The sequence below is a fragment of the Thamnophis elegans genome, chromosome 2 (genome assembly GCF_009769535.1).
Source record: "Thamnophis elegans isolate rThaEle1 chromosome 2, rThaEle1.pri, whole genome shotgun sequence".
Taxonomy (NCBI): domain Eukaryota; kingdom Metazoa; phylum Chordata; class Lepidosauria; order Squamata; family Colubridae; genus Thamnophis; species Thamnophis elegans.
This window is the reverse complement of record NC_045542.1, coordinates 146,780,061-146,851,587: the sequence shown is the minus strand read 5'-3', so window position 1 is coordinate 146,851,587 and position 71,527 is coordinate 146,780,061. Positions and strand designations below refer to the sequence as shown.

Here is a 71,527-nt window from a genome sequence, read left to right as displayed (position 1 = left end):
GATCAATGGAAAATTGTCCATAAATTTGGCATCCCTTACAATTCCCAAGGACAAGGAATTGTAGAAAGAGCAAATTTAACAGTAAAAATGATGCTTGATAAACAGCAAGGCCCCTTTAAGATAGGGCTGCCTGAAATCCAAAACCGTTTGAGTAAAGCCTTATACACACAGAATTTTTTAAATCTTACAGGCTCACCCATAGCTTCCACAGCCGGGGAAAGACATTTTCAGCATAGCGTAGTCTCTCCCCGCCCTCTTGTTTATTACAGACAATTGCCAGACCCTCAGTGGAAGGGCCCAGTGGAGCTCGTTACTTGGGGACGTGGATACGCTGCTGTGCAACTCCCGGACAGAGTGTTGTGGGTTCCTGGAAGATGCATACGACCGTTTCATGAGAGACCAGTGAAGACAGATGATAAAAAGGATCCCGAAGCAAGCCTATCCCTTTTGTTTCAAACAACAGACGACTAGAATTGCTGCTGCTCCCACTGTTATTCCTGTGAACTTTGCACTCACTGCAAAATTCCATGTGACATTGTGATAATTGAACAGTATCTTGAGGAAAATTTTTCCTATACCAATCCTTCTCACACTGAACTCCGTATCACACCAACAGTACAACAAACTATTGACAATCCCTTTTCTAACGATTATCACGTAAGATCTATTGATCCCTCCTTTGATATTTAGTACTCAAGATGAAAATCCGTCCGGAACAGGTCGTTGGCCGGTCATATGTTCCCAGAGTACATCAGCCCCGATGCCCATTTTTCAGAGGACCTTCGCCTGGACAGGAAATGGGATTTTGGGATTTTTGGGCTCCTCCGATGTCTTGTAAGCATTTTCTGTTGCACCTTTTGCTGATGATGTTGGGAATGGGAATTGTGCTTTTAATTGTATGGGGGGCATGTGAATATGAACGCAAAAATAAGAAGGGAATAGTGGAGGATATTCAAGAAATTCCTTTCACACACAACCACTCAAAAAGAGCGATCATTCCATACTCCAATGGGGAAAACTGCAATTCTCAAGGGATATGCATCTACCCTCACAATACATACGGAGAAGCCAATACACAAGTTACCTTAACTTGTTATTTGAAAAATCCAGCTGCAGCGTGTTTAATTACATGGCAATTTTTGCCTGCAAAATTCAAAAAGGCAATCCAAAATGTGAGAGGTATTTCACACCCGAAAGAGAACGGCTGTTTATCACACATTAAAGTAAAAATTACAGAGAATTCTATAGGTTGGTATCAATGCACGCAATACCAAAAAGGGTTACCTAATAAAATAATAAAAACAGAAGTAACCTCAAGAGCAAGTATAAAATTTCCCCCGGTTAGTGAGTGGTTCTTAACACTATTGAGTTATCAACAAGAGATAGGAGGAGACAGCTCTCACCACCTTACAAAAAGAGAGATAAAAGAGGACATTTGCACAGCCTGTTTACAAAAAACCAAACAAGGCAAAACAATTTCCATGACCTTAATATATTATACTATGAAACCTGAATGCAATGGAACCTTAATACCACCATGCACACATAACAATACACAATACAATCAGTGCCATACACCAAAAAGAGACAATGTTATGAACCAAAAGCGGTAGGACCTATAATAAGTAGCATCTATGTTTATGGCTATAAAGGAGGATCTAGTTTAAAACATCAATTTCTTACAGCACAAAGATTATCAGGGTACATAGCCCATAATGTTTCAAAGGGAATGGCACCCATTACTGTTTGTTTTGATACATGTTTAGCAATTGATATAGGGCAAGGAACAGGATCCGCAGGGGTAACCTGTGGAGGACAGTCGTGGGAACAATCATACATCCAAAACCATAGATATTTATTCACTCGCTCGACACTTTCAGCACATGGAGGCTATACCCAACCGAGTGTATATTGGTATACAAGTGGCTATGGACCTAACAATTTCGATCTTTCTATTACTCCAGTCACTACTGATTGTCAATCCCATCACTGCACACCACTCTGCCTTTCTGCGCAGGTAGCAGGTACTTTAGGTACCCGATACTATCATTATGGTATTGGTATAGATAAAGCAGGAAAGGATCCTTATGGATATATTATTGTAAAGACTGAAGCAACGAAATTGACAAATCAACCTGTAAAGTTTTTTTGGAGTTATGAGCAGGAGATTGCTAAACTTAACGATCTACCTACACCTCCAAAAGCAAAAAATATGTTTATTAATTTGGCTCAAGAAGTTGCTACAGAACTTATGTTAAAAAATTGTTTTGTATGTGGAGGAACCACTATGGGAGATCGCTGGCCATGGCATGTACAAGAAGCAAACTATACTGAAATAGCACAATGGAAAGGGAACTTCACCTTTAATAACAACTTCAATGAAACCTGGCAAGTTACCTCTCATATAATAGGTCACATATGTTATACCAGAAATAAAAATAAACAGACTGAAAGAAATAAACCTATGGGATTTTTAAAATGTTCTAATGAGTGGGAAAATAACACTTGGGTTTCACAAACTAATATGACCAAACCTGAAAACTCATTGCTGGAAGTAACTAAGTTACGAGGACTTTCAGACCCTGAAAATGATACTATTGTGTGGAATTCACCTGATGGGTTATATTGGATATGTGGTAATTTTGCCTATAATATGTTACCCGCGGGGTGGTATGGGTCATGCATCTTGGGGGCGATTCAGCCTTCATTCTTCCTAATGCCTATAGAGAAAAAACAAAAACTGGGAGTCCCTGTATATGATACTCTTGAAAGACGTAAACGTACAATAGATCTTGCTAAAGGGATAAAAATAGGTAACTGGAAGGATGATGAGTGGCCCCCTGAGAGAATTATTGCATATTATGATCCTGCGACATGGGCACAAGATGGATCGTGGGGATATAGAACGCCGATATATATGATAAATCGCATTATTAGATTACAAGCTGTATTAGAAATAATTACAAATGAAACTGCATTGGCATTAACTAAGCTTGCAAAAGAAAGTGTATTGTCAAGAACTTATATTATGCAAAATCGTTTAGCCTTAGACTATTTGCTCGCTGCCGAAGGCGGAGTGTGTGGTAAATTTAATCTTAGTAATTGTTGTATACAAATTGATGATTCTGGAATTGTGATAGAAAAAATAACTCGAACTATGATACAAACTGCACATGTTCCTGTACAAACTTGGAAAGGCATATTGGACACTGACGGTTGGCTTGGAGGTATTTTTAACAATTGGAAGCAAGGTTTATTTTTTATTGGGATGATATTCTTGGGATTAACCATGTTGCCATGCATAATACCATTATTGAGATCCACTATGCAGAGTATTGCGGACGCGACTATCCAGAAGCATCACGCATTATTAATAAGTGTCAATACATCAGAATTAATAATCCCTGGATATCCAATGGAAGGGGGATTTGTGAGAAAGAAACAACCCATGGCAATTGCTTCCATTTAAAAAATAAAAAAGGAGGAGATGTGGGAAATTATCCCATAATTGGCTGGGTGAAATTAGCTGGGATCAATAGGATAGGATAGAATATCTCAATATCTATCTGGATCAAAAGTATCCCAGTGAACATTTGCCAAGAGCCATATAGAAAAAACAGTCCTGGGAAAGCTTTTAGACAAGGAAGCCGAATTCATTTCGAGTGTCTATGTGAATAGCAATACACAGATACACACAGAAATGAGAGGCCTCTATTATCTGAGATATAAACACACAGAATTAGCCTTGCATCCTTTTGCCGCCTCGTGTAACAAATCAGTCATTCCCATATGCCTAATGTAGCTCTCTGTATGATTTACAATTCCTACCTCCCTTATCAAAGAGTACCTTTTGTCCCTCCTCCCTGCCCTTTCTGCCAGAATGTGTAATCAAGAAGTGATTTGTAACATACTGTGAGATCCTTTGTTTGTATTAAACTGCTGACTAGCTTTCTTTGAACTTTCCTAATAAAAAGTGTTCTGGTTTAACCAGAAACCACCATTTTCACCCAGTCTGCAGTGTGTGTGTGTCTCATTGCCAAAGCAGCCTAGGAATTAGAATTCGTGAAGTGGTCCATCGGATTGTGAGAATGCTTGTATTCCCAATGCAAGCTCACTCTCACACAACTCATCTGCCAGATTGAGATAGTTAATCAAAAACTTCAATCACTCTTTGAGTAAATCAATCATTTTTCAATCTGTCTCAGAGTTCACCCCTCTACATTGCTTTCAATTTGGTGGACAAGTTTATCAATGACTGCAGACAGATTTGTGATTATTGTTTTCATTGATGAATTTCTGCATTCCTTTCTCAAAGCTCTTGGGTCTGTGTTTTTGTTTTGTAGTTAAAAGTTAATTATACTGTATATTGTGGGAAATATTTCCTTAGGCAGCAGACACAACAGCTTAAATACACCTGTTCTCTATCATCATGGTTTGACCAAGGTTATAAAGATTACAGGTAGTCCTCAATCTATAACCATTCATTGAGCAACCATTCAAAGTTACAAGGGCACAAAAAGTGACTTAGAACCAGTCCGTTGCAGCATCCCCACAATCACATGATCAAAATCCAGGCACTTAATAACTGGCATGTATTAACAAAGGTTGCAGCATTCCGGGGATACGTGATGACCATTTGCAACATTTCCAGTAGATCTCTGACAAGCAAAGTCAATGAGGGAAGCTGGATTCACTTAGCCACAGCATGAGGCACCTATGAATCATGTCGTGGTTAAGTGATTTGCTTAACTCTAGCAAAAAAAAATAAAAAATCGTAAAATTGGGCATGACTCTCTTAACCTTGCATAGCAAAGGAAATTCTGGTTCTAATCATGTTTGTAAGTTGAAAAACACCTATTTTTTTTCTAGGATAACTTAATTGTTTTAATAAATGATAGGTGGAATAATGAATTTAAAAAGATATTCCGAGGATAGGAAGAGAATTCTGCATGAACGTTTTCATTTCCTTAAACAGTGAGTGCTGGAAATAAAGCACTGGCTGATCTTTAGAAAGCCACAGGTTATAGGATTATCTAGTCTGCTTTGAAAGTGGAGGAATATTCTCCTGGCTTATCGAAGACTATTATCCTAGGAGCTTTGGAAGGGTTGCCAAGACAGGCTAGGGCAGAAAGAAGATAACACACAGGCAAAACTACATGAGCAAAGAAGGAAAAAGTTTCTTGGAGCAAAACGTCTTCAAAACAAAAACAAAAACCCCCAAGAAAGTCCAGTTGCCTCCTGAAAAAGTACTTTTGGGACTACAGTCTTCCACACAGCTGGAACAGCTGGCGTCTGGAGGGGCTGGCGTAGGTAGAGCGCCAGAGATAGGCCAGGCTGACCAGCTGGGAATCAGCGGTCTCGGGACCTGGTGACATCTGGAGCGGGAGACGGAGTCGCCGGTACGTCCTCCAAGCCATCCTGGCTCCTCCGAGTGCTTGCCAAAGCAGCCGTAACTTCCTGCTCCGCGTTGCCTCTAGGACCTGGAGGGAACCGAAATGACTGGGCTCGGCCGGGGCTGCAAAAGGAGGACGAACAAGCGCCACCATAACTAGATCAGAAGTCGGGCTGTTCGCGCAAATCCAGTCTCCTCCCCGCTCCCTCCCGGACCTTGGCAGCCTCCGCTTCTCCCAGCACCGGCAGAGAAGATCCCTGCCGGGGAGGCTTCCTTTGTGTTCGACAAAGGCAAGTAGGGAGGGAAGGAGCCGCCGGCAGAATTCGCGACCGGCGGCCGCCTCTCTCGCAGCGGGGGGAAGCGGAGGCTTTGATTGCAGTCAGGACAGCCCTTTTTCTCCGGGGAGGTGCGGAAGGAGGGAGGGAAGGAAGGAAAATAAACAAAAGGACAGAAATCGAGGCATTGCACAAGGAGAAAATGGGGCCTTTGCAAGTCCGGTGTGTCGCCTCTGTAGCATGGCAGGGCACTTGATGAGGCAGAAACTGCTTTCTTTGTATGGAGTGGAAAGCCCGTCGCGTCTGTGGCGGCTGGTCCCATCCCTCCATCGCCTGCGGAGACAGCCACCCAGGCCGAGGCAGGGGAGGCTGGTTTGCCGATGCCCAAAGGCCACAGTTCTAGAGTTACTTAGGGCTGCCCTTGAAATGCCTGGCCTCAAAGGCACCGCATTTGAAGAGGGGAAGCCAAGAGCTGCTGAATGCAGCTGCGTCGCCTTCAAAGGCTGTTTGTGCACTCATCTTGTTGCTGCTGTTTGTTTGTTTGTTTGTTTATCTACCCGCTCATCTTTCTCTCACTCTCATCTGTCTCTCTGTTTATCTATCTTTATCCATCCATCCATCCATCCATCCATCTATATCTATCATATCTATTTATCTATCTTTATCTCTGTCTATCTATATCTATCGTATCTATCTATCTGTCTCTATCTATCTGTCTGTCTATATCAGGGGTAGTCAACTTTTTTATACCTACCACTCACTTTTGTTTCTCTGTTAGTAATAAAATTCTCTAACCACCCACTGGTTCCACAGTAATGGTGATTTATAAAGTAGGGAAGTCAATTAAATTAAAAAAAGCAAAGTGCTTCAGTATCGGACAAAACCCCTACCACCCGCCATGAAAGCTGGAACACCCACAAGTGGGCGGTAGGGACCAGGTTGACTACCACTGGTCTATATATATTTATATATCTATATATCTATATATCTATATATCTATATATCTATATATCTATATATCTATATATCTATATATCTATATATCTATATATCTATATATCTATATATCTATATATCTATATATCTATATATCTATATATCTATATATCTATATATCTATATCTATATCTTTATCTATCTATCTTTCTTTCTTTCTATCTCTTATCTATCTATCGTATGTATATATCATCTATCTATCCACTCATCTCCTCTACAGTGTGAGGATTGTGAACTCATTTTGGTGATCCACAGCAGAAAATCAGTAACTGGGCATGGCTGACTTTGCTTTAATAACTGGCTGCTTTCTCCAGAATCTTAATTGCACAGCAGGGCCTCCGCCTTTAAAAACCTTTCTTTCTTTCTTTCTTTCTTTCTTTCTTTCTTTCTTTCTTTCTTTCTTTCTTCAAAACCAACATTCAAAAAACAATATTTATATATTCTTAATTTAACTTTAACAGATTTTAAAAAACCTATTAACTCTAGAAAAACCATAGCCATTTAACATCCGGCAGTATTTCCCTAGACAAATGAAATATAATTAAATCTCAAAGTCAAAACTTCAGCTTTCTCCTTTTCATGTTTCTAACTTTCTAAGTTAGTTTTCTAAGTTAGTTAAGATTTCTAAGCGGCAAGAAATATAATTAAATTGTTATATTTAATTATATGGCAAAACAATTTTGTCATTTCAGCTAACTCCAATCCCTTAAAATATTACTTCAGTGCCCCGATCAAACCTTTCCCCAAACTGGCATCAATATTCATTAGGACCATAAATCCCTGAATGTACAGTATATGAATTTAAAAATGTTGAAATATAACATTTTCCCCAAAATACAATCCATGATTGGAGAGCTGCCATCTTGCCTCAGCACTTAAAAGTTTCATGCATGACATTTCTCAGTTTGCTGGAATGCCTCCATGTCTAATCACAGTTCTGACTTGTTTTCATTTCCATTTCTTTTTCTTTTTTTTACTGTTCTTTTCTATTTAGGATTTCCTATCTTAAAGTCTAAATTAAGATCTAGGATGGAGAAGGAGGAAGAAATACAAAATCCAGATTCCCAAAGCACTGGAGAAGGGACAGTGAGAAATGAGACCAACTCAGGTAAAGAAGTGGATAGAAAAACAACAATATTTTTAAATGATAACTGTGGTGTTTTTTCCCCCTTGCATCTTTCCTCAAGTGCAAATGATACAGTACAAATCTTGATACCAATCCATAGAGGAAGTAGGTTTCACAATTCTCTAACTTGTTGCTTTGTAGATACATTGAAATCTACATGGCCAGCCAGATGAGTTCTTATAAAGTGATGGTGGAATGAGTTTGAAATTTAGCTAAGATGACAGATGGCTTCGGTATTTGGGGTTTTTTTTTGTTTTCAGTGCCTTGGAGTCAGTGATTCCTGGTGACTCCCTGTAGTTTTCTCAGCAAGGTTTTTCAGAAGTGGTTTGCCACCCTCACTTCTTCTTTCCTAGGGCTGAAAGAGAATGAGGAACCCAAAGTCACCCAGCTGGCTTTGTGCCTAAGGCAGAACTAGAAATTATGGTTTCCCAGTTTCTAGTCTGGTACTGCACCAAGCTGGCTCTCCCAGTATAATAACTGAAATAAAAGTTTCCAAACTCATAGTCTATAAAGATTCTCAGTCATCCAGGTCATGGTTGTCCCAAAGGTGCTTTTGCAGGAGGCAACTGGACTTTCTTGGTTTTTTTCTTTCGAAGATGTTTCGCTTCTCATCCAAGAAGCTTCTTCAGCTCTGACAGGATTCAGCTCTGACAATTTGGGATGAACACCTTTTGAATGGTAAAGGAGTAGGAATGGATTTCCCCCTCAAAAAATTGCAGACTACAGGAACCATTTGCACTACTTGGGTGACCCCGAGGACACAGATTAACCTCCAAGTGCTTCAGAGACCCTCCAAAAGGATGCAAATGAGCAGCTGTCTGCAAGGAATATAAATCCTTCTATTCTCCTTCCAGTCAGAGATGAAGAAGCTTCTTGAATGCCACTGTTTTCTGTTGGCTGAACCACAAAGTTCTTGTTTGGTGTGGTCGAGTGTTAAAAGGATCAGCTGAAGTGCTGGTTGAGAACTTGGAGAGTTTTTCAGTTAGATGTCCTGATCTTTGTTGTCTAAAAAAGTTTCCTCCTGTTTCTCCTCTGACTTTCAGAAGTGACTGTTGCCGGTGACAAAGTGGCCTCTGTGGCCGTCACGGTGGCCACAGCTGCTGTAGCTGCTGTCAAGACCGTTGTCGGGATCCAGTCACAGCTTTTCAGCCGTTTGGCCACCCGCCGGACGTTTCTGCCCCGCCATCGTCGTGACCTCCTGGAGCTTGAGCAGATGGTGGAGAATGCGGCTGCCGTGCGCCTCCGAGCGGTGGTGGAAACCAGCATTGACTCTTTGCGCGCCATGATGTGTTCGTGCCTCTTCCAGTCCCCGGCGGTCCTTGCTGGGCTGATAGACGAACTCTACATCATGGAGAGGGCTTTCTGGGTGCAGCCGGGCCGCTCCGAGTGGTGGGAAAAGGTGGTGCTGCCCCACTGGGATGACCACCTTTGGCAGGAGAACTTCCGGATGAGTCGGCAGACTTTCATGGAGTTGTGTGACCGATTGAGGCCGGTTCTTGAGCGTCAGACAACCAACATGCGGGCTCCCATTACTGTTGAGAAACAGCTGGCCATAGCCATATGGAAGCTGGCCACCCCAGACAGCTACCGCTCGGTAGCAGAGTGTTTTGGCGTTGGGCGCTCCACTGTCTCCAGGATAGTCATGGAAGTTTGCCAAGCTCTTTATGATGTCTATCACCATGTGGTCCTTCTGACCAGGCCCCGCGAGGTGATCAAAGGCTTTTCGGCCAAAGGTTTCCCTCATTGCATTGGGGCGATTGATGCAACTCACATCCCTATCATCGCTCCTGCCCACCGAGCCATGGAATACATCAACAGCCGAGGGTATTACTCAATGGTTCTGCAGGCCCTGGTGGACCATGAAGGCAAATTCATCGATGTATATGCTGGCCGATCCGGGAAAGTTCACGATGCCCGGATCTTCCGCAGCTCCCCCATCTTCCGGGCCATGAATCAAGGCACTTTCGGTCCTAGCACTACGATGGACATAGAGGGAGAGCAAGTAAAGCCGGTCATCTTAGGAGACCTCGCTTACCCTCTTCTGCCGTGGCTAATGACTCCTTACAGTGGCCAGTTGGACTCCCGAAAACAGCTCTTCAACAACCGACTTGGGCACTGCCGGACAGTGGTGGGCCAGGCCTTTGAGCGGCTCAGGGGCCGCTGGCGCTGTCTCCTCTCTCGCCTCGATGTGCGAGAACGCTACGCCCCGAGGGTCATTGTAGCCTGCTGCATTTTGCACAACATCTGTGAGAGCAAAGGGGAACCTCTTCAGGAAGGGTGGGAAGAGGTGGTGAGGTCTGTGTCAAGATCTTACCAGCAGCCAGAACGACAGCTGATGTACATGTCCAATCCACAGGCCCGGGAGATCAGGGATCTTTTTAGCACACACTTGGAAAGGAGAGAACAGGAAAAGTAGCATGGAATTCATGCTTCTTTATCTTCCTCTGCACACACACACACACACACACACACAGACACACACACACACACAGACACACACACACACACACAAAACCTCTTGGAACAGAAGTTGGGAAAAGGATAGCAGGCTCTTCTCTGCCTCTTTTCTGAATATAAATAGTCCCCAACTTACAACCATTCGTTTAACAACCATTCAGAGTTATAATGGCCCTGAAAAAAAAATGGCTTGCGACTTGTCCTTGCACTTAACTACTGTTGCAGCATCCCCAGGTGATCAAAATTGGGGTGCTTGGCAACTGGCATATATTTACAACAGTTTGCAGGGACCTGGGGTCATGTGATCGCCCATTTGCAAACCTCCCCAGCTGGCGTCTGGCAAGCGAAGTCAGTGGGAGAAGCTGGACTTTGCTTAACAACCATATGATTCACTTAACAATTCTACTGATTCGCTTAATAACTGTAGCCAAATGGTTAAATTTGGAGATGACTCACTTAGCAATTGAAATTCTGGCTCTGCTTGTGGCTGTTAAGTCAAGGAGTATCTGTCAGTTGTTATTACTAAGGTTGAAATGCAACTGACCACTTCTGATAATAGGTAGCCACTTTTTATTCTTGCTCCTCCTTGGCCAAAGCAGGTGGCCAAAACTGTCTCCTGTCTCTGGGTTTCCTGTTTCCTTCCTGCGAGTGGTGCTTCTGCCTAGGAAGCAGCAGCCTTAATGATGCACCTTTATTATTATCTAAAGCTGCTGCCTTTACAGGCATCAACTACCCAGGTTAGCATAATGTGCACTAAGACACAGTTTATTCATTACCGTATTTTTCGAAGTATAAAATGCACCTTTTTCCCCTCAAAAAACAGAGTGAAAATCTGGGGGCGTCTTATACACTGAATACAGCATTTTTGACCTCCCAAAACCCCTCCCCCTTTGCAAAAATGGCCGTGCATAGCCTTTAGGGGGCTTCCAGAGTGCTCCTGGGGGCTGGGAAGGGTAAAAATGAGTGAAAAACGTAGAGTATCATCCTTTGGTGTTGTGGTATATTTTAAAATGACAGCTCCCATCCTATGATGCAAGTTAGAAAATGAATGAATATTGTGTCTTTCCCCCCCTCCCCCCACTTCTGCCAACAGAACAGACCAGAAGCCGTTCTGGTGTCCCCTGGTTCCCAAAATGGTCATTTAGGTTCAGGGGTGAGCTTCAAAAATTTTAGCAAGGGGTTCTCTGCCTGATTGCTGGGTGGGCATGGTCTAGTTGACCTCCTGCACCGGGGGGGGGGTCTTTTTGCCCTCCCCAGGCTCCAAAGGTTTTTATCAAGCCTCTGGGAGGGCGAAAATGGCCTCCCCAGGCTTTGAAGGCCCTGAATCTCTTGGTAGGCCCATTTTGCACCCTCCCGGAGCCTCTGGGTACACCCTGAACTTACCTGCATCCAAAACAGGCCACGTGGGGACTCCTGGGAGGGGTGGGTGGGGCGAGCCACGAGTGGGATTTGGGGGTTCTCTGAACTGCACAGAATCTTAGCTAGAGGTTCTCCTGAACCCCTGTGAACCTGCAGCAATCCACCGGTTCTTACCAAAAGCTACTTCTAGAGTCTGAAGGAATCATGTAATCATACTAAGGAGCTGTTGTTCATCTGATGTCCATGAATGTGTTTACGTTTACTTTAAACTTCTCCAGGTTGGCCCCACGCCTATGGGGAATGAAATCCTTCCCTATTACTCAAAAACGCTGAAAAAGGCAATCCACAATTTTCTTACAGTCAGGAATTAGTGGTTGAACATAAGCTCTAAATTACTGATCTGCATCTTGGAAAATCACACTTGCATATTTTTACTCAAAACTCTTGAGGCAGTTTACTCTCTCTCTCTTACCTTCAGTCTCTGTGTAGGGAGGAATAACCCTGATAGAATTCCCAGGGTTTTTCTTAGGATTACAAAACAATTCACATTGCAAGATTTGAAGGTCCTGAAATCAGGGAAGCAGTCCTAGGTATTTTGTAACTGAATAGAATGCAAACAGAAAAGAGGTAATTTGCATTGTGATGGTTCCTGTCCCCATATGAAGGCTCAGTACTTAGAGCTTTGTTTCCACCCGATGTTGCCCTTCTTTCTACCTCTTTGATTCTTCTATCGAGACCAGGCATGTGCTACAGGTAATATGAGACACTTGACTGGACCTTCACATACAATCTAGTCCCGTTCTCCTGCTATTTGTTTTTAAATTACATCCAGTTTACTTAATTGCCTGCACAACACACTCATAAATAAATATGATATTCTAATAACAGAGTTGTTGCCGAAAATTATAGACATGAATTTTATGGAGTATTCCGACTATATATCTCTCAACTTGGCTCAAAGCTTGGAGCTGCCATTACATTTACTCAAGAATAGACATTTTCTTTGCCTCAAATGCCAGGCTTTTCATCTTCCAAGTCACTCCATGATGTATCCCTCCCTTTTTTGTCTCATTATCCAAGGGGACATTACCCAAATTCCCTCGAGGTTATTTAACTTGGGATTTCTGATCAATTTTGCTTGAAAACGTGTCATGGTTTGGAAGACGGGGAGTTGCATTTGACCATTGAATACCAGGATAGAAATGTTACTCAGAAGGTAACAGAGCAGGACAAAAACAATCTGATTTAATTTGTAATAATACATTTGTGATCATTACTTTTCACCTGCTTCATAGTTGCCTCTTCTTATTACATATTGGCAATCCAGTTGGGACTAAAGTTGTCTCTTAAAATAGATAGAGTAATGATTAGTAGAGGGAAGTGGTTAGATAATTAGTAGCTCAGATATAGAATAAGAGAGTAAGTAGAATAGAATAAACAGAGTTGGAAGGGACCTTTGAGGTCTTCTAGTCCAACCCTCTGCTTAGGCAGGAAACCCTACACCACTTCAGACAAATAGCTATCCAACGTCTTCTTAAAAACTTCCAGTGTTGGAGCATTCACAACTTCTGGAGGCAAGTAGTTCCACTGATTAATTGTTCTAATGCTGTCTCTGGTTGGAATTGGAAGCTTTTAAGCAATATTTAAGAGAGCTGAAAGGCCTTTATTCCTGTTTGTTGTAAATCTCAAAGCCAGACTGTTTGAACTGCTTCAAATCCATGACCTGCCAATAATGTCTGTTTTAATCCAACAGATTTGGAGGGTGCTAGGAGAGCTGCTTTACAACAATTGTTTTGTTTTCAAATGCACAATTTTGAAACAGAGTAAGGTATGATATTGGTCTATTTTAATGAAGCACAAAATTCATCAAACTGGAATTGGTAGTATTTCTACGCGGCTGGCTTGGTTGCGTGGATTTCTAGTTATGGTTTATGGAATAATGATAAAAAGTGTTCGGCTTGATATGTCACGTTAACTTGAACCATCCATGTTATTAATTAAAGTATTGAGTGACCCGAATTCAGAATTCTGCTATGTCTTAACTTTTCCCCCTTATTTGATTTGTCTAATGTCATTTTAAATTAGAGAATTTCCTGTACTTCCTGCAAATTCTAAATAAAATTATTGAATTTTAGTGTTTTTCATTTTTTATCATAATTGTAAAAATATATGCCACAGCAAGTAGTAGTTCAGCTGATCTTTGTCATGGTTGCTAAGCAGGGTTGAGTTTGGTGGTGCATGAAAGAGCACAAGGAAACCACAAAACCATTTTCCAAATTTGAAAGTTAAAAAAAAATTGGGAACAAACCAATGGATTGTTCTTTCAATGGATCTTTGAATGGCTTTGCCTGTAAATTAAACAAGCTCATTAGCTATCTGTTGGGATAGCTTGCCAACAGTTCATGTCCTGTTCTATACAGGGATACAGTGGAGCTAAGAAGTATTAAACAGGGACAGTTGAGACCTTCTGGAATAGCTACTGGATAGGTAGGAGGTTGCTGGTTGCAAGAACATTTGCAATAACTAGTTAAAAATGGCTGTTGAGTAAAAAAAAAAAGTGGAAAAAGGGCAAGAAAAAATCCATAAAAAGTGAGCACTCACAGCTCATAAGATGTGATGAAACCAAAAATGAGGGGATAAGTATGGAGGGGAATTATTAGAGAGGTGTGTGAAAGTAAAACTAGAAACCTGTTGTAGATTAGCACTTGGTAGGACAGCTGTGAAAACCATGGAAAAGATAATTCGGATACTGTGACATCTACCAGCAAGATCAGAAATGTGCAACCAAGGATTTTCCCTGTGACATTCTATGGAAGTGAATGTTGGACTTTGAAGAAGCAGAATAGAGTATTCATGATTTTGAAATTTACTGTAAGATTCTGCAGGATGTCACAGGTGGCCAAGAAATAGAACAACCAATCCAGAGTTCTAGCTTGAAGTACCAAAACCCAGTTTCAAATTATGTTTTGGCACATTATGTAAAATTCAGCTAGAGTAGAGTAGGGTAGGGTAGGGTAAGGTAGGGTAGGGTAGGGTAGGGTAGGGTAGGGTAGGGAATGGAATGGAATAGAATAGAATAGAATAGAATAGAATAGAATAGAATAGAATTCTTTATTGGCCAAGTGTGATTGGACACACAAGGAATTTGTCTTTGGTGCATATGCTCTCAACGTACATAAAAAGGCAAGATACGTTGGTCAAGAATCATAAGGTACAACACTTAATGATAGTCATAGATCCCTTGACAAGTCCATAGTCCTGGGGGAGCTGGAAGGAAAAGACAATATCAACATGGATGGACTCATACAATGGGGATGTGTATACCACTGGAAGATCTGAAGAGCCAGGCTGGGAACAGATCATCCTATCTATGTGGCTGCTAAGAGATGACACCAACTTGATGGTACATAATCAGTGAAAATGAAAGATGCAAAGAAGTTGTAGTAATCCAGCCCACCAGAATTTCCAGCAGTTCCATGCAAAGCCGGCCAAGAAAGATCCCTAAATGTGATAACAGTTGTTGAGGCTAGAAAAGAAAGAAATCAGAAAGCAACTGTGTGGAATTTACTATAGGGTGGAACAAAGAGAAGAGAGTTGCCAAACAAGATTCTAGCATTCATCAGAAGAGAGTTGCCATTGTGGTACAGATAATGGTGGTAATTTATGACCACAATTTATGGAGCCCAAACTTTCCATTGCTACGCAAGACAGTTGTGTCCCATTTTACAAAACTTTTTTTTGCCATACCTGTTAAGTAAATCACTGCAGGTATTAAATGAATCATGCAGATATTAAGTAAATCTAGCTTCCCCCATGACTTTGCTTGTCAGAGGAAAGCTGGGAAGGTCACAAATGGTGATCACATGTCCTGGGACAGTACAACTGTCATAAATACATGCCAATTGAATTTTGATCATATGGCCATAGGGATGCTGAAACGGTCATGTAAAAAAATGGTCACAAGCCACTTTTTTCAGTGCCATTGTAAGTTCAAATGGTCACTAAATAAATTGTTGTAAGTTGAAGGCTACCTGTATCTAAAAAGATGATAAAGAGAACGTTAAAGAAAGTAGACAGAAAGAATGGCATTATGTCGGCAGAAGAGTAACCGTTATCCTTCGTGAGACATGATAATAAATCCAGACACTTTGATTTAGGGAATAGTCCAAGAATAAAATGTGACACAAAGCACTTATTTTGTCCTTAAGCTCCAAGGCTTTCAATCAATAACCAAAATATGTCAATACTCTTTAAATCCTAGTAGCCACCAAGGTTTGAATTGAAACCAAACTCTCAAGCTATCTTATTAGGGGTGTCTGAATCCAGGACTCTATTAATACTGCAGGGTCCAATCTGGGTCAGTCACTGGGAGCAGACATTTTATCTTCTGGACTTTCATGCTAGAGCCCATCTTCAGGGAACTTCTCTCTAGCAGAGTGTGTGCTGTTCTGTGTGTGGTACTTATAGTGCCGGTTGTATGTAGCATTTTAGATGTTGATTGGCTTTTGGTTGATGGCTGGCTTTTAAGTCATTAAAAGTCATTTAAGTCATTAGCTTGTTGTTCTGACCTCTCCTCCGTCCAGTAACAAATGCCGAGACAAGCTTAACTGGAATTTTCACAGCACTTTAATTAACAGGAAACATAAACCTCGGTGGCGGAAAGCCCAAGCATAAACAAACAGATAAGAACCTTGGCAGAAACTCAGACTTCGACATAGACAGATAACAGCTTCTCCAGCATTATGAATGAAGTTGAATCCTGCAAATCAGTCTCCTCCCCAGTCCCTCCTTAAATACAATCTTGAGAGGAGCCTAATTACAACCAGCTGAGTGCAATTATCTTTTGTAACTGCGTAGCTGTTTTCTCCGTCGATCTGCCCGGCGTTGCCTGGCATCCAGGACCATCTTCCTTGTCTCCTCGTCACTACTCCAAGGCCTGACGTCATGAGCACACTCCCTTCGGCTCTCACCGCTGCTCCATGCCTCAGGCGCCTCCTGGTGGCCAACCAGCCTCTCTGTGCCCTGCTCAGAGTCGGAATCATGTCCAGGGTCCCTCACCTCTTCCAGAGCCGACACATAAGGCCCCTCGCTGTCGGAGTCTGTTTGCACCTCCAATGGCTCCTGCTGGGCCACAACACTTGTGCTGCCCAGCTCTCACCTTGTAGATAGGCTAGTGGTAAATAAGTACTCCTGTTGACTGACAAGGGGCCTGTTTCCCAGACTTCAATCACTTCCCTGGCTCTTTTTGTAATTTTGCAGCTATCAAGATTGTTGGATGAGCAGGCACAAAAATAGTCACACACAGAAGAGCACACACTCTGCTAAAGAGAAGTTCCCTAAAGATGGGCTCCAGCACACATCTAAAAGCTTGGAAGACAAAACCTCTGGTCCCGGGGTTCGACCCAGATTGGATCCTGCAACGTTATCCAGGGACACGTATTTTTTCCCTCATTCTATTAATACTTTCTAACTTTCAAGCTGAAAATTTTATTTTACTAGAAATGAAAAAGAAGCAAGAGGTTCAGAAAGGTTTCTTTGAAATGGGGTTGTGGGTGAGTTGTCCAAAAGCAAAATCTACAAATAAGCCCTTAAATCTGCATGCATTACTTGACCTACGTATATATCCACACTTTTGGCCGTTATGGATGGTTGATGTTCTTTTATGTGGTGTGGAGATGATGCAATTGTCTATTAATTGTCAACCTGTTGTTTTCATTTTTGCTGAACGTTCTGTTTATTATCTCACTGGGAATATTTTGTTTCAACAGCGGAAGCCAGACAGAAAACACAATTCTCCCAAGTGGTGATGTCCTACAGGATTCCATTCCCATTGGTTTTAGAGAGGTTTATTCTAGCATCAGCCGAGTTGTTCAGTGTCCCTCATTTCACAACCCTTCCCAAGTCACCCATTTTTACAAGTGTACGTTTAGCATGCATAGAAATGCCTAGTTTAGGATTATTTTTATGCATAGACACACCTAGCTAAGGATTATTGAGGAGAATTTCTAAATGCTTTGCTTTACTAAAGTAGAAAGTGGTTGGTTTCCTTCTGGTTAAGGATGTTGTAGGAAGCCTATAATCAAACCACAATTAAAGCAAACCATAGCTTATGCCATTTTATTTATAACACATTTCTATTCTGTTCCAATTTAAAGATACAATGCCTTACATAGCATACAAAAATAGTTTAAACATCCACAGGACAGTAGAATGTAAAGAAAACCCCAAAATGGCATAACTAAAAATAATAAAATGACTCAAGCAAAAAACCCAATACAAAAGAAGCTAAAAAATTTAGTTAGCTTCTTATGGCATGAATTTGGGTAGACTATGAATGTTTGAGTCATCTCTACCCACCATTTTGTTTCTGTCATGGTGCAGAACAGAGGATCATCTGGAGTCCTACTTTCCATTGTTGGAAGAAATGTCCTTCTGGGTTCAGCTCCAAGTGGTGAAAAAGACACTGGAACCAGGGACATGCAGTCAGGGGAGGCAGGGGAGGCAAAGCCTCACTATCATGGAAAGAAAAAAAATGTAAAAGGAAAAAGGCAAGAGCTGAGGTCAGGCTGAGCTAGTTGCTGCCAGAGTCACCGTGGATGACTCTGCTTAACTGTTTAAAAAAGCCTCTTAAAAAAGCGGCCTCTACAGGAGGAGGCAGGAGAATGACATACCTCATCTAGTGTGACTTTAGGCATTTTATGATCACTTGAGCAGAGTTAAGCAAGGGTTAAAAGCCGAAAAATTCCTGACGTAGGTGAGGCATGTCGTTCTCCTGCCTCCTCCTATAGAGGGTGCTTTTTAGAGGCTTTTTTTAAACAGTTAAGCACTAAGCAGAGTCATCCACGGTGATTCTGGCAGCAACTAGCTCAGCCTGACCTCAGCTCTTGCCTTTTTCCTTTTACATTTTTCTTTTCTTTTCATGATGACAGGCAAGAGCAGAGTTGAAATCCTCTCTGAAGCAGCTGGAAAAGGTACGTGTGGGTCAGAGGGAGGGGAGGAATTCAAACTTCATCCTCAAGTGTAGATCCCTCCCCAAGTGTAGTTTGATTGCAGGCAGAGCCACGATGCCTTTTCAAACACACAGACACACACACACACACACACACACACACACACACACACAGAGCTGGATAAAACTATATAAGCCCAGCTTCACTGATTACAAGTTTGAAAAGGCAAAGTGGCTCTGCGTGCAATCAAAGGCTCGGATCGGCTCCCCTTCGGCTTCTCTGCCTCTTCTCTCACCCCAGCCTGCAAGCAAGAGGTGAGTGGGTGGGTGGGTTTTATTGCGTTTCAGGCATTTCCCACCCAGACAGCAGGCTGCATTTGCAATGGGGGGGTATGGCAGAGGAGCTGCTTTCAAGCCATTTGAAAATATATCCAATCCAACTTATGTGTTTTTGTTTTCTTTGAGAGAGAGTTAGTGAGAGAGGGAAGGGGGTAGGAGAGATAGTCCAATCCAACTTCTCTGTGTGTGTGTCTGTTTGAGAGAGGGGGGAGGGAGGGGGAGAGGGAGGAAGGAGGGGAGGGAGAAGAAAAAGAATGAAGGAAACTTTTTCGCAAAGGAGAAAAACAAATGCTGTCGCTTTAAATTGGAACTGAGCATGCCTGGCTGTGGAATTCTGGGAGTTGAAGTCCACAAATCTAAAAAAAATTGAAACCCACCACTGTGTCAGTGCCTCACCAGCCATAAAACTCACAGCACATCACTGCCAGCCATAAACCTCGCCGCATGTCACTGACTGGAACCATGGAGGCAGATGGTTTTAATGGTGGACAGAACCACATGGCTTGAGCTCCTGAACAGAAAAAGGTGATCACATGCTTCAAGATGTTGAGTGAAGAAGGAAAAAAGAGAGCAAGATGCTGAAAGTCCCTGGTTGTATGCCCTCTCTGACCTTTGATCTTGATCTTGTATTCTGATTGGTTGTCAGGCTTCCATGGGGCCATGCAGGGGCAACTCTCTAGGCCAGCAGTTCTCAACCTGTGGGTCGCGACCCCTTTTGGGGTCAAACAACCGTTTCTCCTTGAGACCAGCGCAACTCTAAAGTTTAGACTCCACCTCGCATTCCTTGAAATCCCCGCAGATGGGCTCTGGAATGGCCGCGCAGAGTGTCGCCGCAGCTCCATGCCATAAAAAACATAGGTGCATGCGCACACCCTGTACAATTAGCCTCAAAGACTTCGTAATGGAGGGAAAGTGTTCCTGCAAGGGAGGAAGGGGCTTAGGTCCTGCTCTGGGCTGTAATTGTGCGGGGCATGCACATGGCTGTTTTCCACGCCGCTGCCAGGTACTTTTAACTATATCAAAATCCACAACCAGACCTGTCATCAAGAGCCAAGCTAAGGAGCCCGAATTGGCCCCATTCACACAATGAAAACCTGCTTGCTAAAAGTACCATAAACCATGCACAAAGGAAAAGAGCAAAAAAATGCAATGCAAGATAACAATTTAAAAAATGATACAAGTGGAATTATTATTAGAAATAAAACATAACAGAGAAAATGATATGTATGAAAATATAAAGTTGGGTTTCCTGAAATGCCACCCCGAGAACCCATCAGAGAAAGTAAATAAGCAAGGGCAACAATGGAAAGGAGGAAAGATGAGGAGGGAAAGGAAGAATGAGTAAAGCAGAGGGAGTAAAGGAGGGGAATCAAGAGTAGGAGAGAGGTTAAGAGGGCGGAGAAGAGAGAAGGAGGAGAGGAAAGAGAGGGGAAGAAGGGAGGAAGGAGGAGGAGGGAAAGGAAGAAGGGGTAAAGCAGAGGAAGCAAAGGAGGGGAAGAGTAGGAGAGAGGATAAGGAGGAGGAGGGGAGGAAAGAGAGGAGGAAGGAGAGGAGGAAAGAAGAAGGCAGAAAAGGAAGGTAGAGAAGATAGAAGGAGCAAGGTTGTTGCAAAATAAAATGGGGAGACAAGAAAGTAACTCAAACTGTATTCTATATATTTGTAAGAAAATAACGATAAATGATTAATGATAATGATATAATTAATGGTAATTATAAGAGTATATATTTGTGAATGAACTTGAAAGAGAAAATTAAAAAAATGAAAAATGAAAATAAACAATGCACGACATTTGCTCAATAAATTAAGGTTAAGCTTACCACCACCACCAAGGTTAAGAGCACTCCTGCAAACAACCCCAAACCAGGTTGAAGATCCATCCAAGCAGGGCAAGCAAGTTTGTGAATGCAGCTGCAGGGAACTTAGTTAAGGAGGCTGTGGGAATAAAGCCACTGTGTGTCTCTGTGTATGTACGTGTATGATTGTATAGCAGCTGAGGTTGTCCAGCCTCCAGGATGTGATTCTTTTCAGACCCAAAATTTAGGAGCAGCAGACAAGATGTTGGCTGCCTCTATAAAAAAGATGTGGAGACTCTAGTCTAGAAAAAGTGCAAAGAAGAGCAACCAAGAGGATTAGGGGACTGGAAGCTCAAACATATGAAGAACAGTTGCAGGAACTGGGTATGTCTGGTTGAATGAAAAGAAGGACTTAAGGGTGATATGATAGCAGTCTTCCAATATCAATATCTACATTACGATTCATAACAGTAGCAAAAGTACAGTTATAGACTAGCAACAAAAAAATATGGCTGGGGTCACCACAACATGAGGAACTGTATTAAAAGGTCGCGGCATTAGGAAGGTTGAGAACCACTGCTCCAGGCTGTCTTGAGTCCAAGTTTGGTTGAGCACTGTTTCTTCCCAGGTGCCCTGTGGTGAGATGGGTAATACTATCATGCCTTAATCCCATCACCCTGGAGCTGAAGGGGGAGATCTTTGTTATGTAGAATAGACTGGCTCAGGCCTTTTAATGGCCCATTGACAAAAGTAGGGGCTATTAAGAGTGAGTCTGTTTCCTGCCTAAAAAATGTTCCTCCATTTCTTATCCAGAGAAATATAATATTCTGCCTTTTCAATATTTCCCAGAATATTTCATTTTTTCTAGGAGAGTTTTTTAAAACTCTCTATGGTGCCACCATTATGTAAAAAAAAGGAGTTGAGGCTGGAATAACCAATGATCTTTTTTTTTTTAACTCTTTGATCCCTAACCAGATTGGTCAGTATTACCAGGCAGCTTGTGGAGAGCTAGTGCCACCTGGTGTGGAGAGAATTGAGCTCAATGCCACCCCGAGAACCCATCAGAGAAAGTAAATAAGCAAGGGCAACAACGGAAAGGAGGAAAGATGAGGAGGAAAAGGAAGAAAGAGTAAAGCAGAGGGAGTAAAGGAGGGGAATCAAGAGTAGGAGAAAGGTTAAGAGGGCGGAGAAGAGAGGAGGAGGAGAGGAAAGAGAGAGGCCTTGATTAGCCCTAAATTATTCCCGTACTTTTAGCTACAGGGAATTCTCAACTTACGGCCGCAATGGAGCCTGCCCATCACAGTTGTAAGCTGTGATAGTCATAAAACAGGGCCTCCAATGTGATCAAACCAATTTTATGACTTTTGTAGTGGTCTAAAGTGATTGCTGCAATCATCAACAAACCAATGATTTGCTATGGGCAGGTTTTGCTGAAAACTGGAAATAAATGTCAGTTTTTGGCAAAAACATGGTACAATTGCTCATCTGACCACTAGATGCTACAAAGCACCAGGAATCCATGCTGGCTGCTGAGGACCTGATGTGACCATGGGGAGGGTAGAATTTTGGAAACAGGAGGTCGATTGTAACTTTGAATAGTAACTAGGCAACCAGTCATATGTCGAAAACTACCTGAACTCTGCTACAGTACATTATTTTATTGAATCGTAGAGTCCAAGTCATCCAATTCACCCCCCTCCCTCACTGCAGGCTCTACATTTACAATAGTGTGAATAAGAGGGTCGTGTTGCATGCAACTTCTGTAGCACCTCATAAAACATTTTAAAACAAAAGTGCCTCTTTTTCTTGAAGCAACTCTTCAAGAAATGTCTGTATTCATCACCAAAGTGGCTTCTGCTTGAAACTAACAGTCTGTTTTCTTGTCTGAAGATATACAATGATACAATACAATAGCAGAGTTGGAAGGGACCTTGGAGGTCTTCTAGTCCAACCCACTGCCTAGGCAGGAAACCCTATACCAGGGCTATATATAAGGCAAAGGAATTCTAAGTTCCTGAATGTGTTTCACCTGAGTTAAAGGAAAAGTTGTGAAATGTCTACTACAATGCCTATTCCTGCAAGATATTCTCTGGAGTTAGATTGGTAGTTTTTTCCTCAGCAATTTGTTGACTGGATTCTTGTTTACAGTTTGATTGTTCATCTGAATTGATAGATCCTTAATTAGGGAAATGTTTATGGCTTGATTGATTGTCTCATGTTAATCCTGGTGTTAATCCCTATTTAGATGATTGATCGCTGGCAAAAAGCTGTTCCGGCCTTTTGGTTTCTTTTTTTTTCCTTTTTGATGAACATGGAGTTGTTAAATATGCCAATATAGCTAAGACAAAGTGGAAAGTTGATTTGCTGTAGTTGTCCATGAATCTTTGTTCTACTTTAGTAAATATAGCACCGGAGGTATGGAAAACCGTGTAAGAGAAGGGGAAAAACAGACAAATATAATCACTTATATTATAATCTTTATAATATAAATATATGTATATATTTATAATATAAATATTTCTAATATATTTATAATATAAAGATAATACCAATTACATTTTGAAGTTAATGGAAGGATAGATAGAAGTGGGCAGCCATGGCAATAAGAAGGAAGACAGGAGGGGAAATGCAATCAGATAATATACAGCAGCTGGGGACAATCTAAAGTTTTGATCCTAAAAATAAGATTAAATTTATATTTATTTTATATTTATATTATTTATATTATATGGAAACAGGAGTGTGACACAACGAAGTGTGTGGACACAACTGGATTTTCTAACTTGTTAGGGTTAGAGTTCAGGTGCTGTACATTATCTGACTGCATTTGCCCTCCTGCCCTCCTTATTATTCCCTTGGCTGCTCATTTCTATCTATCCTTCCATTAACTTCAAGATATAATTGGTGACATACTTTAAAATGAATGACAGTCTCTGTGCCAGTGCTCTTAGTTGAAAAACACTAGCTTTGCAAGTGAAATTTTGCACAGCATAGAATAATTATTCACAGAACAAATGGCTGCTAAGAACATTCTTCTGGGTGTGTCCTGAAAGATCAGTATTTAATTTTAACTATATGCAGAAGGTTTAAAGTGACTAAAGAAAAATGGATGTGTTGTTTTCAAATTGATAGCACACAATATTCTGGGATTTTTAAACTAATTTTATTTGTTCATTCTAATATTTAATGCTTTGATATGTTTGTGAGCCGCTCAGTCACTTGACAGTGAGATGGGTGGCATATAAATTTAATAAATTAAAAAGTATATTGAAACCAACAGCTGTAATTTTAGAGGTGTAAGTCTAGTTCTCAAGTGAGCAATAGCATCATGCTAGTTGCTGAGCAACCACACTTTTTTGGAAATGCCAAACCATGACAAATAACCTTATGCTAAGCAGTCGTCAGGAAAGCCCCAATTCAAGCAAACAGAATTCAAGCAATTTGTAATTCAGTCAGGATTTATGCAGTTTATTGCTGTAACAAATTATCCTATGGCAATTTTTTTTTTGTTTAAAATTCCAGTTTGTTAAGAAAGCAGAAAACCAGAGATCGTAATTTGAATATAATACTAAATAAACCATGGAGAAATGACTGGACACTCCACTTTGTTAAACATTTCTACTGACAGGAATCAATGGCAGTTGATTCATATGTAACAGCAGCCTTATTCATGTAGACGAACCAATAGGCCTCTTGGTCCTTAGATTTTAAAAATAAATAGAAATTTACGCTTTTGAATTTCGATTGGCAGGGTCTAGAAGGGCCTTTTCTGCTGCTGCCCCTGCGTTGTAGAACATTGTGACTTCAGAGATGAATAAAGGCCCCAATTTTTTGGCCTTTCTTAAAGGGATGAAAACTTGGCTGTGAGGCCTTGTGTGGGAGTGGGGGCAGAGGCCTACACAACCATAAGGCTGGCTGCCCCCCCCCCCTGTATTAACTGCTAATCCCCCATCTTGGAATTTTTCACCTTTGGAAACTTTTATATTATTATTACAATTTTAAGACTTTTAAACCTTAAATTGATTTTATTGATTATATTGTACACTGCCCAGAGCCCCTCTCTGATATTTATATTTATATACCATAAATAATGGTACTGAAACATCAGAAGAAATAAATGTTGAGATCCCGTTTTCCTTTGAAATGATCAAAAGTACTCTATTAACACCTTATTTTTAATACCATTTGAAATGGTAATCTAATACCATATAATCTTAAGTTTATATCTTTTAATAAAATGTGATAGTTGGAAGAGGTATTGTGTTCCCAGACTCCTGATTTTTTTAATATATTGTCTGGGCACTTAATCTGTAAAAGTAACCTTGAATGTATTTAGTGTACTTGCTTGGTTTTATGGGTATTGGAGGATCTCAAGTTTGGGGATTTTCACACACACCCCTTCAGATTCAACTACTTCTTCAGCTTCAGGAAATGAATCCATCCATTTGTGTTTTTGAGAGCATTTGCTTCAGGAAGGCATTCCTGGGAGGTAGAAATAAAAGCCACCGGAGAAAACTGGCCAGTGGATGTTATCAAGGAGTCTGCCAGATGGAAGGGTCCGAGCCCCCTCAGTCCAGAGAAGGGAATCTGAGTTTTGCAGAGAACTAATACCTTGACAGGGGCAAGGTCTTGCTATATATGTATTATACACTCTGAGGATAGAGTATGTTTGATGCCCACTCAAGGGCCTTAACACTTTCACCTGCTGCTTTTGCTGGAGAAAATATTGTCCCATTCTTCTTGCTGTCAAAAGAGCAAGTCAGAGCCCAAATTTTTGAGAGCAGACCTGTGACAGCACCAAGGATCTCCTGGTTGAACAGGAGTGTGCTGAGGAAGCAGAATAAAATTAATCTAGAGGCATAGAAGCACTAGGTTGATAATCAAAGGAGGTGGATTTATTTTTTATCCCACCTTTATAAAAACTCAAGGCAGCAAAAATATCTAATACTCCCTTTGTCTCATGATCAACCCATGAGGCAAATTGAGCTGAGTGATGGGTCTAGTCACCCAGCCAACTTTCATGCTTAAGGACTAGAAACACCAGGTTTCTAGTCTGCTTTAGCCACTGAACCAAGCTGGCTGTTAGAATGTAGTTTTAAATAAAATGTTTACACCTATTTAATTTTTTTATTTCACTAAGAATTGAATTTTCTCAATCCTGAGAGAAATTACCAGTCAAAAATGAGATATATTAGCAACCTATGTACTAAATTTATTGAGCAGTGGAGGAAATATTAAGGGATTGTTAATTGCTGTTCAATAGAATCAACTTACCTAGCTTGATACATTACTTAGAACAGGGCCGTTCTGAGTCACATGACCAGATTTAAAATACCACCATTTGCAACTTTTTATAAGCTTTTTATAACTATTCGACCTAGTTTAATAAACAACCCTGCTTCTATTATGTTCAAGTTCTTCGTTTAACATTCCTTAGATTGGTATTTAAAAACATTCTTGTACATTTGAATTTTTGTCAATTTGTTTAGTGCAGCGAAAAGCTCTTCCAAAAAGCCTGTGGGTGGCTCTGAAAAGAGCCTTTGGGTCTCAGTATTGTCCCCCGGGGCAGGGTTGTTATCGTGTCTTCACTGAACAGCAACAGGCGCGGTCGTCGGTTTGACAGCGACTTTGGGTACCTTGGCAGACTTGCTCACGCTGGTGGTGGGCTTGCTGCTACTAGCGCTATGTAGAATTTCGGTTTTCTTCGGCAATAAAACCGCATGGATATTCGGTAAGACGCCACCCTGGGCGATCGTAACTCCCCCCAGCAATTTATTTAATTCTTCATCGTTGCGCACCGCCAACTGCAAGTGTCGTGGGATGATCCGACTCTTCTTGTTGTCCCTCGCGGCATTACCAGCGAGCTCTAGAATCTCAGCGCTCAAGTACTCCAGTACCGCGGCCAAATATACTGGGGCTCCCCCTCCAATCCGCTCGGCGTAATTGCCTTTACGTAGAAGCCGATGAACTCGACCTACAGGAAACTGCAACCCGGCTCTGGAAGAGCGGGATTTCGCCTTCGCTCGTGCCTTGCCTCCAGTTTTACCTCGGCCAGACATCTTCAAACTCTTCCGCCTCCCAAGACGAAACAGCAGCAAACAATCGCGGTTGAAGGTCTTTTATACCTTTCTTGACCGCGTTTCTCTTATTGCGATTGGTTGAAAACAGCAGACCAATAGGAAGAGTTCTATTTTAACCAATAAGAGACCAGTGTCGTCAAAGACTAGTATAATAAAACGAAATAACGGTTTTTATAAAGAAAAAAAATATTGTTCTTTGTATAATTTTACCCCAGTGTTAATTATATGCGAGAGAAGTAATTTACTTTACCATACTAATAAGATTTAGACATATTTAGTAAATGTTTGTATGTTTACCATACAAGCTAGAATTGATCCATTTGATTAAAACCTTCCTGCATATGAAATCAAACGAAGTTTTGTGCATGAGTTGGCAGCCACAGGTAAGTTGGGAGGCCATATAAATTTGTTTTATAAATATATAATTATAATAATGGGGAAAGAAAAAACGGCTGAGAAAATTTAGAACTCCAATCACTTTGACTACATCACTTTGAAAAATTCCTTCATTGCCTTTAATACCCCTATCCCTATTATAAATCAAACGCTGACAAGTAGGATAGGTTGACAGAATGTATTTCTCTTTCTAGTTTGTATGCATCAAATCCCTATGTCTAGAAAACATGGTTCTTGATAAATTCTAAATATTGGAGATATAGTCAAAACTGTTCACATTCTGGAGATGGATGGCAGTACAAATTGAATAAATAAATACACCAAATTTAATGTCCAATCCAAATTTTTGCTTTTCATCCTAAGCTTTTATAAGTGAGGGGTCCTTGGTATTCTCTCAACTTGGTTGGTTTTTTTGCAGATATTTCATTACCCAAACTAGGTAACATCGAGTAATGAAATGTCTGGAAGAAAACAATCAAGCTCCGAAAGCACCAAGGATTCATCATTTCAACCTTGAGCTACAAATATTCTCCTTTATCGGCACTTTTATAAGTACAGTTAAACGTTACTTTGTAGACTAATCTGACCAGGAATGCGGGTCATACATATTAAATGAGTCCGAACTGAAACATGAACCTGAAGCATGTTTTATTAAATGCAACACAGTCTATAAGGTTTCTTGAAAGAATTGTTTGAGGGTTTGTTCCCTCAAACGAGGAAGTAGGGTTACAATTTTAATATAGACTCTCTAACCAATGCTTATTAAAGCTAGCCATAGTACCATTTGCTGTTACAGTACTTTCCTTCGTATATCTCTCATTGATCAGTTTTTCTGAATGTAAACCAATTAGATCTTGCCATTAGAATCCAAGTTAATACGAATTGGAATGTCTCATCTGAGGCGAACTCGATTCTTAATGACACCGTGGGCGCACCATAAGAACGCTTCAGTTGCTTTTATTTTTAAAGTTTTTATTCACACACCATAGTTTCGTGATCACAAGTGAAAATATGGATTCCAATTACTCCGAATTAATTAACATCGTGAAATCTAAAATACGCCTATCCAAAACTATGAGTCCCTTTCGGAATTCTTAGATTTCATCAGAATACTGTACCGACCAATGCGAATAGAAAGAACTAGGCGGGGAAGAAATGACAAATGTTCTTGTATATCAGTTATAACCTTCGGGAACACCTCCGCCTTAACATCATGGAGAGTTTTGTGAACTCGGAAATTTGTTTATTAGGATCAGCCTCAAATGTAACCGATCAGCGTAGTAAAATACAAAGATCTAATATGATGGCTGAATCTAGGACTGCGCTAAGAAAATTCCGTCGAATCCAAACAAATCCATTATCTGCGTCGCGCCTGAGAAAATATAGCTGCAACGATCTATTTATAAGCTATTTCTTTCCTTCCAATGTGCGCCTAGGTATTATTAGATTAATTCCGTATTTCCATTTAATTCCATTTTATATGTCATTTTTAATTCCTTTCAAAACTTCAATAACCTAAGACAAAAATCACAAGTAGGTGATTTTGCTTGCTTCCCGCATCGGACAGTAAAGACAGAACCTGAACTGTAAATATATATGTGGGGTGTGTGTGTGTGTTTGTGTGTTTTACAAACCTCTGATTTAAAGATTAAGTTGGAATAGGACGGTTGCGGAGAAAATCCATCGGTACTAACCTTTCAGTCAGAGAAGTCACGCCCCCTTTACAGTCGGCCCTGATAGAAAACTTTGAAAAAAAGATTGACTTAAGTAAACATACATGAGATTGATTGCACTGCGGTATTGTTTATTGTCTGTTGGTTGATGTATCTTGTGCTGTTTCTATTGTGCAATCAAAACACCGACCTGGGAAAAATGCACAATTCTGTGATGCTGTATAATGTTGAGAGGAATGTAAGAAGAAATTGGATTTACTTCACACACCATAAAATACTGGAGAGGGTGGAGAAAATAACTAATTTTTAAGAATAAAAAAATTAAAGTTCATTGCAGTTTTTCCTGGAATAGAATGTGGAACTTCCTCAGGCATAGGAGTTTTTGGTTTTTTTATGCCTGAGGCAGGACTAGAACTCAGTTTTATAACTAGACCAAACTGGCTCACTTCCTCACGCATAATAGCTTTTGTAAGAGGTAACCAACTTCTCACAGGGATAGGTTTTCTGTCATGTTTAGGTAGTTTTCAGAGAATTAAGAGAATTAATAGGCATAATTTAATTTAACAGTGCAACTTGCAGGAGAAGCTTCATTTGTTCAAATATATGTCCTCCCACAGCAATCATTAAGAGTCTTGTCCTTTTTTTTACCTTTGCCCACTCTAATTTATCAAACTCCGAGAACAAAATTAACTGGAATTCCTCAGTTCTATGTGAATTGTGTCTTCTTGTCTTTCTGTTTTTCACAAATTAGAATATTCTGAAGAAAAGGGGTGAGTTTATTGAAAATGTCTGACCTGACTGAAAACTGAATGTTTTCCAGGAGACATTTAAAAAAAACAACACTCCATCCTATAGCTGACTCTGGTCATTTTATAGATATTTTGTGATTTCTCCATTGCAGTCTATAATTTGTCAACTTCCCTTATGATGTTTAAACAAATGATGGTCTCAATATAATATTTTGTGTCATTTTTTTCTTCATTGGTTCATAGATATATCAACAGATAGGGCTTTAATTAATTAAGAGAATTAATAGGTATAATTTAACAGTATCTACAGAATAAAGTACACCAGGCTAGAAACCTGCCTTAGCCATGAAAGCCAGTGCGTGACTTTGGGCCAGTCATTCTCTGAGAGAGAATGGGTTGTTGTGGGGAAAATAAGAGGCAGAAGGTGTATTGTATATGTTTGCCACCTTGGGTTATGTGTAAATATAATAAAGGTGAGAGACAAATAAAATAGAATGAGCATTCTCCTACCTCTTCATGCTATGTGAAAAGGCTTATTCACCATTGGCTTTACTGCAAATACAAGTGTAGTTTATTTGCTGTAATTTTGAGGCGTGGAACTTCATTCTGTCTATAATCCCAACTAAATGTTATTTGATTCCGGAAACAAAAATCCTTTCTAAAATATTCTTTTCAAGAGGAAGGCAAAACAGAAATCAATGCTGAGGGCAAAATCGTAATTCTGACAGAAAATGTAGCACATTTTAATCTTGCCCTGTCTCCAGAGAGTTTAAACTTGTTAAAAATCCTGTGAGGTAAATTAGTTGAAAGTAAGGGGAAATTGGGGAACCAGGATCTTTGTGGCCAGCCTTCTTTTGTCATTAAGCAAAATAAGCTCTGACTGCTAATTTTGATGTGGAAATTAAAAAAAAAACATAGATATGAGAGGCTGCCTGTTAAAACCCTGGCTTTTAATTGGATATACTTTCCAATTCCAGATTTGCTCCATGTTCAATCAGCTGGATATGTACCCTGAGCATATATATTATCTTGCATCTAAAACTCCTTCTTAAAAGTGTTCTTGTTGATGAATATATAAAACGTTTGGATTTCAGGCCAGGAATCATCTCAAGGGTTCAATCTAGAAAACTCTTGCTATCTCAATCAACATGTACTTTCTATATTTTATCTTCACCTTTTTTTTTCTTTTATTAATATTGTTGTAATTCCTTGGATTGCTGTAAACTACCCAGAGTTATTAAGAGTTTAAACATGCAAGTTTCATAATCAGTAATTATGATTAGCAAATTAGGCATGCCCAAAGTCAGGAAAACTCTACATTAGGTTTTCCATTTTATTTGACTCTCTGACCAGTTGCATATTTTGCATTAAACCATTAATATAAAGTGTTTGCTTTGATCTTATTGTAGGAACCCAGCCACTTTATTAGTAAACCCTGGTTTGGGGAATAAAGGATTATCTGAGCCAATCCAGAGTTATTGTAGTTGTGGTCAAGCAAACAGAAAGTGTGTAATCTGTGAACTGTTTGTGAATTTGCTTGTAATATCTTGTCTTTGCAGCGTGGCATAAAATGCATTGGTGAATATCCTGGGGTAGGACAACTAAAGCTTCTGAATAATTGGCATAGGCAAACAAGCTGCAGGTCTGTTTGTGAATGTGCTGCTGTTCATGGTTTAAAGAAGTCCTTCCCTGGCTGTTCTTGACTTTAACCATACATCTACTTATAGGGTCTCCTGCTAGATAAAGGGCTGAACTAGAAGACCTTCCAGATCCCTTCAAACTCTGTTCTGTTATTCTGCTTTTTGTTCAGAAGCTGCACCTAGACCCGAGGCTACCTTGCAGTTGCAGTCTCTTGGCATCCTCACTTTGAGGGAAGCTTGCTTCAGTTATTTGAGATTGAGAACTATGTTCTCTCCAAGTTCTCTCTAATCTCAGCATCTGAGCAACTATCTCATCCAGTGACATTTACTTCATCAGCTGCCTTCAAAGAGGGATGAAGATCTGCTAATGTATTTTCATTTCATCATCAAAAGAATGACCTAGATTTAAAGTCCTGAAGCCCACATTTTCTTTTTATGAGAAAAAGTTTATTAAGTAGTTATTTGAAAGCTTAGTGAAATATTAGTGAAATATTAGAAAAATAACCTGTATTAAGAGGGCTTCCATGGGATAGCTTGATGGAAAGGAAAGATGAACAGCTGTAGGGTAGCAGCTTCCATGTAAAATAGAGATTGTACAACCTTAGTTTCCAACCTGCCTAAAAGGTATTTTGATTACAACTTAGGTTCCTTTGTGAGGAAAAAAAAATAGTGGCTTTCTCTACTACCTTGTTTTGTAGAAAAAGAAGCAATTTAGTGTATACATCTGTTCTAGCGGCTTTTCTGGTGCGAAGTTGTGCCTTACATTGCATTTCAGTTGATATTGTAGTCTCGAGAAACAGCCTCCTTTGATGTTTGCTTTCTATTTGTCATATCTTGATCTACTTGTGCCTTGATATTATCTTTATTTTTAATTCCTAAATTTGCTTTACATACCCATGCCAAGTGCATTCTGCCTAGAGGGTTGCAAATTGTGCAGCCATTTTGTTTATTTATGTAGCCTTTTATTTATTTTCTTTCTTATGCACATAATTTCAACATAAAAATATAATCCTGTAACAAAAATTATTGCATATATGCAATGTCCAGTGTATTCTCCTGGTTTGATTATATTATTGTGCTACTGATTACTTGTGAATAGGGTAAGACCTTTTTGTTATTATAAATAATTGTTTTTCTTTATACTATCATAAAAGTGGAATGTTCAATTTCTTGCAAATATTTTGTATTTATTAGCAGAACTGCATGCAAGTAAGAATAAATTTAATAGCCTCTTAAATGTTTTTTTTTCTTTTTTAAAGCAGCTTTGCATTATCATGACACAAGCCCCGGGCCTTTGTAAAATTGCATGGTGAGTCTACATTGCTAGTATTATTGCAACAAGTAATATAATAGAAAATTAAGCCTGTGGGCTCTTCCAGAAAGTTAATTTTTCTGCCACTAGCATGATCCATACTCCCATCATTCCCACAATACTGTAAAAAGGTAGAACTCATACCAAATGGATTCCCCCCTTCTACAAATGTGAATTTTCTTCAGAAACTGCTCCATTTGTGGTTATTCAAATATCAAGTGTTTTCATTCAGAAATATTGTGAGATGTGTTTGTAAGGAGTGCATTCTCCAAACCATACTGTGTTAAAATGGATTTTGTCACATCCACCTTAAATAAAGTTCATGTACTCAGTTGCTTCTCCTCTTTACTTATCAGCTTATTTCCAAGTAATTGTGTATTTTTATGATGGACAAATAGATGGGAAACCAAACATGATTTTTCCCTCATTTTTTGATAGAAATTAATCCACCATACAGTACTGACATTAACATCTCCCACACAGACTGGTTCACAGATTCACAGACTTTGAACACATTTCTTTTCTTGAAAAATATGCTTGTTTTGGCAAAAGAGACAAATTCTCAGAGACTGCTCTTTGGAATAACTAAAAACAAAACCCCAGATACCACAGGATCATACTTCCTCCTGACTAATTTATACCTCCCTTAAGTATGTGTAAGCTTGATAGTGTAAAATTGGCTATATTCAAATATATATTTTTCCAAAAAGGCCTTTCTACTAGCCTCTTACCTATATTTTGAAGTATTTACATTTAAAAGGAAAAGTTTTATTAATTCTTTTCCTTAAAATATATTTTAAGAACATCAAATTACACAAAGCATGTCAAATGAATGAAACTTTATTTAGAGCTATACACACAATATACACAGAGCTACCTTTTTTACAGTTGATTTTTATTTGATTAAGAGAGGATTTTCTCTCAATAAACAGATATCAACATATACACTGTCAGGGTTCCAGACCTGACATACATTATTATTAAATTATTATTCCTTAGAACGTCAACAGAGAGAGGAACAACTGAAATAGCAATAATCTTTTGTGACCTATTTTCCATTCCTATGTAGGTGTGTATAAGTCTCCTTGTAGCTAGCTTTTAAAAAGTGGTACATTTATTAGAAATTAAAATTTAAAAGACACAAATTAAAAGAAATGAATAAGGAAAAATACAAAGTGCAGAAAAGAAAAAAACAAGCATATATTTAAGGAATATGTAAAGAAAATAAAAAATTAGATGACAAAGAAAGGAAAAAATATAATAAAGGTAAATAAAGGAGTGGCTTCCTCCTTCATCACATATGAACAATTTTAACATCTTCCCTTAAAATACAGCAAGTGCTCTCTTCTTCCTATATCTTATCTATGAAGAAGTTCTTTAAAGTCTAATCTTTCAGTCCTGATCAGCAAAAGTTAATTAAGGGTTACCAGAGATAATACTATTATCTATTTTAATCTTGATCAAATAAACCAACTTCCTTTTAACAATCTCGATCTTTAGTCCTGTCAAACAATGTCCTAGAAGTTTATTTCTTTTCATTTTTATTTTTGTCCCTTTTCACAACATTTTTCAAAACTTTAATAAGACTTTTGTAAATTCAATATAGAATAGTTATTCAGGTGACTCTTTTAGTTTATCATTGGTTTCTCATGTTTTTAAGAGAATTTAAAAAGCATTTTCCCACAGGAAGAATTCTTATAATTAATTCCAAAATCTTATTTCTAAACATTCTGATTCCTTAGTCAATTTGAAATTTTCTTTAATCAAAGTTCCAGTCACCCCTTTTATTTATTTATTCCAAAATACTTAATTCTTAGACTTGTACTTTCTCTAAGGATTGAAGGAAACTCATACAGTGCTATAAAACCTGCTTATCCAAGCTTCCTAATAGCAATAGCACTTAGACTTATATACTGCTTTACAGGCCTCTCTAAGCGGTTTACAGATCCAGCATATTGTTCCCATTAAAGCAGTTAACAAACAATTTCCAAAAGTGATTAGAAAAGGAACTATGCAAACCCACTGTTCTTTTGAAGGCAATGAACACAGTTTGAGCAAAGCTGGCTTTCCTGCATCTCCCAGATCTCTAAACACTCCAGAGACTGCTCTTTTGTGGCCTTTTCATAGGAAGCAATTGTGTGGAGCATCTCTCAAGTCTGTTCTTTGTCCAGAGAGGAAGTATGAAGAACTGGTCTACTCACTCTGCTGCAGTCGTGAAAACGGAGCCAACTGCAATTCACATTTCTTCCCCCAAAGTCCCTTGCTTTTAAAAATTGTGGAGAAAAATTGCATTTTGAGCTTCACCACCAAATTGCCTCACGCTCTCCTTGGAGGACACAACTAATCAGATACAAAGCATTTCCTCTTGAAGTTTAATTTTGTTTTTCTCTAAAACAGCACTCGGGATGTACCATAAATCACAGAGTCTCCTGCTCTCATTCAGCTCCAGCTTGGGGCAGGGTGGGGGGCATTAACAAAAGGCGTGCCCCAAAGATGGAGTTATTTGAGCGAAGGAAAGATTTTCTGTCTCATATGCTTGCATGCATGCAATTATTCTGTCATTTCAGTGCAAGAAGACCTTGCTTACCAACTGCCTTGTTTGGAGACCATTCAAAGTTAATGTGACCAACCCCCTTACATTTATGACCATTGCAGCATCCTGAAGCTCCAAGATTGCCATTAATATGCTTCATAATGACTCCCAAAAAGAAGAATTTAGCAAACTGTGGTCATGGGGTGTCTCAGTTAATGATCCAGGCACTTAGAGATAGACCAGGAGTGCTTATTTGCCATCAGTTTATGAAGTACTTTGAGGGGAGGATTTGACAGCACAAGGGAAGGATAGCCAATGACTTAATAGCCAGCTATCAACACCCCAATCAACAACTAAATAGTCACACACAGCAGGTACCATCTAAATACCACACAAGGAATAGCCCAAAGCACAAACACTGCTAGAAAGAAGTTCCCCCCGAGGATGGGCTCCAGCACAGTCCGAAAGCTTGGAAGACTCTCTGGTCCCAGTGACTGGCCCAATTTGGATTTTGCACATTATCCTGGGACATGTATATTCACCTTCATTCATCTTAGCGATAGAGTTGCCACTTCCAGATGTGATTGCTACGCGAGGACTACCTGTAGCCATTCCTTTCCTTCCACCCTGTGCATTCCCTTCCCTTTGCTCATGCGAGGCAACCTATGGACTGCATGGTGTTCAGCCTGCCTCTTTCGATTCTATTTCCAGAGCTCTCCAGATAGTGCATCCCAAACCCAGTCCTAGATTTTTATATTTTTATTTTAAAAAAACACACAAGCCTCAGGATAGGTGCTTTAAGCCTCCCATTGCATTAATACAGTAGTCTATTTTGAAAGCAGACCTGAAAAAATAAAAATAAAGGCTTAATATTTTAGCCCCCACTCCTCACTATCTCACTACCATATTCAACCTAAGATGTCATTCTCATAGAGGCTAGAAAAAAAAATTTTTAGAGTATAATTCCTGACTGCCAAAAATGCCCCCCCCCTCACTTGATACACATAATAATACACATGTACCACCTTAGTCTATCACTCCAAGGTTGTTTCTCCATCCTGATCTACTTCCAAGCTTGGGGCGGGGTGTGTGTGTCAAGTAGAGGAAACAACCTGAGGTAAATCAGCAGCAGGTAAGTAAGATATAGAAAAGGCTGGCCTCCAACTTTTTATTGCTTGAGGTGAGTGACATCCTTCCACCTAGTCAAGATCCCACAGGTTCCTCCCTCTCCATGATTGTAAAGCTGCAGTAAGAAGAAGTGATTCCTATAAGACAATCTACAGCCCTTGCATGATATGGAAAATGAACTGCCTGTCTTGGTCTAGCCCCACATAATGTGAATAATAACTCTACTGCATTCAATTTTCTGATTGAACCTCTCTTAAAGGAAAGTAATCAAGAACACAGCCTAAGCCAGCACCCTACCCCTACATATAGGAAGGGGAAGACCACTTCCCCATTGAACGCGGCTGAGAAGAAAGTGTATATATGCTTTCGGTGAGTGACATCATGAAAGGCAACTAGTTCCATCTCATAATCCAAGTAAACTCCCAGTTTGCTGGGCTTCTTTTTCAGAATCAGGGGTATCTTGGGTAGGGTAAGAGCTTTGTATTGGATTCGATCTTTCCCCACTGCCCAGATTCCTTCTTCTGGGACAAGGATGAGCTTTCCCTCCCTCTTCATGGAATTTCTAGCCACCCCCAAAGCCCAATACCCATCCTCTCCAACTTCTATTTCCCAATAATGCTTCCCGGAGGAAAATCCCTCCCTTCCCAGGACACAGCGCTCCATATTAAATCTTTTAGGACTGTATGGTCGGCTCTGCCACATGAATCCATGTATGACAGTTTTCTGGTCTGCAGACAGGATCAGATCTTGGTTGGCCGTTTCTGGATCTAGAACTATGTTTGCTGAGAGGAAAAGGAGAAGTGGGAAAAGAGAAAGAAGGTGAGGACGAAAAGGTTAACCTAAAAGACAATGCTGCAATTGTCCCATTCTTAATTATAATGAGAAGAAATTGATCAGCACATAGATCTTATTTTGAAACAACTTTTAGCGCTTATCCCATTAAAAGACCCATTTCCAAGGCTGCACCAAGTTTCCCTCGATCTATTTAGTCCATGTTATGAATGACACTTCTCTGGACTAAATTGTGCAGCAAAACAAGGAGGTCTTCATGCCTAAACACAATAGGCTTATCTCATTTTAAACAAAATACATAATGTATTTGATATCTAAGTATATATTAAGATAAATAAGTATATAATTATTTGGAAGGTAAAGGTTCCCCTCGCACATATATTCTAGTTGTTCCCAACTCTAGGGGATGGTGCTCATCTCCGTTTCAAAGCCGAGGAGCCAGCGTTGTCCAAAGACGTTCTCCATGGTCATGTGGCCTGCATGACTAAATGCCAAAGGCGCACGGAACACTGTTACCTTCTCACCAAAAGTGGTTCCTATTTTTCTACTTGCATTTTTGCATGCTTTTGAACTGCTAGGTTGGTAGGAGCTGGGACAAGTAATGGGAGCTCACTCTATTATGTTGCACTAGGGATTTGAACCACCGAACTGCCGACAAGCTTGGTGTCTTAGCATTTGGATGATAGGATTTCTATGGAAGTTCCTTGCATAAGTCCCTGCTAAAAAAAATGAAATTTCCCCACAGAATTTTTTTAAAGAATGATATCAAAATCCATGCATATTGTATTTGTCATTGAAAAATGCTGCTGAGCTGATAGAACTTGATTCCTTTACATATAAATATCAGAACTCAGCACATGAACACTTTTGAATTTAAAAAAATTCTTTGGAGTATGGAGTAAAATCTTGATGTAAAATATTCAGTTTCACAGATTAGCTCAATGATGATGGAATTTACATTTTGGAGTGATAACAAACACGACAGCCACCAACCTTTTTCTATTGGTATCACCATGTTCCTCCAATCTAAAAACAAGATTAAAGATTAAAATAAATCAAAGGGACAGTTTAATATTGAAAAAAATAATTTTAAAAAAAGCTGTTCAAAATTACTACAAAGTAATTTTCTTTCTGCACCATTAGAACATAGCAGGCCCAAGTTCCTTTACATTTTAGGGCCTTCTGGATCCAGTGATTGAGAATATCTATAGGCATGTGGTTGTCACTAGAAAGCCTTCAAAGGCTCAAAGGATTATTTATGGGACCTTGTGTTCTTCCTATCAGGTCCAAGAGAAAAGACATTGTCCAAGTCCCCATAATTAAAGAATGCCATCTTAGAAGGTGTATCATTTCTGACATAGTACCTTCCCTCTGGAACATCCTATCTCCTATGATTAAATTAACGCCAACTCTATCAGCCTGTCAGAAAGTTCTGAAGACCTCCAAGGCATGGAGGATGGGAAACTAGATGTGAGATACTATTGTTCTTGATGAGTATTCATTGCATTTCCTCTTTATAAGTTTTATGTTTCTGCTGTTACTGTTTTTTTTAAATAAGTAGTTAGCTGCCGTGACCCGTCAAAACCGCGTTCCACAAAAGCGCGGTCGCCGAAAGCGCGTATGTGACGTCATCACAGCGCGATGAAAAAAATTAAAAATTGAAATAAAAATAAAATTACAGCAAGCCGATTCACATAAAGGCAAGGGTTAGGGTTAGGGTTAGGGTTAGGTTAAGGGTTAGGGTTAGGTTTAGAGTGTTAGGGTTACGTTTAGCGTTAGGTTAAGGGTTAGCGTTAGGTTTTTCGTTAGGTTAAGGGTTAGGTTTAGGGTTAGGTTTAGGGTTAGGTTAAGGGTTAGGTTTGGGGGGGTTAGGGTAAGGTTTTCGCTTTATTTTTACATTTTTCGATCACAGCGCGATGTTTTCGTCGCGCTGTGATGACGTCAAATACGCGCTTTCATCGACCGCGCTTTTGTCTACCGCGGTTTTGTGGTGGAACCGTTAGCTGCACCTAAAGTCATATTTGGGGTATGGGTGGCCATATAAATTGATTTAATAATGATTATTTATATTTAGTAATTATCTACTATAATTTGTCAAGGAGGTTGAGAAACTGTCCCAGGAAAGAAGAATGGAGTTTTGATGCCTACGATATTTCTATTTCTATTTTTTAAAGTGTCTGCTTTAAAAAAAAATGTGAAGGAGTTAAAAAATTATAGTTACACATTTTTTTAAATTCACCTAAAGGAGTGACCATTGCTCAATAATAGAATTACATGCTTTGCACATTGGAGACCCTAAATTTAATCCCTTTACATAACAGGACTAAAACTTTTGTTAAGACTCTTATTTGAAACCAGGGAAAATTCTGTATGTCATACCAGATGATTGACGCAATTGGTTTGCTTGCTAGTAATTTTCTGAAGTGCACACTTCATTCCTATCAGTAGATATTTAATTTGTCCCTTTCTGTTTTGTTACACTTTTTACAATTTTACAAAAATATAATTAAGTTGATATTTTTCCTTTCCCATGAAAGACACAACACAGAATCACCTATAATACCTATGTTATACATTAAAGAATGCTTACTGGAATTACTGTATTAATTCCAGTGATATTAATATTACTGTATCTGTATTGTTATTAATTGTATTATCACTGCATTACTATTCTTCTTCTCATCTTTCCTATTACATATCTCTTTTTCTACTAATGACTATAACGTGTTGCTCATATCTTTACAATTTACCGTATAGTGTTTTATTTAGTTTCCTAGTATGATTTATGTTGATTGCTTATTTAATATCCTATAAATGATCACTATCACTGTTGTATCTTATGATTTATGAATATAATTTTATGATCTATGATGATTTATCACATATATTTTATGTACACTGAAATATTACACACTGAAGACAAATTCCTTGTATGTCCAATCACACTTGGCCAATAAAGAATTCTATTCTATTAATTGATGTGTTTAAGATTGATAACTTCTATATTATATTGTGGCCCAAATGCTTTTCTCAAAAAAACAGAAGAAGAAAAAGAAAATCACTTACTCAGTTCAGTGACCAGCTTTCCTAGAATAGAAGGGGAAAAAACCTTATTACTGTACTGCTGCAGAAAACATAAATGTGTGGCTTCAATTCCTCCCCTCAGGATGCCACTATAGGGCATTGCATGCCAAAACAACTAGACACAAAGATCGTTTTGCCCCTTGCCATCACTCTGCCAAATACCAAATTACCACAGCAGGGTCTTATGCCTAATGATATTTACCCATGTTATCCTTCTCATCTTTCCTATTACCTCTTGGTAGTTTATGACTTATCACTTTGTTTTTTGTATCTTATGATTTATGACTGTATTTACAATTTACATTTTATGATTTATCACTTTGTTGTGTGTATGTATACTGAGAGCTTATTCACTGGAGACACACATTTCCTTATGTGTCCAAACACCCTTGGCCAATAAAGAATATTATGTTGTGTTATTTGCCATCATTATCTGTTATTAAAGCCAACTGGTATTCCCTAAGTCTTTGGAGAAATAATAAGGAACAAAATAACAGCTAAACGTAATCAGCATTCAATATACAAGATAATAGAAAACTAATCAAGAGCTAGCAAATATTTTTTTCTTTGATGTTATACTGTTGATAGATTGATCTTGGGGGGAGGGGGAGTATTATTCCTTTAAACTAGTGGCTTTTAAAATATGATCCAATATGATCCCCTTTGACAATTATTGAAGATATTTTCAGAATTTTAAAACAAAGTCATTCTTCTCATTATTGCCTTTTATTTGTTACATTTTTTTCATATTTTAAGAAATGTTTATTACATTTCAGAGATAAAAGGTTAAAATATAAAATTATAACAAAAAAGGAAAATTAGGGGGAATAGAGAATGTTTAATGCAGGTTTATTTCATGAAATACATTTAGGTTAGTATATAATGGGTTTAATGTTCTTTTTACTTAATTCAATAAATAAATATTCTACAAAGGCATCAATTTTATTTTTTAAATATGGTAAATATTGATAAAATAACCTATACAAACAAAGATCTTTGGGAGTTTCTCATAATTATTAAAACAAAAAGATTCTTTGATCAAAAAAATCTAAGCAGCACTGTTTCAAACAATGGGTGAATTGGATGACCAATCTACCACTAAATGGCAGCAAAGTGTAAGGCTTTTTTAATAGCTATTGGCTGCCATCTAGTGGTCAACTATTTTATGCAACTGAGATACAGTTGTTGAGGAACTGAAATTCAATTAAAGATTAACTATGAATATCCCTGTGGGAATTGTAAACTATCCTAAAAACATAACTGAGGAAAGAAAGTAAGGAAAAAGAAGCTTTTAATGTGCTGCAGCCAGGGGAGAGGAAAATTTTGCGATGGCTCATTTAATATAATTAATATTATGGTTAATATCATTATCTCCTGATTTGTATATCTTTTTAAAATTATTTTTAATTGTGCCTGCTTTTATGTTTTTTAAAAAAATTAAGTGCTATATGCTACCCATTGTCCCTTTCATGTAAGATTGGCAACTACACAAAAATGATAAATTCATAAATAAATTTTCCTGCTAGGCTACAAAAGTACAAAAGCTGAGTTTTTTCCCATTATTTTTTCAGTTCTATACATTCAGCCTGGAATGGGCTGATCAGTTTCAAGACTAGAAGGACCATTGAGAAACAATGGCTATGGAAGCCAAAATTCAGTCAACCTTGCAGGGGAGTGTGTGGTGAAGTGAGGGGTGAGGGACATATTAAAACGTCAGATTAGAAGAACCATGAGACTCCCAGCATAGGACACATCATTTCAGGTCACCTCCCTGAATATGCCCTTTACTGACTGCATGTAGCATCTTGAGGCAGAATATTAGGGAAAATGCTCCTTCTGGAGCAGAGCATCTTACACACATGCTTAGTGGTAAATGAATGCTAAGGTTGTCAAGCAAAGCCACAAGAAGAGTAGTGTGCCATCCTTGCACTGAGACAAGAAGATTTTATGGATTTAGCCTTGGAAGAAACATTAGCCAGTGTTCCAATCTATTAAGAAACACAGTTTCCAACCAAATACAATTACTGTAACTGCAGAGCTATCTCGCAATTAATTGTGCATTAACACTACTTTTATGCCAGTTAAAGGGCAGTTTCCTATGTACTCACTGTATTTGTTCAGTAGGTAAAAAGTAAATATAGCAAATCCAACCATAGCCATTAGGGAAAAACACAGAGCTACTATCCAGGATGACATTTTGGGGAACAGGTGATCTGAAAAATGAAAGAAGTAGAGATGAATGTATTTTAAAGCAACCCTGAAACATTGGAAAATGCTCTGATTTTCTCTTTCCTATCCCTTCTGCTATGAATGTTTCAGAAACATATGCCTTCACCGGTATCATATACCCAAAATTCACAGTATGCCCACTGATTCAGATTTAAAAAAACATTTTCCTTTCATCTTCCCAAACTTTTGGTCCTCAAGAGTAAAAAAAAGAGAGAGAGAGAGAATGCAAAGAAATATACTACATGGCCTCATTTGAAATTTTCTTCATGGAAAGATATCTTGCATCACTCTTCATTGACTTTGAGTTTGCCCTAATCAAGACATGGGCACCAGCTGCCGATTTGTCTGGTTCCACCACAAAACCGCGTTCGACTAAAGGGCGCTCGATGAAACCGCGTAGCTGATGTCATCACAGCGCGACAACAGCGCGGAGAAAAAAGCACGCTGTAAACACTAAGCCTAAAATTAACCCCTAAACCTAAACCTAACAATCCTAAACCTAACCCTAATCCTAACCCTTAACCTAACCCTAACCCTAACCCTTAACCTAACCCTAACCCTAACCCTAACCCTAACCCTAACCCTAACCCTTAACTTGAATCGGCTTGCTTTCAAAGCGCTATTTAAAGCGCCCTTCTTTCTCCGCGCTCGCTGTTGTCGCCCTGTTGATGACATCAGCGACGCGCTTTAATCGGGCGCGCTTTAATCGAGCGCGGTTTTGTCGTGCCACGATTTGTCTCATTTTGAATTCAGAATTTCAAACTCATATTACTACAAAACCCGGTTTCTAAAATACAGAATGGCTTATTAACAGTGTTTATTGACTCACTTGTTATGTGAATGGTTGACTCCTTTTCCAAATCAAGGAGGCTGTTTCTAATGACACAAGTCAAGTTTGAACTCCCTTTTAGAATGATGTCAGCTTGTACATCGAATGTCCCATCATTTCTTTGTGAATCTTTTTTTGCCAACGAAGATAGAAGATTCCCACTGAGCTCTCTCCACAGGATCTCAGGCTTTGGATACCAGCCACTGGAACGACAAACCACCCGGATCCCTCTGTCCTGATAACCTTCAATGGAAAGGAGAGGAGCAGGCCCTGATGCTAGATATGGGACAAACATGCACATTTTAAGTGTTTTCAAGCTGTTCCAAAGATGGGCATCCTGCAGAGCCAGGGAAATCTGTAATCCCCAAACCCCTGAGTTGACATTCTGGCTTCAATTGCTGGAAAAACTGAGGAATGCCTTCCTGCCATTGTGAAATGAAAACATACACAAAATAGAATAGAATAGAATAGAATAGAATAGAATTCTTTGTTGACCAAGTGTGATTGGACACACAAGGAATTTGTCTCTGGTGCATGTGCTCTCAATGTACATAAAGAAAAATAAAATACATTCATCAAGAATCATAAGTAAATAATTCATCAAAGAAACATTTCTTGATGCTTAGTAGTTGGTCTCTTGCGTATGACAGTGAATCACAGAGAATGATTAAAAAACAGAAAAACTATCAGAGAGCATTTCACCAAGGCTGCCGTTGGCGCCATCTTCCCATAATATAAGCAATAAAATAAGGGTTTATTTTTTTAAGAGAAAGAAATCTTCAAAAAAGGAAGGAAGAAATTTGAGAAAAGTTAAAACCATCATGTGATGAGGTGCTATTCACTTTGAGTTATTGTCCCATTTATTCTGTCTTTCAGCCCCTCCCCAAGTATTAAATCAGGCTCTTGGCCCCCAGAAGTTGTCCTCTTCTACTTTGTTCAAAGAGTTATGAACTCAGTTCAAAGGAAAAAACAGAAAGATATCCAACACTGAGGGATAAATCAATATTTGCTTTTTTAAAATACCTTAGGATCAGAAGATTGTCCAGTCTAATCTTCATCCTGTAATTATTTAGATTTTTTAAATCATCACCCAGTCTCCCTCCTCATCCCCAATCCAGGTTTAAAACCTAAATTTTGCAATAGGAAGTTGGCATACTGCATAGCAGTTATTTTTGGGTGTCAAATGAGGCATAAAAGGCAAAGCATACATTAGAACTATTATTCTGGAGAACTTTATATGTCTGGATTATGATGAGTATTGACAACTTCCCAATTTGTCTGCCTCTATGTTTTACCTCTTAAGGCAAAGAAGTAAGCGTGATTTTTCCTCCTCCTCCTGTCAAAACGATCCTACCCTTTCCTTCCAATATAAGATGAATGGTGGATTGAATCAGTTCCAGACACTGCTATCATAAGAACATGAAATGAAACCTTCCAGTTCTGATAAAACTTCCAGCAGTAGCATTTGAGATATTTCTAGTAAGCCTACAAATAGAGCATGCAGTCAACAATACAGTATGTCTCAATTCTTCTCAGCATTCACTTCTAGAAGTATATTGCACCTGAATATGGATGCTCCAATCAGATATCACAGATGTTCAGCCAGTCATCGGTGGGGTTGCATACTTAACAAGGACCAGATTCCAGGCTTTGAATGGTGGTAAATATTTGGGATGTCACTTAATTGAAGAAGCTCAAGGAGTGATAAGAGGAGCAGTTATAACCAAAAGTAGCTGTCTGAATTTGCTTTATAGCAGGTGGGGGAAACCTCAGTCATGCAGCTGTAAGAGATGACCAGGCTGAGCCCAAGGGAGGAGTCAAATGCATCTTCAGTCTTGAGTCCCTTCCTGCTCACAAGAGATCTAAATCAAACCCACCTTGAATTCCTCTGATTACCACCTATTCGCTTCAACTGTTAGTAGTTCAGATTGAGGGGTCCTTGGTGCTCTCTAAGCATGGTTGTTTCCCTCCCCCTCAAATGTGTCATTACTCTAATTAGGTAACATCATCAGTACTCTAGCACTGATGATGTTACCAAGTTAGGGTAATGAAACGTCTGCAAGAAAACAAGCAAGCTCAGAGAGCACCACTTCAGTTCAACCCTGATTCCTTTATTAGTAGTTCAGAATCTTGTAGAGAGCATAAGCTTGCAAGAAACATTTATATTCATTGAACTGCCTGGATTTCTGATTTCCCATGCCTGGCAGCAGTACAGACCTGCATATGTCCCCCTTAGTCTAAAATTGGTAGCAAAATGGTAATTTTTGGTGGCATGATTTAGCCCCTTCTCCCATTTTCTCCTCAAACATCTGGAAAATTCAATTATTTTATGCTTGCTTATTTTTTAAAAAATGCTGACATTGAAAAAGAAAAAGCTAAGTGTTTCAACCAACCATTCTTTCTGCTACTCCTGTCAAGGAAGTGAAAAAGGAATAAATGTCCACTGGAAGAAAAATGGTTACCCACCCTGACACTATGGAACATAACCCTTATTCCTTCTAAAAATCAAGAAAACCGGAATAAGTAGGTTGAAAGATTTTTGGGGGGAGAAACCTTAATAGCCCTGGTTTTCTCACAATCTAAGAACATATTGGAAGGTTGATGACTGCAAAGGTTTTAGAGCCAACTTTGATTACACATTTCTATTTTAAAAGATTTGCCCCTTACTTACCAGTCACTTTCATATCTAATGTGGCTTCCTGTTGGAAACTCCCATTCTTAACAGAGCAGTGGTAGTGTCCCTCATCAAATAGGCTAATGTTAAAAATCTTCAGCCCAATCTTTCCATCCCCAATGCCATCTTTTAAAAATTCTGTTCTTCCTTGGTATTCTGGCTGCTGCCGTTCCAGATGATCTTTGCCACTGCGATAAAGGTGTACATATGAAGAATTTGTGGAGCGGAACCAAGTAATCTCCATATTCTGGACATTTGTTCTGGGGGACAGGTGACAGTGTAGCACAATGGTCTCCCTCAGAGAGGCAGTGACTGGGTGATGTGGTCCAAGCAATGTCAGCTGCACTGTGAAATGTACCAAATGCATAAAAATCATAAATGGCCAAGTCAACTGAAGGAGAATACCATATAGGCAACTCATCTAATCATGTCAAATAGCAATTGATATTTGGCTGAACTATTAATCCATCACTTAAATGCAGTGGCTTGAGTTTCTGTTGGATAATCATTCAGTTCATATTCAAATCCAGACAGAGAAAAAACAATTGGGCAGAGGTGGGATAGCTCAATAGTATAATACTTGCTTTACACATACGCACGCACAAAAATGGAATCCTTAACATTTCCAGGTAGGTTGAGAAGACTCTTTTGTGAATGGATGCCAAACACCGCAGATCATGATCATTGTAGTATATTTTCACATCCACACAGGACACAAACTGAGTTCCATCAAAACCATTGACTGGGAATCTCATTGAGCATCTAATGCCAGTTCCCAGTTTCCTTCAGAACTGAGCAGGGGCCCAGCGCATTGCACAATTGAGTAATGTAATTTTAAGAACTGGAGAGGTGTGTGAGAGAGATCTAGATGTGATAGAACCCAGTGCCAAGCTAGATGGACAAAGGGTCTGACTATTTTATGTCCGCTTCCTATATTCGTTTCCCAATCTCTCTGTTAGTAGGGCATCCTTGTATTGATCAACCTTCCTTTTTTCATTAGCTTGATATTAAAGCAACCTCCAATATACATGTAATGGGATTCGTTACCCATGTTGATTCATTATATTATTTCTACATTTTTATAATGTTATATTTATATATTTCCTAGGTATGGCACCCATCTTTGCCATCTTTCATTCAAGAACTCAAGGAAGCATATCTATGGCATCCTCAGCCCATTTGAGCTGCCATAGTGAAAGGCAGACTGGAATCTGAGTGTCTCCAGTGCCACTCCAACTCTTTAACTGCTACACCACACTGTCTCTTTGTTTTAATGTGAGGTTATAGGGGAATGTTATGTTTAGTGCCCCACCCCCTGTGTCTATTTGTGTGTAAAATGCTTCTTAAAATATGATATATAAAAGCAATTACATTTCTTAGAAAATACAATAACACACAAAGATCTTACTTGGATTGCCATTATTAACAGGTAGAATAACTAAGAAAGTGGTGAAAATAAACAGGAAGGAATTCATTTTGGAAACACAGCTGAAGATTTTCACTTCCCTTGTTTTCTTATTCTGGTCTTCAAGGCACATAGGAACTGGTAGAAGGGAAGCAAAAAAAGAAATATTTTAGTATTGTATTTTGTTAGTACGATTCTCTTTTTCTTTAGATGTATCCATAACATTGCATGATTCAAAATGCTGGTAAATGGTAAATGGTTTTACCATAAGGGTGCTGAATAATGTGCCTTTCAATTAGATGTATTAGTGGAAATGTTAAAATACTCAATATGGTTTGGGATCACTAGGATATCTAGGATCAAATTAGTATACAATCTTTTCATCCTCATCATCAGGAAATAGTTTCAATGAAAGAGTGCATGTGGAACTTCCTGTCAAATAAAAATAATTAAGAAATGTAAAACTAGATAGAAATGTTAAGCAACTGTTCCTTTTTTTCAGACAGACTATAAGCTTAATTATTCAACATTTTGAGCCGAGGTGGCGCAGTGGTTAAATGCAGCACTAGAGGCGACTTCAGCTGACTGCAGTTCTGCAATTCAGCTGTTCAAATCTCACGGGCTCAGGGTTGACTCAGAGCCAAGGTGGCGCAGTGGTTAAATGCAGCACTGCAGGCTACTGCTAGATCAGCAGTTCAGCGGTTCAAATCTCACCGGCTCAGGGTTGACTCAGCCTTCCATCCTTCCGAGGTGGGTAAAATGAGGACCCAGATTGTTGGGGGCAATATGCTGACTCTCTGTAAACCGCTTAGAGAGGCCTGAAAGGCCTATGAAGCGGTATATAAGTCTACTGCTAAGGGCTGAAAGCCCTATGAAGCGGTATATGAGTCTAACTGCTATTGCTATTGCTATTGCTATTGCTATTGAAAAGGTCCATAAATACCTCAATGCATTAGAACTGAAGTATGATAACCAATGAGACAAAATGTTCTCCCATGGAAGGCAAACTGAACCCAATGCACACATGCACACAGATACACATTCAGTCAACAGTTGTAGTAATTACTCTTACCTCATTGATGAAGAACACTCCTTGAATCACATCCAACTTGCTCTTCCTTAGAACAAAAGTAAACTGCACATGTTTCCTCATTACTGTAGGCACATTTTTCCTCCTTTGACAATCAGTAATAAAAAGATGAGAGGATGGGGAGGTGATCTAGATATTCTTTGCACAGGTGGACGCCACCTTGCCCACGCTTGGCTTGAAGGAGTCTTGTGTGGAGTCTTTGTGTGGAGCACAAAGGGAGGGAACTTGTCTATAAAGATCTCATTTCTCAAAATCTCCTTGTTAAGCGACGTCTCTTGTACTCCTCGTTGCCTTATCAGTAGGCAGCAGAAGGCCCAACAAAATGGGAAACAGGCCAGGTTTTAAACTAACGTCATCTTCTAAGCTAATCGCCAACAGGCAGCCCACTCATAATGTTTACAGAAATTGCATCAGCATCAGAAGTGAGATAGTTTTAGAGATCTGCAGTGTGGGAAGATGATGATTATAAGGTTTGGGGTTTTTTTTTGCAAGAGGAATCAAATTACTTCTCAATTGAAAAGACTTAATGTAAGCAATGATCTATGTTCCCACTTAGCAGGAAGTAATGTAGGCAGGTTACCATATGCTCAGGTGGTTGCTTTTATTATTTGTCTGGGAGCAACTTTTTTTACTAGTGACCAGGTATCAAACTGGAGACCTTTAGTACCCAAAGCAGGGACTCTTTCATCAAACCATAGTCCTGTCCTGTTCTTCTGAAAAAACCAAAGGAACCATATAATTGTTCTTTTCTAGTGAAGTCCCCTCACTATTCCTGGAGAATAGTGCATTGTCCCTATTTAATTTCAACTTATCCCTCTGAGGAAAGTGAATGTTATTGGCTCAAGATCTTCCAGTATTTCCTACTTAAGCCAAAATTTGAATTTTGGACCAAATCCAACATTGGCTGTCCCTGTTGATGTCCATTATCATGATCTATCTCCCCTTCCTGGCTACTCTCAGCTTCAATGTTCCCTCTAATTTATTTTCAGTGTGGGCGGAAAAGTATAATGTTTGAGTGGCACATTTTCATGCCTGAGCACCTGAATTTTTTTTCACAGATGTTTCACAGAGTAATTGATTTATAGGATCCGAATTGGAATGGAGAAAAATGGTTTTGTGCGTGCGTGAGAGTGTGTGTGCGCATGTGTTTGAGTGAGCAACAGATCCGGTAAGGGAACTGCGCCTATTTAGAAAAGGTAAACTATTGCAAACATGATCAGTCAAAGATAAGTATGGGGACAGGTTGGGCGGTAGAGAGTGATAAAAGAGTGGGAGAGAGGAAGAGAGGAAGAAAAAAGAGGGAAGAGAGACAGAAAGAGACAGAGAAGGAGAAAGTGACAGAAGTGGGAAAGAAGGAGAGAGAAAGAAAGACAGAGAAAGAGGGTGAGAGAGACAGAAAGAGACAAAGAGGAGAGAGAAGGGAGAAGGAGAGAGAAAGTGACAGAAGAATGGAAAAGAAGGAGAAAGAGAAGAGACAAAGAGAAAGAGGATGAGAGAGACAGAGAGAGAAGAGAAGAAGAGGAAAGAGTAAGAGAGAATATCTCATTTCAACCCTAAGGTGCAAATATTCTCTTTGATTGGTAATTTTATTTGTCAATTTACTATCCAATACTCTCATTTCTCCTTAAGTTCATCAAGAATTCTCTTCTTTTTATTGAATTTATCACAATATCTTGAGAACAACTTTTTCAACATAGCTTTACAGCTATTTAAAATATATAGTAATTTAGGTCAGGTTTTCAGAACATTAGTCTATTTATAAGTCACTAAGTACAAAGAAACAGAATTCAGAAAGTTGGCTTCCCTTATTGTAATTGCCTATTGTGTGCTTAATTTTCTACCTACATTTTTGATAACTGATATTCACTGTTGACCCAAGAAGCCCATCGTAGAAAGAAACCCTCCCTATGAACTTAAAGTTTCCATGGAATGAAGTTTGATCTTTTTCTCAACCATACAGTAGCATATTCTTTCTAAGGAGAATATAATCAAGATAGTCCATAATTGCCTATCAATCTAATAGGTATGGTGATTGACAGTCTCTTTATATTTCAACTCTAACGCTTTCAGTCTTAAAGATTTGGTGAGGAGAAATCCAAAAATTCTTTTAAAGAGGGAAAAAAATGCTTGCACAATTGCATCCATGGCAGAGGTGGGTTCCTACCAGTTCGCACCAGTTCGGTAGAACCGATTTGTCAAATCTACCGAACCAGTTAGAAGAGGTTCCACCAGTGGACCTGGAAAGCAGGCCACACCTACAGAAGAGGTTCCAAAATTTTTTGAAACCCACCACTCACACACACACACAAACACACACACATACTCACAGAGAGAGAGAAAGAGAAAGAAAGAAATAAAGAAAGAAAGAAGAAAGAAAAAGTGAGAGAGAGATGAAAGAAAAAAAGGAAAAAGGGACAGAGAGACAAAAGGAAGGAGAGAGAGGGAGAGAAAACACATGGCTGGCAAGCCACTCCCACCAGGTCACATGGCCGGCAAGCCATTCCCACAAAGGAGGCCACACTCACAGAGTAGGTTCGAAAAAATTTTGAAACCCACCACTGATCCATGAAGACATGTATATATACACAACACATATATACACAACACAGAGAGAAACACACTTAACGAAGTACTAAGTCTGCCCAGAGTTAGAGTCAGAACCTGTCAGGGGTGGGAGGATATCTAATAGGTGTTTTTTCCAGAGGCAACTGGACTTTCTGGTTTTTCTTCGAAGATGTTTCTTCAGCTCTGAAGAAGCTTCTTGGATGAGAAGAAAAACCAGAAAGTCCAGTTGCCTCCTGAAAAAGCACCTTTGGGAATTGCAGTTTAGTTTTCTCCCGATATAACAAAAAAGCCATATTCAATAATATAATTTAATGTCTGTTTTTTTAAAAACATCGGCAAAGATCAAAACATTCACTGGCAAACAAGGGACAAGAAGCAGGCAAAAGCAGGGGAGAGAGTCATGAACAACAAGCAGGAATTTATATGACCGATATGCCTATTAAAAAGACTCCAGGGTCACTGGAACAATACTGTAGGCAATTATCATGGGCAGATTTTCAGTGGCCTTTCATTGTTCCAGCTTTAAACCTTTTATGCACGTACCACAGCAGTATTTCTCATTCTTGGCAACTTTTAAGATGTGTGGAACTTCAAATCCCAGAATTCTCCAGCCAGCAGGAGTGTTAAGGCTCTGTTTCTTGGCTAGATTTTATTTATTTATCTGTATCCCACCAGGGGTGGGTTCCGGCAGTCACTACTGCCAGTTCACTCGTGGGCGTGCCGTGGGCGTGCTTGATGCGCCACCGGGAGAACTGGTTTGGGGGCATGGCAGGTCTGGGTCACTGCTGGTTTCAGCGATCCAGGCCGCCAAGCTACTACCAGTTCGGCCAAACCAGTTGGAACCAGTAGGATCCCGCCACTGTATCCCTCCTCTCTTACTTTTACAAATAAGGTGCTGAACATATCCAATCCACCTTCCTCCTCCTATTGTCCCCACAACAGCAACCCTGTAAGGTGGATTGGACTGAGAGAGAATAACTAGGCCAAAGTCACCCAGGTTGTTATCCTGAGGCAGAACTAGAACTCATGATCCTCTACCTTCTAGGCTGGTGCCCTAGACCAAACTGGCACTATATACATAGGTAAATAATACATAAATAGGTCCTGTTTTTATATAATAAATAGAATCATTTATATACTCCTTTATGTTCTGTTTTTACTCTTGAAGATCTTGTCACAGAGTTCCTAAACATCTGTTGAATTGACCACATGCCTAGAGCCACTAATATCTAGAATTCAACTTTTCTTTTGCCAGGTTGTTCCTTTTCTTATAGCTCATAATTTTTTTCAGAAAAGACCCAGGGGAGTTTACAAGGAAGCTGTGGAAGGAACCAGAGATCCAGTAAGTATTGAATGACTCTTTTCATCACTCCCTGGTATGGCAGTTGCAACAGGCCACCAATCCCAGTCATTCCAACTCTACAGTTTGTTGGTTGTTTTCAGAAGGTAGGGATGGATGTCTAATGGTGGGCAGTATCATGACAACATGACGATACAAGACAGTACATCGCTATTGTCATTCGTACATGACAATAGTGAAAGAAAAGCCTGTGGTTCTTAATCAGGATGCTTGGTCTTCCTATTTAGAGGGCACTATTGTGCTCTGCAGGAAAAAAAATATAAGAATTTGTCACACTCCCTCTAGTTAGCTATGTTACTCACATGCTCTGTGTCTCTCTCTCTCACACACACACAAGCTTCTGTTCCTCTGGTGCCAATTTAGATCAGGACCAGTTTGCATTATGTCCTATCTAGAATCATGTATTTCTTACGTTTAACCACATTATTTCTCAGCAATCTCTCTGCCTACAGCGGCAGAATTAATGACTCATTGCCAAGTACACCAATAAAGCAACACTTGTAAAGGATCCAGATGAACACAGCATTGTGACTTGCCAGGCTCAACGAGTGCCACCACAAGGAGAGAAGAAAGCAGATGTAGATGGAAAACAAACACATGAATTAGTCTACCAAATGTTTATCGGCCATAATCATTTTCTCAGTCAGACTTCTCCTAAATCTTATAGTGGCTGATTCTCCAGAATAGATCTATAGCAGCGGTGGGTTTCACATTTTGTTATTACTGATTTGCCCTGTCCTTGTGTGCTCGCTTTGCATCCCTTCCCGTGCATGTGCTTTGCTCTCGCGCACGCCCCGCCTCAAAAACTTGCCTAAATAGGATGACATAGACCTGGGGGGTGGGGTGGGTAATTTCCACTACTGGTTCGCGTGAACCAGTCCGAACCAGTTGAATACCACCTCTGATCTATACCCCATATCAATGTTTCCAATCTGGACAATTTCCATATCTACAGATTTCATCTCTCAGATTCTCAGCAAAAACCATGTTGGTTTGGGGGATCCTGGGAGTTGAAATCCGTGTATCGAGAAGTTGCCAGGCTTGAGAAACAGTGTCTCAGATTATAATAGATGGTAATATAGATGATGACGACAACAACAACATGCTGCCTGAATTGTTTCCCTGCACAATACAAGTTGTATTGTTCGCTGTTAATGATTATTCTTGCTTGCTTCGTGGCCAGAGAATGCGGCTGATAATTGGTGTTTTGACTGTTGCAAACTATTTTGTTTCTTAAACTACGTAATTACTCAATAAATAGCCGGGCCCTTGATATGTCTTCTGAATGGGAACTAACCAGAAATCCTCTTTCAAAGTTTTGAACAGAAGCAGCATTCTACTGGATTTCGTGTAGTGCAAGTAATCTTTGACTTTCAACCATTTGTTTAGTGACGTTCGAAGTTACAAAATAACAAAAAAAAAAGTGATGTATGACCATTGTTCACATTTACAACCGTTGGAGCAGCCCTATCAAGGCACTATCTGGTTGCCTGGTGACATCATTCCTCCTTCCTCTGGCCGGGTGTGAGAACTTCCTTGGTTCCCAAGAGAAAGTATTTTATTTTGGCTACAAAATCCCAGCTAACTCTAGTCCCCTCTCCCTATTCCTCATCTCCATTGTGGCAGCACTGAAGCTACAAGATGGCTTTGGCCAGGCCAACTTCAGGGTTGACAATCACCTTTGGAATCTTATTCACTTAACAACCATCTTACTAACTTAACAACCACAGTGATTCGCTGAACAACTGCAGCAGAAACGATCGTAAAATGGGACCAAAATTCACTTAACAACTGTCTTGCTTAGCAACAGAAATTTTGGGCTCAATTATGGTTGTAAGTTGAGGACAACCTGTAGTCAATTTGAGCCACTTTGGGACAGTAATTAAAGTTGCTACTCTAAAGCATTTTCAACTGAATGGCAGCCAGCTGGGTGACTCTGGATCAGTCCCTCTCTCGGCCCTAGGAAGAAGGTACTGGCAAACCACTTCTGAAAACTTTGCCACAAACTTTGCTTGTGGTCATCAGGAGTTGAGATTGATAAAAAGACACACACAAAACAGATTGAGTTATATGCATGCATGTAAGCAACAGTCTTTCCCAAGCTGGTTGTTTCCAGATGTGTTGGGACTTCAGATCCCAAAATTCTAAGTTTCAACTAGTTGTTTTGCAGATGCAGCCGAACATAGTGAGCAACAGCTGGAGAAGTCTAAGATAACGAAAGCTCATTTGAGAACAAGTGGGAAAATATTAAAAGCAACCAATAAACGTAGAAACTATAACTTAGAACACTTAAATCACCACTTTGTTACCTTCCTCCCACCAACCTCAGTCATGGTGGACAATTGGTTTGGTTGAAGAAAAATGAGAGATATTATCTAACATAGATTAAGAACACTAGATTGGAGAAGGATAATAGATAGATAGATAGATAGATAGATAGATAGATAGATAGATAGATAGACAGACAGACAGACAGACAGACAGACAGACAGACAGACAGACAGACAGACAGACAGACACACACACACACACTGTGTCAGCCTCTGCTTTGCTGCTGCTTCGGCTGCCATGAAACGGGGAGGGAGGGCATGGTATTTGGGAGGGGTTACTAATTGTGCTGGAGGAAGATTCTGGAGCTCAGCTACTTGTCGGACTACGCATGCGTAGGAGGTTCCCGCCAAGACTAACGGCACCGACATTCCATCTTAGTGATGCCTTTTGAAGTTATCTCACACCTGACACTTGGGAGAATTATGATTGGACTGTAACTGTGATGCCAAGGGGTGGGGAATGGGTTATTCTATATATCAATCGCTTTCGCGCCTAAATAATCAGTCTTTGCTTCGCTATGCCTTTAATCATTTATAATTAGTAAAAGTACACTTGATTTCTACCTATGGAGTCTCGTGGTCTTCTTTCCTAATTACCCAATGAAGAGGTAGTGACACAATGAAGAGGTAGAGCCGAGGTGGCCCAGTGGGTAGAGTGCAGTACTGCAGGCCACTTCAGCTGACTGCTAGATCAGCAGTTCAGCGGTTCAAATCTCACCGGCTCAGGGTTGACTCAGCCTTCCATCCTTCCGAGGTGGGTAAAATGAGGACCCGGATTGTTGTTGGGGGCAATATGCTGACTCTGTAAACCGCTTAGAGAGGGCTGAAAGCCCTATGAAGCGGTATATAAAATCTGCTATTGCTATATAGATGAATTATCTTAAATTAGCTTAGTATTTTGTCTTCTAAAGGCATCCAGATAGCCAGCATAGAAATGTGGAATATGCAAAAATACTATCATTGGATACTAACTAGCTGGATGAATTACCTTCTGTTATCTATCTATCTATCTATCTATCTATCTATCTATCTATCTATCTATCTATCTATCTATCATCTATCATCTATCATCTATCTAGCTAACTAGCTAGGTAGGTAGCTATGGCTGTGTGTGTGTGTGTGTGTGTGTGTGTGTGTTCCAGCATAACTCTGAATACCTTGAGCAATTTCAACCAAACTTGGTACACAGATGACTGGAAAAAAATATGGGGGTAAGACACCCCTAAAACCCCTCGGAATGTGTGTTTTGTTAAGATACAGCCTTTGTGCCTTAAAATGGCTTCTACTGTACTGTTATAAAATGGCTTCTACTATGCAGCGTAGTGGAGTTGCCATGGTAACGGCTTCATAGTACTCCACAACGGGGCTCCCTCTGGTAAGGGTGAAAATCTAACATTAGAAATTACGTTTAGTCAGGACATTTCCCCCCTATAAATAAATACCTGGGCAACGGCGGGTTATTGGCTAGTTTAAGATAAAAACAAGTAAGATCTTTAGGGCATCTTAGAGCCAAAATATATATAATGTATTCGTCTTTAAAGGCCAGCGAACTCTTAAGAATTAAGAGTTCAGAGTTCTCTGGCCCCTAAAGACTATTTTTTGCTGTGAGGTACTTAAACAGCTAAACTGTTTTCAAGATTTTGCAGCCTGATGTGAGTATGTAACATCTCCTGGAATTGCATCATCTAAGACCTCTGATCAAACTGCCAACTGCTGGTCCCCTCTTCCTTCTATACAACATGCCTAGTTGAAAAATGCTGCAGAACAGGCTGCATGGTTTGGTTGGAAAAAAGGAGGAACAGGAAACTCATATCCTTGACAGAGAGAGTATTTAAGAGACTTCAGTGAAAGGGCTGACATAATTTGATCCAAAGAAGACACAGTCTCCAGGACTTATAATTGAAAAGAAGGTAAGATATTACAATGAAGCTTTCTTCCATAATGACCCTTGCTTGTGAATCCCATAATAGCTTGGACTGGAGATAGAATATGGAGAGGGCCTTTTATTAACCATGTTGCTTGTATCTTTACAATTTATATTGTTTTATTTGTTTCCTGGTATGATTTGATTGCTTATTAGTAACCTATGATTATCACTAAGTGTTGTATCTTATGATTCTTGATGAATGTATTCTATTTTATTTTTCATTATGTACACTGCACCAAAGACAAATTCTTTCTGTATCCAATCACACTTTGCCAATAAAGAATTCTGTTCTGTTCTGTTCTGTGTGTTCTGTTCTGTTCTGTTCTATTCTATTCTATTTTCCAAGGGCTCAAAAAGCTTTTTGCAGCTGTTGACACACAAAGCTCTGCATTTTATTACAATTCAAATTTCTGAAATAAACGGGGAGCATTTCTGCCTTTTACCTTGTTAATTCCTAGAGAAGCATATTGAAGAAAAAGGCTGGAGCATTATTCATTTGCCCATCAGCTCAATTATTTATTTGTGAAGTGAACCTTGTAGAGATCATCAACGACTAATTGTTGTGTGTAGATGCTAGATCATTTTCAGGCATAATCCTGCACTACAGTTTGGCCTTATCTTCCTAAGAAAACATTATTCAAAAGAAAATTTGAATAAAGGTAGAAAATTTGAATAAAGGTAGAACATTTGAATAAAGATAGAACATTTGAATAAAGGTAGAACATTTGAATAAAGGTAGAACATTTGAATAAAGATAAGACCACTTGTTCAAAGGTATGCTGGCACTTAAAAAGTGACTTATGACCTATCCTTGAAGTTATGACTATCATACCACCTCTGTGTTCATGTGATTAGAATTTGGGCATTTGGCAATCAGCTTGCATTTAAGAAGTTGCAGTGTCCTGCAATCACATGACTGGGGTTTGCAATCTTCTCTGCCAGCTTCAGACAAGCAAAATCAATTGGAGAAGCCAGATTTGCTTAATGACAGTGTGATTCATTTAATGACCATGTAATTTGCTTAACTGAGGAAGTTTATTTAAGAGCCGGGTGGCACAGTAGTTAGAATGCAATACTGCAGGATAGTTCGGCTGATTGCCAGCTGCTAGCAATTTGATTCACACCAGGCTCAAGGTTGATTCAGCCTTCCATCCTCCCGAGGTCAGTAAAATGAGGACCCAGATTGTTGGGGGCAAATATGCTAACTCTGTAAACTGCTTAGAGAGGCTCGTAAGGCACTGTGAAGTGGCATATAAGTCTATTGCTATTAATGACCACATTAAAATTGATTATAAAATTGGGTCCAGTCACATGATCATTTGCTTAGCAACTGCATTTGCTTAGTGACTGAAATTTCAGTCCCAATTATGGTCATAAGTTGAGAAGTATCTGTAGAAGCAATGTTGGGATAGTGGAATTGAGAACTTGGGACTGGTAGTTACAAGTTGTGGCTTAAATTTTGAGTGATTAAAATAAATTCTGAGCAATGTCAATTTTTCTATTTTTCTTTTATTTGGCAAATTGTTTACGATCCCCTTAAAAAGTGGAAAAATGGGGAAATACTAATTAGAATTAGAGATAAACACAATGAAGCTACTTTTTAAAGATTAAACTTATTACTTTGTTTTACACCTTAAAACTGAATTATGTAGGAATCATCATGTTTCCCTGAAAATAAGACAGGGTCTTATTTTCTTTTGACCCCCCTGAGATAAGCACTTCACCTTACTTTTGGGGAGGTGTTATTATTTTTGAGGTGCAGGAGACGGCGAGTGTGGTCACCTCATGGCTGCGGCTGCATTGCAATATTTTCGGGGAGGCTTCTTTTCAGGGGAGGGCTTATCACATGTGCTCAAAAGCCTGATTGAGCTTATTATCCGGGGAGGTCTTATTTTCAGGAAAACAGGGTAGATTTCCAACAAGGAAAACCCAATCCAAAGAGAACCACTGAAATTCAATCTCTCACCATCCTGAACTCAAAGCTATCCAACTTAAAGTGGCAAAAGACATTCACCTTCCAAGACCTATCAAACTGCTGAAGCTGCACTGTGCTTCCACAATCCAGAGAAAACAGACTGTATATGGTACTAAAAAAAATACACACATTATTTTATGATGCTCCTGAAAGCATTGCATGGCTTCAGCTTTTTATGGACCCAAGGAAGGAGAATGTCATCTGCCATTTTGTGTGAGATCATGTTACCAGTTAGCCATCTGCTATTTTAAATACTGTAACAAGTCGGTCATCTGCCATTTTGAAACAGGCAAGCCCATTAATATTCAGGGGTTGTCTTTAAGAGTCAGATGTTCTTAAACAGAGGACTGACTGTACTGAAGCAAATAAATTTCTAGCACAGTGATGGTTAACCTTTTCCGGACCAAGTGTCCAAAGCACAAGTGTGCACGCACATGCGCTTGAACCCCCAAAATGCATTGCATGTGTAGCCCCCACACAAGCATGTGTGGCCTCCCTGCATACGCCCCACTCCCATACATGCACATGCCCCCCGCATGCACCATGGCCCCTGCACATGTGTGCCTATGGCATCGCCATATTGTTTTTTGTTCTGTGTATGAACAGAACAATTTTCATTGCACTGTGCATGCACGCGCAGCACCTATCAGTAGTGCCTACCGGAATCCACCCCTGGTGTTCATGGCCCCTTGGACGCAACCTACCCTCTGCATGCGTGCACAGCCCCGCACATGTGCTCCGCCCCATGCATGTGCAGCAGAGACCCAACGATCAACTGGCTGGCAGGAGACACGCATACACGCACAGTGCAGCTGAACTCGGGCAATGGCTTGAGAGAGGGCGCTGCGTACCACAGTTCTAGCAGGAGACTTCATAAACTGTTACACAAGGTCTTTTGGAAACTGTTGTGTGGAATTGTGCAATACTTTGCATGTCCTTGTATGAAAACCTGTGCCGCAATCCTTCCTGAAACCAACTCATTGAAAAACAGAAAGACAGTTTTGGATTTCAATCCTTTTGTAGTTTACAGAAGTCTTCAAAATATTATTTATTGGTCATCTGCCAAATCTGAGAATGAACTTTGGTTACTCACAACAAAACTTCAAAATTCAGAAAAAGATGACATTGTATGTCATGCTCAGGATTCACTTGAACTAAGTTTTAAATCTATTTAATCATTTACTCATTTTCTTTATTCCTTCTGTAGGGAACTAGAGTGTATAACGGTCATGTCTCCTTCTGCTGGCTTCCAATTCAGTTTGAACTTCCTACAAGCAAAGAAAGTCCTGCGGAAGCTCACAGGTAAAGAAGAAAAAAATCCTGATTGTTGTTTGCTTTTGCTCTTTCAACACTTTCAGCTCACTTTTGTGCAAAAATATATTGGCAACTCCAGTTAGCTCCTTTGAACATACAGTATGATGCACACATTTCCCCAGTCTGATCAAACATACCTCTCCCATTAGGTATGTTTGCTGTCTTCAGTTATATATTTTTTAAAAGGTGAGATAAAAAGCAATAGCAATAGCCCTTGAGACTTACATACCACTTCACAGTGCTTTACAGCCCTCTCTAAGAGTTTTACAGAGTCAGCATATTGTGCCCAACAATCTGGCTCCTCATTTTACCAACCTTGGAAGGGTGGAAGGCCGAGTCAACCTTGAGCCTGGTGAGATTCAAACTGCCAAATTGCAGTCAGCCGGCAGTCAGCAGAAGCAGCCTGCAGTACTGCACTCTAACCATTGTGCCACCGTGGCTCATAAAAATAAAAAGATAATGCCTTCATCTGTTGCAAAACATATTTTTCTGCTTTGGTCATCACTGAGCCATAGTATATAGCTATATGCTTTTGTCATATTTTGTTCATGTACTGGCGAAGGCTTGATCGCTATAGATTGCGGGGAGTGATAGATTTATCTTAGAAGGGAAAAGGAAATACATCCCATTGTGCATTTATCAGCCAGTCAGTTTCTCCAAATATTTCCTCCAAGCAAATGAAATAGAATAATGTATTTGGCTAACCAGGAAACAAAAGTTAGAATATTCCCAAGACCTGCAAGACATTATAGGTATAAGCAATAGCACTTATTGACTTATAGACTGCTTTACAGCCCTCTCTAAGCGGTTTACAGAGTCAGCCTATTGCCCCCAACAATCTGGCTCCTCATTTTACCCACCTTGGAAGGATGGAAGGCTGAGTCAACCTTCAGCCTGGTGAGAATTGAACTGCTGGCAGCCGGCAGAATTAACCTGCAATGCTGCATTCTAAACCACTGTGCCACCACTGCTCTTGACTTATGCCCATATTTGAACCCACAATTTCAGGTTTAAGTCATGATGGTCATTAAATGGGTCATCATGTGACGACACCCAACTTTATTACCTTTTTTTTGTAGCAATCATAAGGCTTACATAGGGTTGTAAAAAGAACACCATGGTTGTTAAACAAATGCCACCGTTGTTAAGGGGAATTTTTTGCCAGAAGCTGGAAATATATGCTGATTTTTGTTTAAAATGCCATAAACTGTGACCATGGGACATGGCAAAAGGTCATCAAAATGCACTCATATGACCATGGGCAGAGTTGTGGATCCGGATTGGGGGAGGGGGGGTGCTGGATCCAGATGTTGCTACCATATTTCAAATCCAGGTGGGAAGTAGGTTTTCTTGGAATCCATTGTAAGTTGAGGACTACCTGTACAGTACATGTGAGAGCAAGTGCTAAATTATGCCCAGTTTTTCTGTAAACCAAGTTTTACCATCTATAAGACAGTATAAACAATGCCTTACCTATTCTTCCCTTTGTGTTCTGTCCATGTTTAGGACTCTGTTGCATGCTCCTGTTCACACTATGCTTTTTTGCTGATCAGGAAAATGGTGGAAAGGCTCAGGCTTCACCCCCTGGGAAATGGAAGAAAGGTAGGAGATGGGTTAAGATTGGCGAAAGTGGCAAATGATAAATATTGCTGGGATTTATAGCATTTGGGATGAGAAGAAAAGTAGGGGTCCTTCTGCAAGATCAGTTGGGTCAAGTGAACAATAATGCCAGACAATCTCATTGCAATTAAATTTGGGTTGCTGGATATTTTCTGGCCTCCTTTGTATGATCCAACAAGAATACTCCTAACATCAGAGTCTCTTGTGGAGATGGGCGGCTAAGGAAGTCAAATAAATAAATCTATTCTGAAGGGAAGGGAAAACAAGAGTCATGTAAAATTTAACCAACAAACGTTGGCTTTCCCCTCTCTATAATGCAAACCTGTCCCAGAAACATTTTTTTGTACTGTATTCCCATTTCACTCCCAATAATCTGTAAAAGAGGCAACTTTAAGTCCATTTGAGTTGTGTGGGCATTCTCCTTCATTCTGACACCAGAGGCTGCCTAGGACAGCGGTCACCAACTGGTGGTCCATGGAGAAAATTTTGGTGGTCTGCAGAAAAATTATTTGCATTTTTATATTGCACTAAATCAGGGGTCCTCTAACTACGGCCCCCCTGGGCCGGATATGTGCAATGAACGTTTGTATTCCTGCAAAGAATCTCGCCCTTTGGGGTCTTTTTGTGCAGGTTGGAGGGAGGGGAGGAGAAATTCTGACTTGGGGTCTGCTTCAGCCTCTTGGTGCGGGGCGTTGGGTGAAGGCTGGAGGCAAGTGCCACTGGTGGCAAAGAGCTAGAGGGCCTTATTCCAGTGGGAGAGCATCATGGCCTGGAACTGGCTGACCATCTCAGCCCGCTGAGCCTCCAAGGGCCAGTACTTGGCCTTGCACTCCTACAGGTCTTTCCTCTGCTTGGAAACCCTATGCTCTTAGTCCCCAGTGAAGCAGATTAGTGGTCCGGAGGATTTAAAATTATGAATTTAGTGGTCCCAGAGATCCAAAAGGTTGGTGACCCCTGGCCTAGAGTCACTTTGGTGAGATGGGTGGCATCTATTAATAAATAAATAAATGTGACCTTGAAATGTCTAAGATTTGCTAGGCTTTGTCATCTTAAAAGCAGTGTTTCTCAACCTCTGCTAGTTGGAGTGCAGAATAGTTTCTTAAATGGGCTAGCGGGATACAAGAAACACTGCAACAGTGACTCCAGAACTGTAAGGCACCTCAAGTCTCCTTTTTGCGTGGTCAGAAGCCTTTTTGACAATGATTCTTGAAAACTAACTGCCTGTAATCAATTACTTGCCAAAACAAAAGGGTGGTGGGTTTAGTGGTAAAAATGAAACATATTGGAGAACCGAGGCTCACAGAATTTGTTGTGTCATAGCAATAGCAATAACACTCAGACTTATATACCGCTTTACACCACTCTGTAACTGGTTACAGAGCCAGCATATTGCCTCCAACAATCTGGGTCCTCATTTTACTGACCTCAGAAGAATGGAAGGCTGAATCAACCTTGAGCCAGTGAAAATTGAACTCCAGGCTGTGGGCAGAGTTTGCCTAGAGTACTCTATTCTACCCACTCTATTCTATCCACAGCTCATATCGCACATACATGTATGTGTGCCTAAACATACATTATTATACATTACATACTGTACATATATTATTCTTTTATTCATAAATATGATTTTTGGGGAAAGAAGTATGAGGGATTTTGTTTTCTAGAAAGCCACAGTGCACCTCTTTCCTATCACTTAAATTGGACTATTTTTAGGAGAGCAGAGTTTTACAACATCATTGGAAAAGCAGTCAGCCTTTATTGCACTATATCTTTATATCAGTGACGTGCGGTGAAGCTGATGGCTGGTGAGGCAAAAAGAAAGAAAGCAGCTTTTGCCCCCCCTCCCCGCACCAGCTATGTCCGAAATAGAGGCGCCCCGCGCCCCGCAGCTATGTCCGACCCAACTGCGGGGCGCCTCTATGTCAGACAGAAGCGGTGGGGAGCTTTCTTTCGGCTTTTGCCTGCCCCGCAGGGCAAACACTTCCACCTTGCAGGCGCTGGAGCCGCAGGCCACCAGGAGTACATCCCACCAGCAGAAGAGCGCCGGTTCCTGCCCAAGCTGGAGAGAGAGCCGCGGAGGCGAAAGGCGAAGAGGGGTGGGGGTGGGGTGTTCCAAGAGGCCCCCTCCCCCTTTTTGCACTCCGCAAGCCAGGCCCACAGTGGCAAGAGGCTCAGCTCCGCTTCTCTCACCCCCCCTTCCACTCCAGAGAAGCCGCGGGTGAGTCTCCGCAGCCCCGGTTCCATCTCCAAGCAGCCCCGGGAGGAAACGGGCCAGCCCCGCTTCCCTCCCCGGACTTTCTGGGAGCGGAGGACCTGCATTCCGCGCCCCCTTCCAAGCCCTGAGTGGCCAGCCTCGGCTTCCGCTGCTTTGTCCCAGAGCTCCGGCAGGCCCACCAAGGAGGAGCCCGGACGAGGCTGGAGCGAGAACCACGGAGGCAAAAGGCTGGCCACTCGGGGCTTGGAAGGGGGAGCAGAATGCGGGGCCTCCGCTCCCGGAAAGTCCGGGGAGGGAAGCGGGGCTGCCCCGTTTCCTCCCGGGGCTGCTTGGAGACAGAACCGGGGCTGCGCAGACTCGCCCGCAGCTGGCTTCTCTGGAGCGGGGGGGGGGGGTGGTGATAGAAGCGGAGCTGAGCCTCTTGCTGCTGCAGGCCTGGCTTGCGGAGTGCAAAAAGGGGAGGGGGCCTCTTGGAACACCCCCACCCCACCCCTCTTCGCCTTTTGCCTCCGCGGCTCTCCTCCAGCCTCGTCCGGGCTCCTCATTTGAAGAAGTCAGCTTCTTTTTACCACTTTAAATATTCTTCAGGGAACTATTTCTGTTTCAACTGGTGAACCAAATAATACATACATGTTGCAGTGAATTTTGGGAAATGTTCAAGAATAACTATAATTTTCTATAGGAAACTGCCCATTTCAAAATGATGTCCCATATTACTACACTTATATACTCGGTCAAACATCAAATATCACTTTATAGCTGCATATTATAGGGGATGGATGATTGGAATTTTGAATTCCTCCCCCCTGCCCCCTCCCTCGAACCCACCTTTTCCAGCTGTGTCAGAGAATCATTTCAACTCTCCTCTTGTCCGCCATGATGAAAATGTAAAAAGAAAAAGGTAATAGGCAAGACCAGGAGGCAGAGAACCATGTGCCTCCTTTGCATAAGGATTTTTTTGCCTTTTAACCCTTGCTTAATTCTTAATCCCCCTCCCACACTCCCTCACACCCCGTTTTGGGCCTAGCAGGCCTCCCTGAAGCCTCCTGGGATCAAAAATGGGGTGGGGTGGGGCACACCACACATATCCCATGCCCCAGGCATGCGCACATGTCTTCCACAAGCACGGCAGAGACAGTGGTGGATTCCGGATCCTATTGCAACCGGACACTGCAATGGGGATGGACGTCCACCACATGCACGCGCGCTATGCGCGTCTGCACACCCACCGTCCTGTGACGCTCCAGCTGCTTGGCGAGCATCACGCAGGTGCTGTACACTGCGTGCAGGTGCACAAATGGCCTAGTTGGTTCAAATGCAGGTAAGGAGGGCGGGCGGGTGGGCCCTCCGCAGCACTGTTGCGGTACGGTGCCTGCAGCTCCCAGCAGGCACCAGTATGCCCGTACCGGAGCGTACCAGCCGGAACTCACCACTGGGCAGAGAGCCAAAGATCAGCTGGCCGGCAGGAGGTCTGTGCACATGTGCACAGTGGAGCTGAGCTGGGGTGACAGCTCATGTGCGCGCAGAGAGGGTTCCGTGTACCACCTGTGGTATGCATGCCATAGGTTTGCCATCACAGACGTAGAAGAATGCAGATATGGGAGACGAAGCAAGGATATTTGTAGTCTTTCTTGGCCCTCTAATTTGGGGTGGGTAGGTAATAATATTTTCAGTGATGCTGCTCTCCTAGAATTTGGTTTGGCTTCTGATGTTCTACCTTTCTTCTTGCAGCTGATGTGACATTTGACTCAAACACAGCATTTGAATCACTGGTTGTGTCGCCAGACAAGAAGACTGTGAAAAATGTGGGTGTCCCCCAAGGTGTGCCAGATAATCCAGAGAGATTCAATAGCAGCTCCTGTGTGCTGGGTTCTCCTGGATTCCGATCAGGGAAACATTTCTTTGTAGTGGAGTTTGGGAGACAAAGGGAATGGGCTGTTGGGTTAGCCGCAAAGTCTGTGAAGAGAAAAGGATACCTCACACTTGTCCCCGAAGAACGGATTTGGCAAAAGGGTCTCTGGTGGCTTCGGAGACGGGGAACTGATTCTGACAAGCCTCACAACAGCTCTGGAAAGATTATTGTCTTTTTGGATTACAATATGGGGAAAGTGATTTTTAACCTGACTGGTGAAGTTACTACCATCAAGGCCAGTTTCAACAGGGAGGAAGTTCTACCCTTTTTCTATTTAGGGGGAGGTGTTTCACTCAAAAATCTTTAAGGAGTTATAATTCTTGATTAAAACAAGGGACTTCTCTCTACACAACCTTTGCAATGCCTGTTCAAGTATTTAATCATCTCTGGCTTTCGGAGAATGATCGTGTACAGATAGTCCTCAATTTACAATAGTTGGTTTAGTGACTGTTTGAAGTTACAACAGCACTGCAAAAATATAACTTACAACCATTTTTCATACTTATGACTGTTGCAGCATTCCCATAGTCATGTGATCAAAAAAGTCACTTAACAACATATTTATGATGGTTGCAGTGCCCAGGGTCATGTGATGAGCTTTTGTGACCTTCTGACAAGCAAAATCAGTGGGGAAGCCAGATTCACTTAACAACTGTGTTACTAATTTAACAAATCCAGTGATTAGCTTAACAACTGGACTAGAAAGGCCATAAAAATCAGGCAAAGCCCCACTTAACAACTGTCTTGCTTAACAAAAGAAATTTGCGACTCAATTGTGCTCATAACTCGAGGACTACCTGTATCATATGTCCCTCCCCATCCCCAAACTGCCAACGGCATTTAAATTCCAAACTTATAAGCATTTGTTGCCATACATGTTATATTCCTTTGCATGAACAATATGGCTTCCTTTTCCCCTTAGAGACACAAAGGTTTCTTGAAGGGAATTATGGCGAGGCCATATTAAAGGTTGTCCCAGTAATGTACCAAATCTGTTTAAACAATTGGACAAAAGGAATTGTACGTGTATAGTATAGCACTGCTAATAAAGTCTCAATTTTATTGCTTTCATCTTTAAATATGATTTGCTTCCAATTTATGGTTATCCTCCAAAAACAAGCAGTCTTCTTCAAAAATTTTAGCAAGGGGTTCTCTGCCCAGTTGCTGGGTGGGCATGGCCTCCTGCACCACAGTGTGTGTGTGGGGGGGGTTGCCTTCCCCGGCTCCGGAGGCTTTCCTTAAGCCTCCAGGAGGGTGAAAAGGGCCTCCCCAGGCTCCAGAGGTCCATTTTTTGTCCTCCCCGAGTCTTCATGCACACCCTGCACTTGGTTCCACCACAAAACCGCGGTAGACTAAAGCGCGCTCGACGAAAGCGCGTACGTGATGTCATCACAGCACGACGAAAACAGCACGCTGTGTGCGGTAAACTTAAAATTAACCCGTAAATCTAAACCTAACCCCCCCAAACCTAACCCTAAACCTAACCCTAACCCTAACCCTTAACCTAACCCTAAACCTAACCCTATACCTAACCCTAAACCTAACGCTAACCCTTAACCTAACCCTAAACCTAACCCTAACGCTTAACGTAATCCTAAACCTAACCCTTAACCTAACCCAAACCCTGACCATAAACCTAACCCTTACCTTTATGTGAAACGGCTTGCTTTAAAAGCGCTTTTTAAAGCGCCCTTTTTTCTCCGCGGTCATATTTGTCGCGCTGCTGATGACGTCAGGTACGTGCTTTAATCGTGTGTGCTTTAGTGGACCGCGGTTTTGACGGGTCACGCCTGCACTTACCTGGTTCCAAAACGGGCCACGTGGGGACTCCTGGGTAGGATGGGTGGGGCCAACTAGGTGTGGGGTTTGGGGGTTCTCCGAACTGCACAGAATCTTAACTGGAGGTTCTCCTGAACTCCTGTGAACCCCCAGCAGCCCACTTTATCTTTTCTAGTTTTGTGGGTCTCTTGACCCAAGTCATCACCCAGTCCCAGGGCAATCAAAACATTTCATTATCCTAATAAGTCTGGAAATGAGCCTAAACACATGCAGAGTAACTTTGATTCCCCTTACAGAAGCTTAGGATTCTCCACAACCAAAGTGATTGTCCTTGGTGAGACAAAGACAGAACCTAATTTACCTTGACAAGGTAGTTTGTGTCACTTGAAGCAGTGGTGAAATTCAAATGTTTTTACTACTGGTTCTGTGGGCATGGCTTGATGGGCGTGGCAGGGGAAGGATACTGCAAAATTTCCATTTCCATCCCACTCCAGGGGGAAGGATATTGCAAAATCCCCATTGCCTCCCCACTCTGGGGCCAGCTAGAGTTGGTATTTGCCGTTTCTCCGAACTACTCAAAATTTCCTCTACTGGTTCTCCAGAACCTGCTGAATTTCACCCTTGCTTTGAAGCCTCAACTATGTTATAAAATTACCATGGGTAATTTCCAGATTAGTTTGCACTTAGCACAGTTCCAGTCAACCCCTCTACCCAGATAACATCAAACACACTGCTGAAGTTCAAGTAGAAAAAACATAGCTTGATGTTTGTTACCTTTGTGTTTGGAACACTACACCGCTTCTTATTGTCTAAGCAAGGAAACCTGATTGGGTTGTGCATATGTGTATATACGTCCCTGGAGTTTTCATGGCAAGATTTCAGAAACAGTTTTACATTGCCTCCTCCCTAGGGCTGAGAGAGAGGGACTGGCCCAAGGTCACCCAACTGGCTTTGTTCCTAAGGCAGGACTGGGATTCACAGTCTCACAGTTTATGAAATTTTGCCAAAATTTAATAATTGAGCGAAATTTTGAACACAATAGAATGAAATTTGGGGGGGGGAAATGAAATTAACAAATGAATTGATACTTGATAGAATCTTAATATGGTATCTGTTCTTTAGCTTTTGATTTATAAGAGATATAGATAATAGCCAGCTAAACTCAGTATTTTGTGGTGTTTCTAAAGTTCAGCTGATTCCTTACAGAATCTTGTGATAAAGGCACATTATGATGACATATATCAAGTATGGAAAATCTATGGCCCTCCAAATGTTCATTAAACTACAATTCCCAACAGCATTGCCAATTGTGAAAGGTGTTAAGGACTGCTGTTTAGAATAACAGCCGGAGATTCACAGGTTCCTCACCTCTGATATCAGTATTCTTAAATACAAAGAATTCTTCTGAAATTCGTGAGTTCCAGTATTTTAACAACATTTAATCTTTATCACCACCATTCTATTTGGCTGATCAAAATGAGATCATCTGCATAAATAACAATACTAAGATTTTGTCCACTACTTAAGTATCCATATCTTTGTTCTTCTACAGCAGGGATGTCAAACTCAAGGCCTGGGGCCCGGATCCAGCCCACAGGGTGCTTACATCTGGCCCATGCAGTTGCCCTGGAAAGAGCAAAGGACTGACTCGTGGTGCCACTGCTGGAAAAAAAATGGGCTCGGGAGAGCTGCAGGCAGCCCTCAGATGCCCCCGACACGAGTGATGTCAAGTTGGCCATGCCCCCCTCCCCACCCATCCCCCGAGGTCAAACACAACCCTGATGTGGCCCTCAATGAAATTGAGGTTGACACCCCTGTTCTACAGGGATCCTGGGTTTATGTAATACACATTCCAGTAATTAGGACACTTAACATCTAGCTCCTATAGTGATACACCATGCTAAATGTGGTTACTTTTACTTGGTTACTCTTAAGTTTTCTCAACTTTTTCTTCACTGATTTAGCATGACTTCAGCCTATGCAACCAAGGTTATTGTTTAATGCATTATCCAGAAAATAGGATACCTTAGCAATCACATTAAGCCAACTGAATGAATTGAATACAAAAATGAGTAATCAGTACCAGAGGTGGGTTGCTCCTGATTTAGCCTGGTTCAGGCAAACTGGTAATTGCGGTGGTGGGAGGCTCTGCCCACCAACCTGGATGCTTCTGCGCATGCGCAGAAGCATCACACGTGCATGAGAGTGTGCGCACACAAGCGAACTGGTAGTGACAGGATTTGCAACCCAACTCTGATCAGTACAAATGAATTAGTTTAAGGTCATATAGTGATAATAAAAACATATGAGGAAGAAAAAATGCATCTGAAGGATGGCGAAGATAAAGACAGAACTGATGAGATCCTCTGATGAGATCCTCAGAGAGAGAGTTGAGAAGGTTTTTTTTTTCCAAAGGACAAGGAATAAATTCACATACCCACATGGGAGAAGCAAGGATGGTTTGCAAGAATAATAAGATAAGAATAGCATGAATTGTGTTGGCATAAATTGGCCTTCTCTGTAGCTGTCCCGGCCCTCTGGAACGATCTACCCCCTGAGATCCAGACTCTCCCCACTCTCTCGGCCTTCCAAAAGTCTGTTAAGACCTGGCTGTTCCGGCAGGCCTGGGGCTGCTGATCTTGATTGACCTTCAGCCCCATTAAGAACGAGTGCATGTTGTGTGCTTTTTTAATTCGTTCTGTCTTATATTTTAAAATTTCTTTAATATTTTCTTTTTAAACTGTTTTTATGTAAGCCGCCCGGAGTCCTCCGGGATTGGGCGGCATACAAATCCATTAAAATTGAAATTGAAATTGTTTCAGAGAGGCAGTTTTGTCTAGGGGTTATGGCACCAAATGAGAAACCAGGAGACCTGTGAGTTTTAGTCAAGCCTTAGGCATGAATCCAGGCTTGGTGATCTTAGGCCACTCCTCTCTTAGCCTTAGGAAACAGAAAACTATGGATAACAGGATAAGCCGCTTCCAGAAATCTTGCCAAGAAAACTGCAGGGACTAGCCCAGGCAATCATCAGCAATCAAGACTGACTTGAAGGCACAAACCACAAACTGGTTTTAGCTATGTTTCCTTTCTTTGCCTTAGATCAGGGGTGTCAAACTCAAGGCCCGGGGGCCCATGGAGTTCTTAGATCTGGCGTGCGGGGCCACCCTGGAAACAGCAGAGGACTGGCCAGCGGTGCTTCTGCCAGCAAAAACGGAGCTTGTGAGGGCCGTGGGTGGTCCTCCCGAGCTCCATTTTTGCTGGCAGAGTGCTCAGGCCACCACAAGCACCCCCAACATGAGTGATGTTGAGCTGGCCTTCCTCCCCCTGGTCATGCCCCCCCCTCCGAGATCAAACACAATCCTGATGTGGCCCTCAACGCAATCAAGTTAGACACCTTTGTCTTAGACCTTTCATTTCTTTGTCTTACTATTGATCCTTTCCTGTGCTTTGTGCAACACAGCTTCTGCTGAAAGCATGTAGACCGATGGGTCTGTACTTATGGTGTGAGACATATGCTAACCCGCCCCCTCCACTTTAATTAACAGGAAAGCTTCACGCTCTTCATTCCTTCATGTGATCAACTAAAAGCTATTGCAAAAAAAGAAAAAAAAGAAAGGCTTTCGGCTATCATACAGAGAAGCATGTAGAGAAGAGCATCCCTGTCTAAGCTACTGTTGAATAGGATGAAAATGTGAGGGTGGGTGGGGAATGTTTATGCAAGGTGAGTTCTCAAGGATAGAAGCGAGCATTGTGATTGGTTGCTAGGAACAGAAGCCAGATGAAGTACTTCCATTGTGTCAGATTTTGCTGTACATATAGTTAAGTCACTAAGTACGAGATTCTGTCTCAGCAGAGCCTTCTCACAGAGAAACGGCAGGCAGGCACGCACAAGTCCCATGAGAAAGATGATGACCCAGGAGGACATGATGCCTATAGGAATGCAGGCACTCATTCCTAGAAGAAAGGTGCCCAGTCAAAGGAAGAAAGAAGCTGCTAATTTCACCACAAAGACTCTGATGGTAGCAAACTCAGTGCAACATAAGAAAAGCTTGATTCCTTGGAGATCCATTGATTCCCTGCCCAGCATCTCAGGGCTTATCATTGAAGCAATTGCGTCCTGTAAGTCACACAATGGCCTCAGTTTTGCGGAGCTGAAGGAAGTGCTCGGTACGAAGGGATACGATGTGAGGAGGCACTATCCTAGAATCAAGAGGAAGCTACAGTCCTTG

The 71,527-nt window shown here is 40.6% G+C and overlaps 4 protein-coding genes across 6 annotated transcripts; 2 read left to right on the top strand and 2 right to left on the bottom strand.

Moving 5' to 3' along the window:
* Positions 1-5,418: 5,418 nt before the first annotated feature.
* On the top strand, positions 5,419-10,357 carry LOC116502906 (protein ANTAGONIST OF LIKE HETEROCHROMATIN PROTEIN 1-like). Its single transcript, XM_032208916.1, has 3 exons — positions 5,419-5,682; positions 7,658-7,771; positions 8,833-10,357. The coding sequence occupies exons 2-3, from the start codon at positions 7,693-7,695 to the stop codon at positions 10,203-10,205; spliced, it is 1,452 nt and encodes a 483-aa protein (XP_032064807.1). The 5' UTR covers positions 5,419-5,682; positions 7,658-7,692; the 3' UTR covers positions 10,206-10,357.
* Positions 10,358-26,272: 15,915 nt separating this feature from the next.
* On the bottom strand, positions 26,273-26,746 carry LOC116502922 (histone H2A-like). Its single transcript, XM_032208944.1, has one exon. It carries the CDS (start codon positions 26,744-26,746, stop codon positions 26,273-26,275), a length of 474 nt encoding a protein of 157 aa, XP_032064835.1.
* Positions 26,747-34,361: 7,615 nt separating this feature from the next.
* Positions 34,362-61,330, bottom strand: LOC116502904 (butyrophilin subfamily 2 member A2-like). Of its 3 annotated transcripts, none has more exons than XM_032208913.1 (8): positions 61,246-61,330; positions 47,215-47,349; positions 45,804-46,151; positions 43,133-43,408; positions 42,183-42,287; positions 40,057-40,077; positions 37,984-38,016; positions 34,362-36,980 (listed from the first exon to the last, which is right to left on the bottom strand). In XM_032208913.1, the coding sequence occupies exons 1-8, from the start codon at positions 61,289-61,291 to the stop codon at positions 36,466-36,468; spliced, it is 1,479 nt and encodes a 492-aa protein (XP_032064804.1). In that variant the 5' UTR covers positions 61,292-61,330; the 3' UTR covers positions 34,362-36,465. The 3 variants fall into 3 exon arrangements, with proteins under 3 accessions (XP_032064804.1, XP_032064805.1, XP_032064806.1); XM_032208914.1 differs by having other exon boundaries at positions 43,133-43,375; XM_032208915.1 differs by lacking the exon at positions 61,246-61,330 and adding an exon at positions 48,284-48,742.
* On the top strand, positions 59,422-65,997 carry LOC116502920 (ohanin-like). Its single transcript, XM_032208939.1, has 4 exons — positions 59,422-59,585; positions 59,666-59,760; positions 61,279-61,374; positions 65,339-65,997. Exons 1-4 carry the CDS (start codon positions 59,533-59,535, stop codon positions 65,824-65,826), a joined length of 732 nt encoding a protein of 243 aa, XP_032064830.1. The 5' UTR covers positions 59,422-59,532; the 3' UTR covers positions 65,827-65,997.
* Positions 65,998-71,527: the final 5,530 nt, after the last annotated feature.

Excerpts from the sequence above, each read along its gene's own strand:
- LOC116502906 (XM_032208916.1), top strand. The coding sequence starts at position 7,693 with ATGGAGAAGGAGGAAGAAATACAAAATCCAGATTCCCAAAGCACTGGA. Across the intron at positions 7,772-8,832 it reads GAGAAATGAGACCAACTCAG|AAGTGACTGTTGCCGGTGAC; the intron begins GTAAAGAAGTGG and ends TCTGACTTTCAG.
- LOC116502922 (XM_032208944.1), bottom strand. The coding sequence starts at position 26,746 with ATGTCTGGCCGAGGTAAAACTGGAGGCAAGGCACGAGCGAAGGCGAAA.
- LOC116502920 (XM_032208939.1), top strand. The coding sequence starts at position 59,533 with ATGAACTTTGGTTACTCACAACAAAACTTCAAAATTCAGAAAAAGATG. Across the intron at positions 59,761-61,278 it reads AGTCCTGCGGAAGCTCACAG|GACTCTGTTGCATGCTCCTG; the intron begins GTAAAGAAGAAA and ends GTCCATGTTTAG. Across the intron at positions 61,375-65,338 it reads CCCTGGGAAATGGAAGAAAG|CTGATGTGACATTTGACTCA; the intron begins GTAGGAGATGGG and ends TTCTTCTTGCAG.
- LOC116502904 (XM_032208913.1), bottom strand. The coding sequence starts at position 61,291 with ATGCAACAGAGTCCTAAACATGGACAGAACACAAAGGGAAGAATAG. Across the intron at positions 47,350-61,245 it reads GAACACAAAGGGAAGAATAG|TTCCTATGTGCCTTGAAGAC; the intron begins GTAAGGCATTGT and ends CCCTTCTACCAG. Across the intron at positions 38,017-40,056 it reads AAAGCTGGTCACTGAACTGA|ATTGGAGGAACATGGTGATA; the intron begins GTAAGTGATTTT and ends TCTTGTTTTTAG.